Raw genomic sequence first — 71,544 nt, 5'->3', positions numbered from 1 at the left:
ATATTTATAATAAATTAAAGTGTCTGTTACAAGTAGATTAGGGACTGCACAATGTTAAGGAGAGACAGAGAGAGACAGAGATAGTGAGCGAGAAATCAGAGAGTGGGTGAGGCGGTGATTATTAGAAAATGGGGATGTAGTTGTCAATTTTAGCGCGGTGCCTCTGAGCGATGCACTCAGCGATCCACACAATGTTCCGGCACTCCTGTTCCTTCAGCTTGACGTAGGCGTAGAACACACTGAAGTGGAACTGGTTCAGGAAAGCCAGTTTGTTTAGCTTCACCTAATCAAGAACACCACAAGAAAGCATTGAAATGTACACACTATATAATCCTGGCATAATACATCAATAATTTATCATAACATTGCATTTCCACCTGTTCTCACAGCAGTTATGTGGGAAAAGCTTCTGGGTCATGCCTCATGTCCCTAATGGGTTTAGGGAGTTTTTTCAACAGTCTCATCTTCTGCCCATCTAAATCTACATGTCATCAATCACTTTCAAACTCACTTGGCGAAACACCTATTCTTTGACACCATAGACGGAGCCACATTCCAGTGGCACCTTTCCAGACCACAGAGAGCCTGGTAAGACTGCGCAGGGCCAGGTTAGTGGAGCAAGGGTACATCATTAGCAGTTCCAAGCTTAAAAGGCAGCCACAGAAAAGGCCTCTCCTGGCAACGACTTGATAATAATTAATGTGGCTTTGCTTTCCCTGGGGAGAGCTGTGATTAAGGCAGAACCATGTACAACGAACACACACAGTCAACATAAAAGACTGTTGTAAATAGAGTGACGCACGGTTCCACAGACCACTTCAAACATGTACATTACAGTAAATCCGAGGGATATAACTCAAGTGAGCCAGCCCACTCACCCAGATACGTACGGACACGCATCTGTGTGATTGGACGTCTCTCCAGAACAGTTTGTGATGTGGACTTTATGATGTGGTAGGACATCATTAGAACAGATAAGCATCTTTCTATCGGGCCTCCCACACTTCTACATTGTACAGTCAAAGTGTGTGATCTACATTCGTGTGTGCATGTAGGGGGGAATGAATCAGTTGTTGGTGCTGACTGTTTTTTTTAGAATGCCATAACTTACCTCATGTTCAAAGAACCGGTCCTCCAAAGTTTTATCCCCTGGGTTACTGCCAGCACCCTCGAACAGAAGCTTGTATTCCTGGAACAGAGTGACCAATGAATGACCCAACAAATCTCACACGCTCTAGACATTGAGTTTTTGTATTTATTTTGTTGTATTTTGTTGTCTGTTGTTCTCCGACAAAACAAATCACAAATCACAAGGTGTAAAATCAAGTTAACAGTGTTAACATTCCAGTGCGACTAAATGGAACTACTTACGGGGTAGTAGTCCGCCACGGCTTTGACTTGCTCATAGTCGTCGGCACGGGCCAGCTGAGCGAGGCCCTCAGGGTACAGCTTGCCGCAGTGGGGGAAGAGCTTGGCCCGGTCCTCTTTCGACAGCTCCGTGCCAAAGGAGTTGATGGTGATGATGAAGGCTCGGCGGTCAGCCTCAAACTGATGGGAGAAAGGCAGATTCATCTTAACAAGCTTCTGTGGAAACACACAAGCTATACCACACCTAAATTGCAATTGTAATTGCAAAAGCACAAAATGCTCCAAATAAAACTAAGTAATGTTATGCTGGAGATATCAGAAGAACTTTTCTAAAGAGTGTGTCTGAGTGTAGTGGAGATATGGCAGGGCTGGTGCTGTGCTAGCATGGGCTTCTTGTCTGAGTGATGGCTGTTTTAGTTATTTAAATTAGACTTTCACCTCCAGGATGGGGCACATGGTGTCAGCTGTGGTTCCTCCAAGGCTAGAACAGAACTTGTAGAATGCCTCTAAATATGCCTGGAAAAAGAGAGATACATTGGTTGAAATTAAAATAACTGACTTTAATTGTTTGAAATGGAATGGCTAGTCTAAAATAATAAGAAAAAATACAGTTGTACACCAGCTGAACAAGTTTTACCTTGTATAGTGTGTTTCGGATTATTTCAATGTTCATCTCATCCAAGTCCTGCTCCGATATACAGTCCTGGAAAAAGGCAGCTGGACAAAAAAAACATTCCTCAACATTAATATTTTATAGTCCCATTCTGCTATGACCATAACAACAACAACCAACCTTGGATGCTGAAAAGGCCCTTTACTTTAAATCTAGCGCCACCCTGTGTCAATACAGCATGCAAAATCCAACACTTAATCATGCTGTATTTCAAGTGCTCTGTGAGACCAGAAACAAGCATAGGTCTATCACAGGGGTGGGCAACTAATTTCCCCAAGGGGCCACATGACAAACTGGGACTGTTGAGGAGGGCCGGACCCAAAATACCGAACTCAAGTCTGAACTCAATTCTGTCCAATTCTATTCTGTTCTTGTATAACATTAAGTAAATCATATGGTTTTGTTTACTACTCGTAAGAACAGATACAAATGTGAGGGAGACCAAGGAAAAACAGCAATAGGCTATTTAATCTATGTCCAGTATTTAATCCCCATTCTCGAATTTTTGACATTGACATTTTTTTTTTTCAGTTTTCAAAGGCTGATAAAAAAAAATTACTACAATATCTATATAATTAGGCTAGGCCATGAAAATGTGAAGGAGTCAGTACAACCATAGGCCTGTGCCACCATTTCATCAACACTCAGCAATATTTCATCATTAAATCATTACCATCATTAAATTAACTCTATGCAGAATTAGACTATGAAAATGTGAAGCAGACAATAGTAGGCTGTCATTAGTTAATCAACATGCACAAAGAAAACTATTTTAAAAATGTAGGCTATGTTTTTGCTTTAACTTTATGCACAAAACTGTGATTGGTCAACTCGCCCTGTGTGTGGAGCCGGCTGCTTCAAGCAACCTGTGGGTAGTAGCATCATACTAGTTCGCTAACATAAGCTTTGCAAATAAACTCAGACATATCCTCCTGGGAACCAAGAAAAAAAAGTGTCCAACAATTTCTTTTTTTTTTTGTGATTTCCTTTCTATTTAGGATTAAAAAAAACATCTTACAATTTAAATTTTTTAACATTTATTTCAATTTTAAATTTTATAGCATGTCCCCTGTGGTGGACAAAAGGACCGTTTTACTATGAAAAAGGTAGCCATGAAAATAGACAAAAATGGACAAATTATGCCTTTGGTGGTATTAAATTAAGGGTAAACTTAACCAAATACAGTATAAGGGAAAATGTTATTTATCCTTCTAGAATACTTTATTTGCCTTTTTGGACAGTTGTATTTCTTTTTTCTGGATTGTTCATTTCGTTTTCATGTTTTTCTTTCATCTGCGATAATTCATTTTTTAGTCTTACTCTTCCTCGCTATCTTCTTGAGGCACAGGTTCATAGTCCTCATCTCTGTTTCACTCACTCATCACCTGAGAGCTCCCAATCTGACCCCCCATTCATCCTATACAAATGATCTCCTAAATTTCCCAAAAAATCTAAATATTTTGGTCCTGGTGTCCGTTATAATGGACATTCATAAAGTCACTATTATTTAAAAATGTAAATAACCTAACTTCTTTCAAAATGAATCATATGATTCCTGACATTTTCATTAACAAGACCATATATTGCCATCATAATGAATGCTTAATAAGAAGACACTTTTTGACTTATCTCTCCTCCTTCCATAAAATGTGCTTGTTTTGATGTCAACCATTTTTGAGAACCAGGAAGAGGAGGTTTCCAGCAACCCAGCCAATCACATGATATATCATTAGAAAGCCCAGGATGTCATCTTTAAAAGACCACAGGTATTGATAGAATAGCTCAAAGGGGTAAAGGGGTATGCTTCTAGAACTTATGTCCACTACAGAGGACATAGGTCTATGGATTGGTTCTCAGGAGGATATTTTGGTTACAGTGACGGGGTTATCCGAATGTAAACTGTCTATATGCCAGTAACGTTTTGAAATTAACGCTTCGTATCTCCAACAAACAGCAGGAGTTCGTTCTGACAACCTTTGCGGTGGTAAGCGACGCAGACATAAGAGACACAAAACTTTGAAAGGTTTACGCTGACTTAAAGGCAACTGTATTGTGTCGACACAGAAGAATAAATTCTATTCATCAGCACATCAGTGAGGGTGTTTACATCGTATGCATCCACGCACAAATGTATGGGCGTACAAATAGCAGTCGCTTTCAAAATAAAAGCAACGATATTGATTTGCGTGCATTATCTCTATGCTAGGCTCTTGACTATTGTTCTTTCACGGACCTTACGCGGGCCGGTCAGGGAAAGCCCACGGGCCGGATGTGGCCCGCAGGCCGTATGTTGCCCATGTATGGTCTATCAAATCACTATCAAAGGAATGTTATGTGCAAAAATGTTAAACCGCATGTGTTATCAACTGTTTGTGATATGCTCATTACCTAACTTTTGTTGCATAAGACAGCAGGGCGCTACACTAAAAAACAAATTCCAGGAGCTCTTGTGCGCCCAAGTTAAAGAAAAATTAGGAGCACAGACAAAAATCTCGGCGCACAGTCAGTTCTGTACTTAACTTACACATAACGTAACATAAAATTCTTGAATTTCCCCTGGGGATCAATAAAGTATCTATCTATCTCTATCTATCTATCTAACGTAACATTACACTACAGCTAACGGTTAAACATGCCAGTGCACCAATTGCGAAGATTAAGAATGACTGACAACATTTACAGGAAACAAGATTTTTAAAAATGTCAGTGCCTACTTTATTTTCAGTCTGTTTTATTTTTCCACATTTTGTTAATGTAAAATAATATAATGCATTGCCATATTTGCATTTAGTCTGTATATCAAGTATCCTGCCAAATGCAATTTATTTATTTGTGAATCCATTGCCCAATACTACTACTAAAACAGTCCATTTTCTCTTCCACAAAACCCAACATAGTTTAATCAAGTCAAGTCAACTTGACTAATAATCAAGGATATTTATATTTATTTGAAATATCTGCATTGATAGGAGCAGTAGGCAAATGTTACTTTTGTTTTGCACTTCAGCTTCTATTCGGTGTAAACAAGCATGCATTAAAGCCTGGAGTTGTCAGTAGTGTTCTACCTTTAAAGAGTATTACGGGAGGTTCATTTTATCCCTGTTCACTACAGCTATATTTTGCATATTGCAGCCAATCTGTCAACTGGACTAAAAGGCATGTTACCTTTCCTTCTCTCACTGCATTCTCAGAATCTCATTCCGTTCCTCCTATATCCGATGAATTCGGTGGTCTTGGTTGGCTAGTCTAATTCCGCTTTTTCTACGGGCCCTTTAATTTGATAGAAGTGACTAGCAAGTCACATACTTAAGGTAACTTAAGGTAAAGCAATGCGAAATTGCTACCGTTGATGGGAGGTGTAGTTTTTATGCTGCATTCGCGATGTGATTCTATGGTTCGCACCAGTATTGTTTCTCAATGTTGCTGTGTATTATGTACACAAACACTGACATGGTTAGAAGTCTTTCACACCAGTGTGCCTAAACATTTTTTTGCACTCGCATGCCATCATTTTTACTTGCATGTGGGAGTAAAATGGGTGAACTGTAGAGCCCTGCAATGAGACATTTTATTTTAGCTTTCAGCCGTTGTGTTTTTCAACATTTTCTGTATATGAATTTTTTCATACTATTATTATTATTATTATCCGCATCATCATTATTATAAATATTGTTATGCCCCTTTGACAAAAGTGACTAAACCGATTGAGACTATGACTGACTATGCATCTCCTTACTCAGCTGTGCGTTTGCATTTTAGACAGTCACAACTAAGCTACCAAGATAACACATGAACTTCATTACCCAGGGGAGTGTCCACCAGGATAGCATTGTAAAGCTCAGCTGGAGTCTGTGCAATGTTGACAGCCTCCATCTGTTCAAAGCTGCCCAGTGGGTGGCACTTGGGCACAAGCTCAGAGATGGCGCGCTGGTGCAGGGTGCCCGTGATCAGGAGAATGACGTTGTCAATCATGTAGCTGTACCTGGAGCAGGAGGAGCAGAAGTGATGGATCATGAGAGAGATGCTGGGAGGACATGACATAACTTCCCTTCCTATACAGGAATGCACAGATTAAACACTTCTAATCGGAGCTGTAGTCAAGAAGCACAGATTAAACACTTCTAATCAGAGCTGTAGTCAAGAAGACCATCTTTGTCGAGTCCAAGACAAGTCCAAGACCAGGACTAGTTGAGATCAAGTCAAGACCGAGTGAAAAGAGGTTCAAGTCCACGACAAGGCCCAGTCTAAAGACATTTGAGTCCAAAATTGAGTCCACTTGGCACACCAGGTCAAACCAAAAGTAACAAGCCTCGGTGTCATCTTAGATGCAGAGTTAAGTTTTAAGCCCCATATCAGTAAAGTTACTCAGACAGCCTACTTCCACTTGAGAAACATTGCCAAAGTGCGGCCCTTTTTAACTCAACAAGATGCAGAAAAACTAATTCACGCCTTTATCACTAGCAGGTTAGACTACTGCAATGCACTTTTCACTGGTCTTCCCAAAAAACATCTAAAGAAATTGGCACTCATACAGAACTCTGCGGCTAGACTTTTAACTAAGACTAAGAAGAGAGAACACATCACCCCTGTGTTGGCTGAACTGCACTGGCTCCCTATTTCCTATAGAATTGATTTTAAGGTTATGTTAATTACTTACAAAGCTCTGAATGGCATAGCACCTTCATATATCTCTGAGCTTTTAATATCTTATCAACCACAAAGGAAACTTAGATCATCCAATTCTAATCTTTTAATCGTACCCAAAGTGCTCCACAAACAAAGTGGAGAAGCTGCGTTTATCCATTATGCCCCCAAACTATGGAACACCCTGCCTCTGTACATCAAGCAGGCGAGTTCAGTAAATATTTTTAAAAAAGATCTGAAAACATACCTGTACAGGAAAGCCTTTAGTTAACTCATCTTATCCTGTAGACTACATTTTCAGATTATTCTACATCTGCTACTATTGGAGGGCGCAGCCAGCCAGAAGCAGATGGGCTCCCCCTATTAAGTCAGGTTCTGCTCAAGGTTTCTTCCTGGAATATGGGAGTTTTTCCTTGCCACAGTTGCCATATGGCGTGCTTGTGGGGGGTAAGAGGGTTAAGGCTGCCAGTCTTATGACGTCATTTTCTATATTTTTGATATGTTGCTGAGCATATCATAAACAGCAAAGAAAAGTGATTGATAATGACTGACTGACTACTATTGTGTTACATGCTTCAAATGTAAAGCACTTTGAGCTGCATTCTGTGTATGAAAGGTGCTATACAAATAAAGCTTTATTATTATTATTATTATTATTATAAAATGATAGAGACCAAAAGGTGAATAAAAAAAGACTCACTTCGAGACCACTTATTTACCCCTGTATAATTGTATGTAATGTTACAAAAGACCATATGTCTACTTCCATTTACTTTATTAGGTCGCAGCATTTTCACTTTCAGTTTTGGCAAGCATTCGACTGGTTCATAGACTGTATAGAACAGTCTATAGACCGGTTAATGTTCAATGTCAATGCACAGCCATAGCTGATGGGTTTTTAATGAATTCAAATTCCAAGGCTCTGAATGTTCAAAGCCAAATTTTAAAACTACACTGATTACAAATCAAATCATACCATGTGATATCTTACAAGATGACACACTTAAAACATCTGCATGAATCCCCAGTTCTTGACCAATCCGACTCCATTAAAACACAATGGCACTTCTCATGTGACACACATTACTGGTTCCTTACGTTATGAAGTCCATGAAGCTGGCCAGTGGCTCATAGGACTGATTCCTCATGTGACGGAACTCCACCACCATCTTCTCCTTGAGTTTGTCATCTATCACAGAGACGGTGAGAGGGGAGGCCTCATTGGCCAAGAAGCTTCCATAGTCTGTGCTTTGCAGATGGAGCTTTAGGTCTGGGGGAGACAAAAAAAGAGATGGAAATTATAGCTTTGTCTGCTTGAGCAGCAGCTGCAACCAACGTCAGTGACACAGAGGCACATTCAACACAGTTTCTTTCCACTTCCTCAAAGGGAATTCCCAAATGGGCCAAGTACTCTTTTAGAACCCGTGAATACACATATTACTACAGGCAAATAGGAGTGTGAACAGGAACATTCCTGCTTGCCAATACGATTATCCACAATGATTTTGCAATTCGAGTGTCAATATACTTTTCCCTGTATCACACCTTGTGTGATTATCTCTGAAAACCGACATGGCACAGTAGTGACTAATCCATTGCATTGCATTAGTCTGCCCCTCGAACAGAACAGTACAGAGTCGTAATGTCACAGATCATAACAGTTACACATACAGAGTAGATATTTCACTCTTCAGACTCGAATAGTTGACATTTCCTGTTCCACTGACGTACACTGAAGTGATACTAGTATGCAGCATTCGTAAACGCTATGTTGCACTTGACAGCTAGCATAGTCAGTGATCATTGTACCGTTAACGGTAATCTCAAAACCTTAGATATTTTACAGGATTAATACCGTCTGTCGGTCATGATACCTTCGAGCGAGCAATCAGGCATGTCGTAACAATAATTACAGTTTATTCAAGAGGATCATGTAGCGATACATCATCACGCTATGCATTAGCTAGTTAAGGTCAAACTACATCCAAGCTAGCAGCCTGGTGGGTAACGTAGCTCAGACCATGAGAAACTGAAGCATCTTTGCAACACATCCCCGCAAAAGCAATATCAGTCGTCTAAGTGTAGCGACGTTACCAACACATCTGTAAAACTACTTCACAACCCTAATTAATAATAGGACGGAACATAAACTGCGCAAACATCGCTAGTAAGCGGTTACCGTCACACTCACAGAGAGAGCTATCAATACGTTAGCAACTACTAGCTAGTTGGCTTACCTTCCAGCGTTTCGCACTGAACAAGATTCAGATAGTCCCCTTGAGTAAGGATTCCAGCCTTGAAACCCCTAACCAATCCTTCCAAATAGCCATTATCCACATTGAAATAAAGTTCGGGGAATGCAGGCATTTTGAGACTTCAAAAATAATCCTTTAAATGGGGGAAATGAAAATCAATATTTACAGCTAAACACTTCCCGACTGAGCCACTGTGAAAAATGCCCGGCTGTGAGTGGCTCAGTTAGCACGTGATCATGCGCACTCATGTGACTAGCCAGCTGATCGGTTTGACGTAATAGGCTCATTTGACTTCATGCAGCACTGCGCAGATCTGACTTGATGTGGCGCAAGCTGGGTGAACCCAGGTCCCATCCAGCCTGATCTGACGGCGATTTCTTTTTCGCCCTGCAGCTCAGGCTGGAAACCTGTGCATCTTTTTCTGCTGCCTCCGTTATAATTTTGCCGGGACCAATTACAAGCTGGCTTATCCACCTGGCGCGCTATCGGCAGGTAACGATGACGATAGCAGAGTTTTCACGTTGCTCTGCGAATGTCACCCGGTTCGTTGGTTAGATTGGTGAATAGACCCATAGATATCAAGGGCCTGTCACATTACACGCGGCATGCGTTATGAAATGCATTATAGTCAATAGCTTGCGCGCGCAAGAACTGGTCTGCCGCTGCGTTGAGCAAAGCGTAGCGTAAGCGGCATTTTGTCAATCAGGTTGAACTTTGACCGCGGCATGCTGTAAGTCGTTGGAATGTTGCTCTGAGCCCAGCGGCAAGCACAACAAAAATCTTTGGGACGTTACCTCAACCAAGAGCAACCTAGCGGCGAGCGCAGCGCATACCGTGTACAATGTGATAGCTAGATACCGCATTGGGCTCTAGAACGTATGTAAATAGCGACACCATCTTGGTGGGGGCAACAATCACTGGAGACCAATCAAGGGGTCAGGCGAACGTTTGGAGAGCCTAGACACTATGGTGGATCTGAGGCTAAATAGTAGACCAGTTCCACCTAGCCATTCCATTGAACCCCATTCAATTTGGCGCCACTTTGACATCAAAAAAACGTTACAGCTGAAGCGTTTTAAGCCTTTATATAAACTTTATTTTCGGACTAATACAACATTGTGTGATTGGCGTCATAACCTCGTAACTGACTTACCGGCTGAGTAATACACTTTTTTCCAAAATCAATGCTAACGTGACGTAATTTACGTAATGAGCATGCGACCAGAGCCGGTTAAAGCGTCGCACAGGAGCAAAATAATCGTATTCTCTGGATAAGAACGAAAGCATCGGACCACAACCTTTCAGCGAAGTTGATGGATTGACAGTAGCCTAGGCTATGAATGTGGTGAGTGTTGTGATATCACGAACAACTAGGACATTTAGGAAAAGTAGCCTAAATGTAGACGTGGTGGTAACAAAGTAAGGGGCTACATACCCAATCTCTCGGTGCAGCTATCACAAGAGTTGCACAAGTCGGACTACGTGTCTACGTCCCCTGAGCCTGCGCAGAAAGCCTCGTCGACCAACAGGAAATGGTTGAAATTTGCTTCACCCGTCTCAACTGACGTCTACGTGATGACTCTGTCTATATCTTTTACTGTCTATGAGGCAAATGGAGGAGCATGTGACTCTGACTGGAAATCAGACAGGTGTCTCTGATTGCCGGCAAGTGTTGCCCATAGACAGTAAAGGTGTTGCCCCCAGCAATATGGAGGCCGCGTTTACGATGCCACCTACTACAACTCGACGGACATTGCGGTATCTAGCTTTCTAATATCTATGAATAGACTTCTGAAGTTCGCCTACAAAAAGGGTACCATCTTTGCCCAAATAAAAACATCCGGTATCTTGAGATTTTTTTTTTTATAGGAAAATAACATGGGGATGAATTGAATTGAATTATCGGAATTGTTCAATTGAAAATTTTATTGAATTATCTGAACTGTTAAACTCTCGCGGGGACGAAGAAATCGGAAATGCAGATGTTTTGCTCCACACAGTTTTGTACTCTGCCTTCGAGTGGATACTGTGATCTTCGGTGAAGATGGCACACTTTGATCTTTGCTACCCCTGAGCTAACTTACAATGCAACTTGCCATAGGTAGTTAGCTTTAATTAACACCCGGATCTCTTTTGGCTAAAATGGCAGCTTTGGATCCTTTTTGTAGGCGAACTTCAGAGGTCTATGACTATTGCGCTGTGAGTCTGTGACTGTGAGTCATTTGAACTGTGCCCGTTGATCACGCCTCTTGTGCAGTAGAAAATACATAGCGGACTCCCCAGACCAACATTTCAACAATCTTAGAAAGATTGATCTTGGTCTGGTGAAAGCCAGACTAATGCATGTTGGGTTGAATGCAATGCATATGGTTAGAAATACTGTTTGACTTCATCAGAGCCAAGTGGGTAACGGCTCCTACACATAGTTGCGTGCGGTGCAGTCATAGACAGTAAAAGAAATGGACGAATAGACTCGTTTTCAATGGGCACTCAGTGTTTCCCACAGAATTGGACTCAATTTGTGGCGGTAGCTGACTTGGACAACGGGCGGGGGGGGATTAAGATCGTCTTGGTAGTATATAGGTCTAATTGAGTGCCTGTCACTTTAAGACGTTCGTGATTAAAACAGTTAACGTTAAAAGGCTGCTAATGTGTGGATGCAATTCATAACGTTTTCTACATAAATAAAGGTTCCTACTTCTCCTTGGGACAAGCACTTTTGAATTTTGGAAAACACTTTTCCATTTACATCGGGATTTTGCAAACATTCAGTGTCAGAGTCAATAAAATGAGCCCTTCAACGAAATTGACAAGCAGCTGTAAGTAGGCTAAGCATGCTAAATTCGACATCCAAACAGTATTCTAACGTTAGCTTTGAGATACTGCTTGATTGGATAACTTAACTTTTTTTAGTCTCTTCAATGTAGCCTACTATGTTGTGATAAGACCTTAGCAGAGTTAACTTCAATGCAGCAGTTTTGAACAAATTTGCGCAGCATGGTCACGATGCTAAGCGGATTTAATGGCAATTTAGCCAGACGTCTTCTATGCAATGCTTCTATGTGGCAACAACAATCCTTCAACAATCGTGAATATTTTGTTAAATGCACATGCAGGGGAGGGGCAGCAGGCTACGAGAGAGAGCGGGGCAGGGTAAGGAAAGGCTGCGTGCGTAAAAAGCGCAGCTCAATGGCAATGCAAGGATTTGATCTTATATTTAAATTAAATTAAATTAAATATAGAATATTAATCTGTGGCGGCCGATTTTGATTTCGTGGCGCCCCGCCACAGATTAGTCAATGTATGGGAAACACTGGGCACTGGCGCAAATTGAATGTTTTTTCAGTTGGCTTCCCATCGTAATGCGCAGACTTGCACTTAACTTTGTGATCGAACCATCGAGCCATCGAACTTAATCTTGTAACTCGTCTGATAGATGGTTCACACAGAAATTCTTCTCACTCTTCCTTCGCATTCAAAGTCATCAAAGTTAAACATTTATTTATGTATTATTATTAATATCATCCTCACAAGTGATATCAAGTCTTGTTCATGTTGAAACTACCAGACATGATCATCTTCAAACACAGTCATGGTAAAACAAAACAAAAAAGTTATAGCACTTTTCCAACCTACTGTCAATTCATTGAAAACCTCTGAAATTATTAACGTTAGTGCTGTTTTTCATTAGGTTTACTTGCCTCTATGTAATGCTTTACCTTAAAGGTATTGTAGGCTACATAGCTCAGTCAGTTTCCGTGCTGGCTGGACTGAGCTTCTTAACCCTCCCGCCTCCACTGATGTTTCTACTTCCGGAAATTCGCCTGCCCCCTTGGGTGCAGTGCTGGAGACGCATCTCGTCCGCTTTACATGGGCTTACATCATCCGTTGCCGAACTGAATTGTGGATCTGTTGCATCGCGTTGCTCCCATCGCTCGAGAGGGACATTTAGGGGAAGGGGGCAGGCGAATTCCCGGAATTCAGCCGTGGATGTGGGCATGGGAGAGCAGTGGTCAACCACTTCCCCCACCCACATTTTCCCTACTGGTCGGGGATCTAACCGGTAACCCTTCGGTTACGAGCCCAAAGCCTTAACCAGTAGGCCATGTATCGCAAAGCAGTACAAAATATGGCCACTGCTCAGTCCTTCACATTCTCTCAGCAAAAATAAATCACATTTGTCAATTTGTCTCTATCTCCTACTTCATCCCCTATTTTTGCAACTTTTGTGTACAGTATGTAACTGAGTGTGTGCGTGCGTTTGCTTTTGTGTATATGTGAGCTACACTGTGTGTGAGTTTTCACTTGTGAGCAGTGTTGGGAACGTTACTTTAAAAAAGTAATTAGTTATAGTTACTCACTACTTGTTCCAAAAAGTAACTGAGTTAGTAACTGAACTAGATGTACCGCATAGCGGTACAAAATATGACCGCCGCTCAATCCTGTACATCCGTTGCGCAAAAATAAATCACACTTCAATTTGTCTCCATATTTTACTCCATCCCCCATCCAAACTTTTGTGTATGCTTGTTTGGCATGCCTGAGTGTGTGTGCGGCTGCACAGAAATTAGCCTACTGGTGCTGAAAAGGTGAATAGATTGTAGAATAGCCAAAGAAGATGTAGCATTGTTATAAAACCTTTAAAATCTCTAAACAATCACAAGTAGGGCAGTTCATCACAGTTCATCCATTGCAACTGGATTGATGAAAGGTCACTTACACCTGTAGGCTACATTGTATTTGGGAAAAGCAAAAGGTATCAGCATAATGTTATTTATTTATTTATTTATAAACAAAAACATCTCTGTCAGTTCCATGCCGTTTTCAACAGCTATCAAAAAACAAAGGTCATTTTTGGATGGATGGATTTTTTGTGAATGTTTCTTCTTCTACATAAGATTTTAGTCATCTTTAGTTCATGTAATACTTTATTGTCAATGCACAAATTAAGTAACAGTAGTCTGAAACGTTATTGTTAATGCACAAATTAAGTTACAGTAGTCTGAAACGAAATGCTGTTTTACATCTAACCAGTGGTGCAAATAACTGACATGTCCAAATGGGCCTTGATGAAATGCGTCGCTAGACTGTTCATACACATTTTAACGGGCCAAAGTTGAAGAGCTGTTGTCCGTTATTGTTCGTGCAAATATAGGGTGATTTATGTTCCCTTGCATTGTGTAACTGAGGTCCATGGCTAGTCTGGCTTTCACCAGACCAAGCTCAATCTTTTAAGAAATCAAAAAATAAATAGCGGGCAGATCAGACTGGGTTCACCCAGCCTAGTCCATAGGCACCCGATATTGTTTAATTTTCCGATTGAGATATCCACGCTCTGGCTATTCTAAATGCAAAAATGCATCAGGGAGTTATGACAAAACTGTAACTAACAAACTAGATCCTAATAGAAAGCTGTTAGCTTCCCTAAGCTACAGGTAGGCTTATAAGGTAGGCCTATTTACAACATAAATTGTCAATAGGCTATGCTGGCGACACAAATAAAGTCTCCTTTGGAAACCAATGGCTTACGCCTTACAGTATCAAGCGGACTTAAACTGCCATATCGTGGCGAAAAGTTGTAGTAAAATTCACGCAGCTCCATGAGTCAAGGAAAGCGCGAATGAAGTAGCCACTTCTAAATGGGACCCACTACACAGTAGCTTAAGGTGTGTTGCTAAAGCAGCCATAATGAAATGAAGGTGTCATTGGATACTTCACACACACATGCTTTTTAATTTCACAGACTACAACTATCAAGTAGCCTGGGTGTTCCCATGCTGCCTTGCGCGCGATTTGATTCACGCTGCTAAGGCAGCCTGGAGACCATGGAGCAAATTTTCGCCTGAGATAGGGAACCAATCACAGAACAGGGGGGAAAGCAAGACGATGATGAGCTATGCACAGACGCATTTGATAGACATCCGTGGCACCCAATAAACGGATCTGGGCATTTTTTTCAAATACGAGAAAATGAACGTTTGGTTCCCACACCACGTCTCATTGAGAAGTGGTGGTGCTAGCCAGGCTAACTACCAAGCTGGAATCAAAGCACATCGATTCCCCTCTCACACCCTGCACGCACTTAAAACAAAATAAACAGGCGTCTCAGTCTCACGCATGTATAGGCAAAACTGTATCAGACCGGTGTAACGTAACGTTGGTAAATCTTCCATTGCACAGAATGATTTTTGTTTGCAACAAATGACAGTCGAAAGATACAATTACAGTGCTGCTAACAATTTGCTTGGTATAACCGCATTTATAGTTTTCTACAAATGAAATCAATCAAATTGGCCTCCATCACTCAACCAACGCTAACGGTAACATTACCTAGATCCTTATTGATATTATAAGATTAACGTACCTGCAGGAAAAACCAAGCATGTCCGATAAACATCCTCAGATTTATTTCGGCTTCAAGAAGAAATGGAAATTACAATTCATGTGAACATCGTCCTATCCTTATTAGACGTTCTCTGCGGTAAACTACACTCCTTGTATGAAGCGTCCATTGTTTTTCCAACCCACTTTTAACTTCCAACAAAATTACGTCTCACTGCAACGACGCGCCATCTAGTGGACAAACGACTACTTATCGCCAATACTGGAAATGCAGCCATGATGATGAATATTTATTTTGGCTTTCTTTTAATCCTACTGAATTTGTAATTATGTATCGGCCGTTCTAATACCGATAGTATGTGGGTGCCTGTGTGTGTGTGCATGTGTATATGTGTGCATATCTACAGGCCAATGAGTGTACAGTCACTAAATGTACACATAACCTAATTTTTTTTAGACCCCCCCATGGATGAAATTCTACGAAACTTGGCATACCCCTAGAGAATGCCAGGTCAATCATACACATACAATTTGGTGCAGTTCTGAACATCTTAACTGAAGATAGGGGCGATTAAAGCAGAATAATATTGCATTTTCATTTTTTACCGGGGGGGTGCAAATCACAAATGAGTGATTATGGGCCAGATTGATGTGGGCCCTTGAGACCAACATACCATAAAAGATTCTTCATCCTCATTGCCACGATTCAGGTAGTTATTTAGATTTGACAATCCCTATATGACCGCTTCGCTAGCGGCGATCATAATTACTGATAAGACTAACTCGTTACCAGGGAAAGTAACTATTTGTGTTACTGTAAAAAAAAAAAAAGTCAAACTATATGTCAAAGAATTTGATTTTTTTTAGCAGTTTTGAGCAGCCAGTTGAAATGAGTAGAACAGACAGGTGTTTGTAGGCTACATAACTTTCGATATTTATTAGATAGATAGATAGATAGATAGATAGATGGATACTTTATTGATCAAGAGGAAATTCAAGATATTGCACATCGACAGACCTACGGTTGACTTCAGCCTGTGTCATAGGTTTTTGTTGTGAGGCAGAAAGATCTAGCTTTTGCTGCTTGGAGGACTTTGCTCCAAGTCCTTCTTTGCTAGTGGATGGCGAACTATCATCTGTGGTGGAGGTATCGGTGTTTTTGGCCACTAGCTTTAGATGCGTGTGTGAGATGCTTCATTAAATGAGAGTTGCTTACAACGGATGTTGACGGAAGTCTTCGCTCCTGGACATAATGTACACATTACATGGACGTTCTTGCCCCTGACCACAATGAAGTGTGCTGACAAGTGTGTAAAAACACTGGCTCTGATTGGCTACCTTGAAACATGACTCTGCCTTAGCCAATCATAATCGCTTACGTTGTTATTAACCCACCTCCTCACTAACTGTGAGCCAGGGGTGCGTTCGGATTACACAGTTTATTCAATCAATGCATAGTAACGCACCGCATGTAACGTCCAGTAACGTTAACGGCGTTGTAACGATGGGAAAAGAAATTAGTTAGATTACCCCGTTACTGAAAAAATAACGTTGATGCTTAACGCCGTTCTTTTAAACGGCGTTATTCCAAACACTGCTTTTGAGTGTGTGTGTGTGTGTGGGGGGGGGGGGGTGTAGTGGGGTGTGTATATGTGTGCGTGTGTGTATGTGTGTGTGTGCGTGCGTGTGTCTGTTTGCCTGCGTGTTTGTGTGTGTGTGTGTGTGTGTGTGTGTGTGTGTGTGTGGGGGGGGGGGGGGGGTGCACGTGTATCTGCTTGCCTGCATGTGTGTGTATTTATGTGTTTGTGTGTGTGTGTGTATGTCTATGTTCGCTTGTGAGTGTGTGTGTCGGGGGGTAATGGGATATGTGTGTGTGTGTTTATGTGTGTGTGTGCCTGCATGTGTATTTATGTCTGGGTGTGTTTATGTGTGTGTGCATGTGTGTGCTTGTGTGCGTGCGTGTGTGTCTGCTTGCCTGCATGTGTGTGTTTTTATGTGTGCGTGCATGTGTGTGTGCGTGTCTATGCCTATGGGTGTGTTTGTACATGCGTACGTGTTTGTGTTTATGTAGGTGTGTGCGTGCGTGTGCTTGTGTGCATGCCTGTGTGTGTGTGCGTGCGTCTGCTTGCCTGCATGTGTGTGTGTTCACTTATGAGTGTGTCTGCTTGCCTGCATGTGTGTTTGTGTATGTGTGTTTTATTTGTCTGTGTGTGTGTGTGTATGTATGTTCGCTTGTGAGTATGTGTGTGTGTGTGTGTGTGGGGGGGGGGGGGTAATGGGGTATGTGTGTGTGTTTATGTGTGTGTGTCTGCATGTGTGTGTTTTTATGTCTGTGTGCATGTGTGTGTGAGCATGTGTGCATGCCTGTGTGTGTGTGTGTGTGTGTGTGTGCACGTGCATGTGAGTCTGTGCGTGTGTACCTGTATGTGTGCATGTGCGTGTGTGCATGCATACGTATGCCTGCATGTCTACTGTGTGTGTGTATGTGTGTGCGTGTGTCTTTATGTGTGTGTGTGTTTATGCGTGTGTGTGAGTGTGCTTCGCTGCATGGCAGTCATAACAAAAAAGGAGAGTATGCTACAGTGGATGGTGGTACATGAATAAATATACATTTTAAACCACTTTCTCTTTCCAATTCAGTACTGGTAATGTACACAGAGTTAAATTTGCGCATATTTCACTTTTTACATGACAACAGCTTGGCAGAAAATTAAAATTCAAATACAAACCACACTCTTGACATGATGAAAGTGTTAATTATATATTATATATTTTTATTTTACAGCAGACCGTTTCCACATCTTTTCTCCCTCCCTCAATTGGTACCTTGCATGTCATATTTTATAATATGGTGGAACATTCTACCACACAATCATACCCTTGTGACCCTGAATCTGAAATGTTAGGTCTGACTATATTCATAATGCGTGGTTTGCCCATAGGTTCAAAATCATTGCCTTTTATGGTATTGGCTTTGGCAAGACCATGATGCCAGAAATTGCTTTACAGATGAATTCTCAAGCTGCCATTTCAGTGGAAGCACTTATTGTGTTATGTCGTGTTGTGATGGATGTGGACTAAAATACTAGGTACTGAGAACAGGAAATTGCCTTAATTGAATACAGAAAGGATAAAAGCCTGTATGCTTAGAGATAAGGATACACATTTGTTGAAATGAGAATTGCTTGAAGAGTTGTTACTCATCAATAAAGCAATATTAGGTAGACTTCCAAGTGAAAGGCTTGGACAATAAACTGAGTAAATCACCTGATGTTTTTCAGTTTATTTTTAGTATAAAGCTCAATATTGAATGTTATTACTTTAGCATATAAAAACATCGAAAATATATGTTTTAACCTTTTGCTATGCTGTGATTTTGAATGCTGCTTTCAAATTCTTTTCCTTCCAAACACATAATCATACAGACAAATCTAAAGACGGGAGTAAGACAGCAGCAATTTTGCACACTTTCTACGTAAACCTTAATCAGCTGGTTAGAGGAAACACTATGCTGTGAATATTTGCATTAGTTCTTCATGGAATAGTTCACCTGTCTAATTTTACGTGACAGTCCATTGCACTCATGATCTTAAATTACAGTATAGGTCATGCATGTTTATCATGGTTCTATCTTTTCCCTATATCCTCCTTGCACTATTGACACTTCAGACACCTGGCAAAATCTTTTTTGGATGTGCGTACCCTTCCTTTGGAACTGTATCTGTCTTTTCCTTGACCATGGAAAATTGAAAATGCAAGTGGATATAAAACATTTAAAAAAATAAAAGTGTTGCCGTTTTGTAAGTGAATTTATGTGTTATTTAATGTTCATGAGAATTATAATCCAAAAGGATCAATAAAACAGATATCTTAAAAGAGATATTGTTCATATGAAAATGTGTAATGATGGGAAGTCATTGCTATATACATGGTTTTATTTGCCATTTTTAGTTTAGCACAGATGCTTTAGCAAAATCGAATTGTACGTGGTCCTTTTAACTTACATATGAGCAAGGCAGCCCTGAAACCCCACCTCCTAGCCCTACTGAGGCGTCATGTAGACTCCCAGTAACCTCCTTCCTTTCAGATCATATAAAGTAGTACCACTGGACTCCACCTCAGGATCAGTCACACACGATAGGAGGGCAGAAGGTAAGCAATGGATCACACACACACACACACATTCACATACGTACTTACTTTTTTTTTTACACATATTTACGTATTTACACACAAACATTCATTCACATAATATTATATACGTATTTACTTTTTTTTTTACACATATTTAGGTATTTACGCACAATCAGACAAATGGTTAGTTCAAACGAAATGTTTTTAAAACACTTAGCTTGTGTTATTTTTTAAACCTTTTATGTGGTTTGTTGACAATAACCATATGTGTATGAAAACAGTTTGTGATATTTTTTGATAATGTAATTTTTAATTGTATATGTAGTTTGAAGACTACACAAAGTCAAGTGATTTCACCTATGTAATCCTACCATTATTTCTGTCACTTTTATCCCTTTCACAGACTTCTCACCCTTTGAGGCCTGATTGAATTGAGATGCCAAACCTGGTTAAACACTGTTGGTGGATCCTTATTTTGATTCATCAGGCCATAGGGGCAGTCCGCACCAACCGTATGGAGGACTCTAACCCCAACCTGAGGATGATGGAGGCAGCTTTTCTGTCTAATTTAGGTTAGGAGTTTTACAGAGACCCTAAATTCAATACATCCTATGTTTTCTCTTTTTTTATTTCTCTATAATATCTATCATTTAGATTATCAAAATGTTAGGTGGTATTCATTAGTCTAAATGGAATACTGTATCAAGCAATGTAATTTCAGAAATATGCACATATCTTTTGGCACAAAGGTAAGGATGCCTTATCCAGAGTGGATCCTATAAATCTGGACATAGACTCAGTGGAAGATCAGCTGATGGATGAACCTGGATCATATGATGACGTAAGTACCATGGAGCAGCACTATAGCTCACCTCTGAACCCATAATGAATGAATTTACCATACCCATGGACCAGTGGCATGCACCAGGTCTTCACAATATCACTTAACAAGAACAATACTCAGTTCTTAAGGGTATAAGTAGCAATGTGTATAATGTGGCGGCTGCCAATAATAGCAGAGATGGCACAGTACTTTGCAAGCTGTTTAGCCCTCCCTTTGGCCATCCCAAGTTGTTGCAGCCCTCTTACTACCAACCTGTGTATGTCTCCTAGGCTACCAAATATGAAAACGAGTAGTCTGCACCTATAGCCTAGCTTTGAGATGGTGTTTAGGAGTGGTTGATATTTAATTACCTTGGTGTAGAAAGCCTCCTCCATGCTAGAATCAAAGGGGCAGCCTACCTCCAAAATGTACATCTCACTGGACTCCTCTGGTGATCTGGTGTATTGGCAACCAGGTGTAAGAAAGTACTAGGGTTACTATTGCAGTGCTGAAACATGGATGATTTTACCTGGGAATGTTTGTGCATTCTTACTCAGGGGGGAAAATGGTTTGATCTGTCTTTCACTATGAGGTCTACTATTGTCATGACGTGCTATGTACATTCCTTTGTAGGCATGGCAGCCATTTAGGATGTATGACAGTGTTTCAGTGATATGTTCTGAGGTGTGATGCAAGCAATGAGGTACCCGAGTTGTGGGAAACCAGATAGAGAGGTTGAGTCTAGGACTTGTAATCTGGCTTTAACTGTAAATGTGAGAATGTCCTCATTCAATGCAGTGTTCTTGAGAAACGAGTGAGACACAGAATGATCAGCAAAGGGAAGACATGCAAGTTTTCCCTGAAGTTTCAGTCCAGTACAGTGTTGTTGTTGATGTTGGTGTAAGTCCATAAGAGTTCACCGGCCACCTGCAGATCTAAGTAGATGGCTGTGACCACCATATGTGGCTGTTGCCTTGACGGCAGTAAGAGGGTCAGTTATAACGTCCTCTGAGATCATCACAGTCCCAGAGTCAGATCGCACCCACTCCAGTGACACTCTTGTTCGTAAGCAAACACACACACACACACACACAAATGAGCTTCAGTGATACACAGCCCTAATGTCAAACCGTCTGTCTATCTTGAGAGTTCTGTGTCGATGCACTCCCTCCCTGTAGTTTCGACAGGATGCTCGCCAGGCTGTGCAGCTCCAGAGCAGGTCCACCAAGGCACCACGTCGCTGCATCCCGCACCAGCAGTCCTGCCTGGGGCACCACATCCCCTGCTGTGACGCCTGCGACACGTGCTACTGCCGCTTCTTCATGGCGTACTGCTACTGCCGCAACATGGACCCCACATGCACACACAGGCGTCCGTAGCACAGCCAGAGCCATGGATAGGACTGCACACAGACTCAGAGACAGATGGAGGTTCCATTATCAGTATGTCTATGTGATTTTGTTGTTATGATTCATTAATACATGATTAATTGTGGTTGGTTTTGTGCGTTTTGTGTGTGTCATGTCAGAATAAAGCTTACCAAACTAGTTTTGGGTTTATTAATCTAGAATAATTTGGTATTTTTGGAAGCATTAATTATGCTTGATTCCAGGGTGTAAATATTTGTTTTACCTCTTCAGGAGGTTTTTCCACTAATACATATCACTTATTTTCATGTACCAAAACTGATACGAAGAGAGTCCTAGTTTGGACCACATTTGGAAATATTTGCACTCACAAAAGTTAAACTCTGTATTGTGTATGGTGATAATAAAGATCGCTAAAGACAGTGTCATAGATAGATAGATAGATAGATAGATAGATAGATAGATAGATAGATACTTTATTGATCCCTAGGGGAAATTCAAGTGTCATTGTATTTCAAAGGACCTAACGCATACTCCTGAACATTACAAGACCATTCGGAATTTTAATGAAATTCTTTCTCACAAAATGGTTTCATTACTGATATTCATTGTTGTTTTCTCTCTGTTTCTCCCTCTCTCTCTGTCTCTCTGTCTGTGTCTCTGACTGATATTCTCTCTCTCTCTCTTTTGTCACACACACACACACACAACATATGACCTTAATAACAAGGACACTGTTGCTGAAAAATGGTGTTAGGCTATATATTAAACACTGAGAAACACATAGTAACTTTCCATGAATTCCATGTGTCTCCAGTACTCAGAAAGTCTTGGCTTTAAGTTATTAAGTTTGACAATGTTTCAAGTGTTGGCAAATGATTACCTTCTTGATAAATCAACCTGCTACTGCTTCTTCAAAGCATACTGGCGCTGTTGAAATATGGACTTCTGCAGGCACGAGCACCTGCATGCACTGGGGGGATGGAACTGCACGGGTACACACTGAAAGTTTGTATGATAATTACTGTTATAATATTAGGCCTTTTCACACTGCCAAAATCGCCGCGATTTTATGTATCAGAATCAGACCTCTCAAGTCTCACGCATTGAGTGTGACACACACGCATTTCAATGACTTCACACGCTCACACGCCACACATGGCATTTCTCACTCCGAGAAATTATTAACTTGCCTGCACAGAAATTTCTAAGGGCTATATTTTACAAACGTGTCACACAACGTTGCTGTCTGTGCGCTCAAAATAGGATTTCTCAACCAATCAGGAAATAGTTTTGTTTTGATGTGGGTCCACAACGTGGGTCCGCGGAATCGTGGAGTGAAATTAGGCCTGGTGCTTCGTCTGATAATTTGCTGCGCAGTTGATCAAGATACCGCGGACCGACAACAAAAGAAAACAAACGTTTCTGCTATTGATGTCATTAAACATGGAGCCATACAATAAAGTGGTGGTATGAGCGTTCATTCAATGCAGGCGTCTGCGCGAGAGAAACTGAAACTAATCGATAACATTGGTATCAAAGCTCTGCTTCAACCTGTTGAATGCTATTTAATTGTTTTACGACACTTAATAGAACAACGTTGATTTGTGGAACTTCCATAGAAACAGAGCAGAGACTTATAATACACTGACTTATAATAGCACTGAGTATTGTATATGTAACCTGCATTGTGTTGAACCTGCGCGATTCAGCCCTGCACACGCCCGGACTCGAACCCGCGAACAGCAGCACCTCGGATCGGGAGGCGAGCGCGCTAACAATTGAGCCAATAGCCCAGGCTACTGGCTCGCATGCCAGCAGCACTCTTGAGGCGTCGGGGAGTGAGGTTTACCAACGTTCCACAAGCACAGCTAAGCTAGCTGGCATCCGTTACATATAGTCAAATTTGAATATAATGTGGCCAAAAGCTATTGTAGCCTTCTTTCTATCTGATAAAGATCAACAGCTCAGGGATTTCCTCCTATCTGCTCGCCAAAAAAGCTGGTATTGTGTTTCCTGAATCCTTACATTCAGGCATTCAAATTAAACTTCATTAAAAAACATGTATTTTTTTCTCCTTTATTTCCTACCAATGTATGATGCTTGCATGAGGGAAACATCCGAAAACAATAGCACCCATATAATTGTTGCTGTTTTGAGAAGTATTTCTTTTCTTATGCAAGCATCATGCAGCAAAAGCAATGAAACTAATTATATTTTACGTGCATGTCACAAAACATTTAAGTGAAAGTGCATGTATAACAATATAGGCATAATAATGATTGTGATAATGATAATGACAATTTGATTTGGAGGGAGTGGGGTTGGGTAAGTGTAGATGAGCCCTATGACCCCAAAGTCTGCCGTGACTGGGCCTCAGGTCAAAGAAGTTTGAGAAAGGCTGGTTTACATAACCTGCATCAGATTGAGGTTTGCAGTGATGCGCCTGAAGGCACGGGTTGAGGACCCAGTCAGTTACGTCACAATATGCACATTTGTTTCATACCTATGTAATCACCATGACCAAAATTGTACTTTTTTTTTTACTTTGAATCTTGAAAAAAAAAAATTGACCTACCTACTGACCCATTTTTTAATTTTTTTGGCTGTTACTGCAAACAAGAATATTTTTAAGGATGGCCTCATGACTGTGAAAATGGCTGACATTGAACCACAGTGCTTTAAATGGGAGCCCCCAGTAGTCATCAAGGCATCAAAATCTGCCACAAACACTTACAACACACAACATCACTCATAAACACACACACACACACACACGGACAAAACCACCACTGTTCAAGAGACCATTTTGGGGCTAAATGTGCTTTTTCTCATTTGTTTGTTTAGAGCAGAATGAGCCACTGCTGTTGAAAGGGCCCATTTGGGTGAAATTATTATTATAATTTATGTTATTATTATTTATTATTATTTACTATAGGGTTCTAGAATAAATAAAACAGTGTGTTTGAAATAATGGAATTTGTGCTCTCTGATGGGACATGGGGAGGGGGGGTGGCGCCACGAGTAGTTCAAGCAGACGTAGGACTTTCATGTACTTCGATCAGGGGGGAGGGGGCATGGCACTGTGCTCTGGCCATATCGCCGATAGCAGATAATGAGTCTGAGGCTAGCTGACATGGCTGAGGAAACTAACATTAGGCCTAGCTGAGTTACATTTTGGCCATAAGCTGTTTATCATAGGCTAGCCTACATCACAAAATGAAACCAAACTAGTGAAACAAAGGGGAACACTTTAACAGGGGAAATTAATTGGGCATGAATCATACTGAACACTATTTTGTCAATGAGCAGAAACACACACGACATTCATACTACTGATAAGATGTGCACTATGGAAACTGGTCTGTAACTTTGGACGAATAAATGCCATTGACTCGCCATATCCTGACTTAAAAAACCCCTTTCTTGCTTGCTTTATCGCAAACTCGGTGGGGCAGCTTGTAGTCTTTTGCAATTCATAGAACGGCGAGTCCACAGTATGTGCCATAGAGCCTAAGTTTCAACTTCGGCTTCGTTCACCCAATGCAGTCACTGGTCGCAATTACAAAGTCCGGGAAGGTTCGTTCAATCTTTTAAAGTTTTAAGTGCAGTAGCCTATCTGTCCCCTTTTGAATAATATCTCGAAGTAGCCTCAGATGAGGTCCAGTGTTAGATAGGCTACCATACGATCCAACCTAGGAAAGGGCTAGCAGCTAATAGAGGGAGAGCAGATAGCTAACAAACGTTCAAAGTCCTGTTGGCAAATTTGAGGAAAAGTCGGTAAAAGGGCTATTTCACACAATTTGAGGGTGCTGAATTCAAATATTTGGTTTACCAAGCTCAATTTTGAGTTTTAAGCTTGCTAATTAGCATAATTAACATAATTCACATACTTTTTGGTTTTGCCATCAGATATCATAAGAATTACAAAAAATAAGGCATTAATATACTCTTTATGTATCAGATATGTTGTAGGACAGGACAGGAATTACCCCAATGACCCTCAAGAAGCAAATGAAAATAAGCTACAACTAAAATATAAATTAAAATAATAGCTAAAATTCAGTATGACGTTTAGAAACAAAATAGATTCCTTGATAATAAATTGATAGAATAGTAGGTGACTGCTCATTTTTCTGTAGAAAGTACTTTGTCACTAACTATTATGAACAGTTGTCAGTCTTTACAGAGGATTTACACTGTATTTTTTTTTTTTTTTTACTGTAAAGGCGACTGTGCTTGCCTAGTTAAAACATCTCACTGGTGCTCTTTCCTATTATTCAAATTCCAGCCATGCAGAAAAATGGAAGAGTGTGCATGTTTGAGGAGTGCTGAAGAGTGCTATGGAGATTGCATTATTTGCAAAAAAATGTATGGTTATGGGATTTTGCAGACGCCTTTGTCCAAAGCGACACACAAATACAAAAACAACATAATATTTAAAATATAACAGGGAACAGATTAGAATGTTGGTCAAACTATAATAAGGAGAATAGCAATAATAAACAACAATGTCAATTCAATCAATAGCCTAATAAAATAAGCAATGAAAATGAGGGAAAAATAAATAATAAACAATAATGTCCATTCAATCAATAATATAAAAAACAATGACATGGTAAGACTATATTAAGGAGAATATCAATAATAAACAATAATGTCAAATTAATCAACAGCCTAATGGAAATAAAACAATATTATACAAACCATAACGCATAAGAAGCACTTAAAGAACTAAGTGCATGTTGAACAAGAATGTCTTAAACAACCCAAAACTACCACAGGAACGGAGACCACTGGGCAACTCATTCCACCAACCTGGAACCACTGAGGAAAAGAGTCTGGAATTAGACCTACAGTGGTGTTTATGACTGGTCGACATAACAGACGCTCATCAGAAGACCGCAGTGGGCGGTTGGGGATGTATGCCTTGATTATTGAATTAAAATAACTAGGAGCAGATCCAGTCAATGTCGTATAGGCCACAGTGAGAGATTTAAATTTAATTCTGGCTACTATAGGGAGCCAATGGAGAGTAACTAGGAGAGGAGTTACATGTGTCCTCTTTGGCTGATTGAAGACCAGGCGTGCTCCAGCACTCTGAATCAGCTGTAATGATCTTATTACACAAGCGGGTAAGCTAACTAATAGTGAATTACAATAGTCCAGCTTGGAGATGACCATGGTTTAAACAAGAAGTTGTGTGGAATCTTGTGTCAGATAAGGTCTGATCTTCCTAATGTTGTAAAGCATACACTGACATGATTTTCCAATAGAAGCTACATGCTCAGAGAAGTTAAGTCAGTCATCAATTCCAACGCCCAAGTTACGTGCCGATCTAGTTGGGGTTAGTGAAGTTGAGTCAAGCTGGATGTTAATCTGTTGGGGAATAGCTGTTTTAGCTGGAAACACCAAAACAATTTAGACAAGATATCCTTTATAGTGCAACAAAAAGAAACATTCTCCAGTGCATCATTACTGCATATGATGCTGAAAGGGAAGTGGACCTAGGACAAATTCTTAGCTATGAACTGATTAATGTATTGTAGCTATTGCAGATAGCGATGGTTATTTGTGAAGTGGAAATAAGTCTATCCTCACTCAAGTGCTGTCTAGCAATGTGGAATGTCCAGTAGTGATCACTGCAAAAACTGCTCATTCAACACTGGTAATAGATGCTCAAGATCTAGACTGTACTGCAGCACATTTAAGAAGTATGCAGGAAAGTTTGTAAGAAACTTTTGTATTGTTATTTGGTATATGTTGTGTGGTAGCAAATGATGTTAACTATCAAAGAAATAGACCTAATGTAGGAATGCACACAGATATTGCAACAGATAATGGTGTAGGCCTATCTGATTAAGACCTGAGTGGTTGAAACATACTTATTAAATTACACTGGGAGCAAAGAAGACTATCTTCACTTTTTTCCCTTTGCAACTGTCAAAGAAATCCCATAAACACGGGAAGGCCTAGGTAGTCTATCAGATGGCCTAAAGATTATGCATAGCTTTTGCATAGCATTAAGTGACTTGCATGCAGTAATTTGAACACTGACCTTGATCTAGCCTACTTTGGCTATTTATAGGTAATTTATTGCCAAAACACAACACAATATCAATGAGCTATAACAAACAATAAAGGACTTAATCACACACAAACTACTACTTTACTGACTGCAAAAATAATAATTATGTAGGAAGTTTAAAACCCAGAATTGACCAAAAGTGCACCAAATTCAACACAAATGACTCAATACACTTGGAGGAGGCCTGCGTCCTTTTTCCCCCAGATATTTTAAGATTTGGATATTGTTTCAGTATCGAGTTTTAAGATATTTATGGCAGGTATTGTATCGAAGTCATAATTTTGGTATTGTGACAACACTATGCCAGAGCCACTCTGTTTTCTAGATGTCAAGGATCGGAGGCTCTACCACCAACAAGTGATGCTGCTCAATGGCATATTAGAAGAGCTCATTATCAAGCTCTAGTATGGAGGCAAGCACACATACCAAATCCAGTGTTACTAGAGGGCAATTCCATGCAAAGGTCATCCTTACCATGGGAAAAAAAAGTTGTGCAAACACAAATAGAACTGTTGTTAAAATCTTCATTTAGGTCTATATTTTATTGTTTGTAACTGATCTGATTGAATTTGATGGAGAATGACACTCTTTTTACATCATAAATATGGTGTGCAACCATACAGAAACAAAATTTTTCACATGGTAATATTATACATATTTAAAAAGTGGATAAATGGACCCAATGTTCAAACAAATTGTGTCATTCGACAAATTCCAGATTGACAAGGGAATGGTAGAGCAATGTCTATGCTCAGCTTGCCTTTAAGAGCACAACTCCTTACATTTGTAAGGCTTTTGTTTTTAAGTCAGCAAGTTCCATGGCCATGTCACATCCACAACGTTTTATAGGAAATGTTTATGCTACACATACAGTGTTGATGCGACAATGTCCATAGTGTCTGTGCAAAGCTGATTTATATCAATGTAAAGTGTTATGACCAAATTGTGCCCCTTTCTTACTTTTAAAACCTTTAATGGTGCATTATGGATGTGACGTTATGGATGTTACATAATGTGAATTTACAAGACTGGGGACTTTATTATACCTCAAAGCCGATAAAACGTCTGTTCTGGTGGCATGTCAGTTTCAACGCATTTCAACTTAGTGTTTACAATTGACATTTCAAAGATTATTAGGATGATCAAAACCTCAGGGAGGCCTTGCCTAACCATTAGCAAAACAAACATAATATTAAAATACCTCCAGTGATTAGCCTAGCCATAGCCTATTTTCAAGTGGCCTAATAACGAAAATCTGAGCGATTATCTTCCTGTAACTGTCATACTGCATACGTGCCTGTGTTTGTGTGTTTATGTGTGTGTGTGTGTGTGTTTGCATGCGCACATGCGTATGTGTGCCTGTGTTTATGTGTCTGCATTCATGTGGGTGGGTGTTTGTGCATGTGTGTGTTTATGTGTCTGCATTCATGTGGGTGGGTGTTTGTGCATGTGTGTGTGTGCTTGCCTGTCTGTGTGTGTGTGTGTGCTTGCCTGTCTGTATGTGTTTATGTGTGTGCTTGCCTGTCTGTATGTGTGCGTGTGCGCATGTGTGTGTGTGTGCACGTGCATGTACTTTATGTGTGCAAATCACAAATGAGTGGGTATGGGTTAGGTTGATGCGGGCTCTTGAGACTAACATACCATAAATATTTTGTTATCTTGGGTGCAACGGTTGAGCTGGTGTTTCAGTAACCCGGGAATCACTGACCAAAATTGATGACGGTAAAAGAAAAAAATAAATGTCTTTTTTATATTTTAAATGGCTTGTTGTCCTGATTCGTCCTGTGGATCTTAGTGGGCACTGAGGAAGCAATAACTTCATCGCTAGTTTTTCATGATTACTATTTCAATTGTTTCATATCAAAATTCACTACTTAAGTATGTGTTTTATGTAGTTTGTCGAGGACTGGTTCAGACACGTCACATCCATAACATGAAACCGTCACATCCATAACGCCAGTTTTTCCTATATAATGCATTACGAAAATTACGCATAGTTTCAAAAACACACTTTTTGTGTTCATTCAAGTCTCCTTCATGCTAAATATATCATAGTTTCGGCAGTTTCCTTCAAAATTCACAGAGTTTGTAGAAAACCTGTAATCTCTCACAAAAGTGTGTCCATTTCATGTCACATCCATAACGCTGATAAAATGCCTTGTATTCTTAGGATGAAATTGATTATATGAAATTTGAGGATTTCTCAGTATTCAGAGGACAGAGGTTACATTCAAATTTATGCAAATGAATTCACTGATACTAATTTTGCCCCCACTCTAAGGCATTTTGTTTACCAATATGAGTCCAATTGTCACATCCATAACGCTGGAACTGCCCTAGAAGTAAAATGTTTTTTACTTGTCGGTTGTTGCTGACGGTAGATGCAGTTCTGCATTAGGCTTATTCCCGCTATCTAAGTTCATATGTACTGTAGGATATATTCTGAGTTGAAGGTTATCTGTGCAACTTGTTATTGTGATAAATTCATTAAACACCACATGAGTGACTCATGTTAGCAATAAAAATATGGTTGTGTTTTGATTAGAATTTCCGAGTTTATAACATGTTAACTGTAATCATGTTCCCATTAAATACATTAATAAACTATAGTATGGTTTCTTTAATGCTCAAACATGTATTTAGTGTATTTAGAGAACACTTTTATTTGGTTTTAGTGATTACTTTTGAAATGAACCCAATTTAGGGAAAAATAAGCAAAGAAAATCGCTATTTTATGTTAGAATGCTGATTATGTGGCTTAGAACTCAGAATTGAGCTTGGTAAACAAAATATTCAGAATCAGCACCCTCAAATTAGGTAAGAAGGATGGTTTACCAACTTTTCCTCAAATTTGCCGTCAGAAGTTCTCTTCTGTGAAGCTGCTCTCCCTATAAACACCTTGGAAACACTCTTATGTCAAAATCCACAAGCTAGCACTCCGACCATAGAGAGTATAAGCCATGACTCCGACGATATCACAGATCGATAATAATGCGTTTAACTGGTAACTAAACCACAGCGGGACTGTAAACAGAATCCAATGTCCCTTTCTACTCACCCTGAAGCCAGTTGTTCACCGTCTCAGGGCAGAATGTTGATGCGAGGGAGTTTAACTCGCAGTGCTGCTATCCAAGAGACTCGTGCAATATCAACATCCACAAGGTAAAAATCTGCAAACTCTCCACTAACGTTAGCCTAAAATAAGCAAGCAAACTCGTGTATCCTCCATGTATCTGGGGTCAACTTGGGGTGACGAAGTTTTTAACAGTTTCAAGGGAGGGAGAAAGAGAGCCCGTGTGAGTTGCTGTTACGAGTGCCAGTAGTCCAGACTGCGTTAGCCTACATTGCCGTGACAATGCGTGTTATATAGCTTATTTGTATATGCACCGTAGCCTTCGCATAGGCTTAATGTAGTGGTGGTGAGTGAGTATGCAGTTGTGTGGAGGATGTACAGTAGGCAATGTGTGTGTGTGAGGGATGGAGGAAGACAGAGACAGCGTGCGTGTTGCTGTCTCAAGCGCCCCTCGTCCAGTTTTCTACATGACCTGTAGGTCTACAGTAGCCTATGTTGTGCCGCACAAAATGTATCTATGTTGTAAATTGCACAAAATGTATATCCCCCGAAATAAACACATACATAAATAAACATATCGAACATTTTCCCTACGTTTCGCCACTGCTTTGCAACAGATAGATTCCAGTGTCCATGCTCCGGCAGCGCCCACACAGTCATTTTCACCCAAATGATCCTACTGAAGGTTGAGCTGGAGCCTGAAACTGATCGTCCCCCATCAAGACACTACAGGCCCGTCCCTCACAGGCTCAAATGTGTAACCCATGCCATTAAAATGACTAATTTTCGTGTATACATAATATGCTGCAGCTGTTGCCTATAGGGAGGGAAAGTAATCTCATCGCCATCTAGTGGTTCCTAGAGTTTAGCGGAGTGGATGGGATTTTTCTTTAGAAAAAATATATCTCGGTGCACATTGGGATCTTAATTTAATGCCTTCCATATGTGAGGCACTGGGGTCACCTCTATTGCTTCAAGTGGCCATACCTTATTTTTAGGATCAGTTGAATTGTTTTGAGTTTTTGTCGTAACATTGTGATAATGAACTACAGTTGCATGTGACGTCACAGGTTTGGGCACTTAATCTCTAACTGATCAATACGGCAATTTGCTTAACTGGCTTAACATATTTTTGTGATAATGGAACGTGATGTAAACCGCGTGGTGATAACTTTTATGTCTGGATAACTGGTGTTGTGCTTCTACTTACATGAAGATCTGGCAGTAAGTGTTAAGTGTCAATGCTAACTAGGCTAATAAACAAACCATGCTGAGTAACGTCGAAGGGTAAAGTCACGTGACTTCTTTTGTAGTTCGTTTATGAAACAAAAGGAGCAATTTCGATTTTTTAAAATAAGGCAAAATAGGGTCTGACATTTTCACAGTTAGAAGATTATTACTGTATAGACACTGAAAAATGTTTTTGGTGGATAACATCTCTGATTTGGCTTCACAATATTTTTAAAAAAATAGGTCTATAGAGTCCAGTGACGCCACTTCCATTTGCCTCCATGGGACCTATCTTTCAAAAATTTTGAACGCCAGTCTATGGCGAAAAAGAAATTATTTTCTGGTCCCGGTTGACTTGTGCCTTAAATTACCCATATGATGTTTGTCAATTTTAAAGACAAATTTTCATGTAAATACATTTTCAGTTTGTTTCGTAACTATTGAATTACAACATTGTGAAAGATCGTAATTCCAACGACTACAAACCCATCAGTCGCGCTAGTGACGTTAGCTCATTCACAGCCACACTAGATTGTAGCAGAGCCCGTCCCCTTATTAGACATTCTCTGATTGTAGCATACCAGCAACAGGTCTTAATTGGGCTTTCCTTGCCGATGAAAATACCATGAGTCAGAGGATTAAACACATCAGGTAAGTTGTATTCGTCCATAGACTGTACATTAGATACTGTTAAGTGACATAGCAGGCAGCAAGATGCAAGCGTTAACTAGCATAACAGCTAATCTTATCGTTAATTACGTTGGTGACGTACATCGTTCGAGTCGAGAGATGTAGTCCACTGAGCGGATTCGCACAAAACCAACATAACTTTTGAAGTCTATCGAACAACAGTACTTTCTTGACGTGAAAAATTCACACACAAAAATCTTTTAAATTCACACACATCATATGTGAAATTCGTGGCACAATTCAAACTGGACCAAATAATAATTGTTATCTAATTATTAACTCCCGTTCATATTTTTTTGAAAGATAGGTCCCTTGTAGCGGAAGTAAAACGGAAGTCACTGGCACACTCTATGGGACTTAACATTGGAGCTGCTCTTCGATAGGAACGCAACCACTTGGGGCGCTGGTTTTCACTTTCCCTCCCTATAGAACTTCTCAGGTCCTGCCATGCCAGTGACGTCATTGAAACTGGCAGCGTTCTAATACTAACAAACGCAATTTTGGTGTTGCTTAAAAAAGGCTACGTATTGATTTTTTTAATTACATTTTTTGGTGTCATTTATTTTTAATTGTCATAATCAACACATTATCAATGTTGATTCTTTCAGTTCAGTTCACCTTGAATGATTTATGACTGAATGGAACCTTGCGTTTTTAAAGGCTGTGTTGCAGGTTTAATTTTTCAACGAATTTGTGCAATTTGCTTGTTGGAAATAAACATTTAAACTGTTATCCATTGTATTTTATGTTGTTGGGTATCACGAAACGGAATATAATACGAAAAAGTAGTACTATTTTTACAGCGGTTTGCAACAATTCTCCTTTCCCCCACAATGCATTGCATTACGTCACCTTGGGGAGAGAATAGACCAAAGCCCGGCTTGAGAGCATTGAGAGTGACTAGAGACAGTTGTAGACAAGAGTATTCAGAGAGCGCAAATTATAGATAAATACGTATATATAGATAGACTAGATATATAGATAGACAGACAGATAGATAGATATACAGATAGATAGATAGACAGATATATATAGATCGATAGATAGATAGGTTAGTATAGAGAGAGAGACATCCAGATAGCATAACGTTAGCATAGATAGATAGAAATATATAGTAGGTAGGTTGACAATGGTAAACTACTGTGTTAGTGCTGGGTGTAAAAACTCAACCCAAACAGGAAACAGGGTCCATGGCTTCCCTTTGAAGGACAAGGCAACCCTCAGACAGTGGGTACAATTTGTCCGTGTTAGGTGGGCAAATTTTTCAATGACCTCCGTCACCACAAACTCCAAGATCTGCAGCGCGCATTTCAGGGAGGAGGACTACGACCCAGGGGATATCAGGATGGTTTCTCTTGGGCTGAAGAGGCTGAGCCAGGTACTGCTTATTCCGACCGCCGTGCCGTCTGTGCACACGCACCTCTCTGCCTGCCCTACGCCAAGACCGAGAAGCACTAACATTGGTGCCGCCCGCCGCAAGCGAGAGCTAGCTACGGTAAGTCTCATGCTAATGTTTACAAGCTGCGCGTTAGCTAGCCCTGTGTATACTACATACCGTGTTTACCTTCTACTATGGTCAGTCTGACATCAGAAAAGCACATTTCGTGATACATGAATATGAACCAAAACAAAAGTGCAATGTCCAGAAGGTTGTCATATTTAGCTAGATATGCTAGGGCATTGGCTAAAGTTAGTGTTTGGACGGTGATAACCAAGCGACTTTCACAACTTGTGTGTATTTAGCTGCTTGATTAAAGTGGATGGAAAGTGACTATTACGGTTTTCTTTCATATGTATTTAACCGTGATCGTGTTGCTGACCCTTTTGGATTTTTTTGCGCAAGATGTTGACAGATGCCTCGACGCAGGAGACCACGGACTGTGTCGGTGAAACAATAGATGACCCCTTGCCCTCCTCCTCCACTTGTGACACAGGGACACAATGTAATTTGAAGCCCCCTGGAAGGTCTCACGGTAAATCTTGGGTATTTCTGGGATGATTCAATGTTTGAGTAGTTGATATGCTGTCTAAAACATACGTTGCCAAATTGCATGCAGGACATTTCTATACACGTTGATGAAATTAAAACATAGCCTACACCAAAACATAACCTATTAGATTTGCCATGATTGTCATATGTTTGGGTATGTTTACTGCCTCTGCCACAGCTGTGCAGGTGAACCTAAAGCCCAAGATGGTCAGTGTGGGGACTCAAACAACTGTCAGGATGCAAACTTCCACCCCCCTCACTAGTCCTGAACAAACTGATGATGAAGAAGAGGATCCCTCAGTCATCATCAGTGATTCGTCATGGCTGCCAGAAGACCAGATGTCTGATGTTGTACATGCCAATATGCTTTTTATTCATTTTCATCCAAACGAGGCCATTGAAAGCCATGATAGGTCTCGTCACCACTATGAAATTGTTGCCTGACAGCTGAAACCAGACAGGAGGGTAGAGGCTTCCTTATACAGTATGCCTGCCAAGAACTCCATATGCCCAGCGTGTATAGCCTGCCTGTACGCAGTGTACCGGTATTGCCTAGGGATGAGTATGTTGGAAACATGTTTATTGTCTATACAACACATCTCTAGTCACCTATAACTGTTTAAGTTGGTTCATAGGATTTTGTGTATAAAAAAAGAATGGTAAGGTAAACAAACAATTAACATACTCGTGTGTGCTGGCTTGAAGGGGACCATGATCCTGCCTGAAATGGGTGTAAGCTATCTTCAGTACAAACGGATTCAGGCAGCATGCCTCAAATCCTGGATGCTGAGGGAGGCATGTCACATATGGTCGCGGGGTGAGCTCCTCGACCAGCGACCAAAACGCACTCACTTCCCTACAGCACAAGCTCTCCAACGCAGTTTCCATGGGACAGCACTGCCCACACAAGCACCTGTCAAACACGGCGACAGACACGCGGCGGCTACGTTTGCAACAACATTTTCACCGGAGGAAGAGGTAAACACTTAAAAACACTTGGCAATGATGCTGTTACTGGAGCTAGTAGGCTACCATCAAAACGTGGGATAACTAATCATTAATGTTAGCTAGCATGATGTCTAATTGTAGATGACAAAGACAAAGTTTACCAGTACTACGACACTATGACAAAGTTTACCAGTACTAACTATCTGAACTAACGTCATGATCACTGCCACTAGATATAAAGAAACGTTGATTTTTTTCCCCCCACTCGGTGCTATTCACTGACAGTAAAAAAAATGTCGTTATTGTGCACGGCTGCTCGTAGACTAGGCTAGCTCCAGTGCTCATTGCTGCGTTGCTAAATGATAGCAACTCACCAGGACACTAGGCCAACTCTCCACTCATTCTCCTCGGACCATGCATTTAATTGGCTTTGAAGGCCATCAGTTCTTGGCAGTTCCTCATTTGTCCTCTCACGTCTCACAGGTTCGAAATTATACGGCTGCGGGCCATCATACATGTTATTGGTCCTTGCCAACTCTTACTCGTCCCAGTCAGTCACCATAGTTCTAATACTAGGCTGAGGCTACCTTTCCTCCACGTCTTCCCAACGTGACGTCATCACCGAATTGCGTAAAAAAAAGACTTTGGTCTTTAAGACGGTCTTTAAGACCATTTTTGAGACATTTTAAAAATGATATACATATCTTGAGTGCTTTATGTACCAATTAATCAACAGTGATGGTTAACCTGCAACACAGGCTTTAAGCGCCAGAACTGCTTATTACGTCGTGTGACAAAGTTTACACCAATCATCATCTTCTAATGTATCCTTATGTTGAGATGTCCATTCTCTTTGCCCTAGGCTATCATTTGTGCGCGAAGCATGTTTCAATTAAGACAGTACACAAGCTATTTTTATTGTTGTAATATTGAATGATTTCATGAATAAATTGTACGCACAGTGCGTACAGGATTACGGCTGGCGGCGCCACTGACCAAGGCCACAGTAGCCTGTGAACATCTGATTTTCAAAGGGAAATCACGGCCAAAGCAGGGGGCAACTCTTCTCTTCAATTTCCCTTCCAAATTACTTTTTATTGTCTGAAGACATCTATCGCAAGAATCTAACATTATAAGCAAATGCAAGCTAACCAAAGTGCAGTCGGTTCTCCCGCCATGGTTTTGGAAATCACACACCTGCTGCATCTGAAGGCCCACGCATAATAATGGTGCATTCAGAGCACCAGTGGGTTATTTAAACTACATCATAAGAATTTATTTCGTCAGTCATCATGCTCATTTTAATGAGTAAGAATGATAGTTCTGCTGTTTTTATCGCAAACAACATTCCGCGATGTCTCCCGCGAGTCACGTCAGGCAGACTGTAGCCTGTCTGTCCAGGATGAGCTGCCCTCTGTTGTAGCTCCTCCCGGCTAGCCTCTGAAGATCACGTTTACGTAGAAAGCCAGACCAATGGTGCATTCAGAGCACCTCGGAATGACAAGGACCGCCCCCATGGCTACTTTGTTTTTCCGACAGCAAGTGTTCATGTGCTTTGCCATCGGAATGTGTGACAAACACGGATGCCACAACAAAAGTTAAAACATACACTCACTAATCCTAAACAAACAACTGTATTTGCTTAAAATATAGTGTAAGATGCGATTCGTGAAAGAAAGATATGCAGCTTTCAAGTTACAAAAACGGCAAATTCCCAAGTTCACATTAAAACTGTTGGACATGAAAGGCCACATGGACTACAAACGAACTACAATGTGACGACAAAAGTGATGACGAGCCCCTAACTGGGCAACTCTGTTAGCAAAATCTAGCCCCAGTTTCCGACCTCTGACTCACACATTAAGTGACGTGAATGACGCGGAATGATGATGTTTTCACTCAGAGAAAGATTTTTCCGAAGTCCATGAACGCTAGGTAAGGCCTACGACTATCACTCTACACACCCCCTGTTGCACGTCACATTTTAATTTGTTAGCTGATCCTGGCTCCCCAAAATGCCGCATCATGTGAACAGATCAGCAGGCCGGCAAATTTTTTTACCTCGTTTTCAGACACACGTTGCGACAAAAAGACGTCTCCTTTTCCCACAAATTTAGCGTGATCTCTGTGTGAAAAGGCATATTGGTTAACTGTGGTTCTCTTTCAGTCAAGTTCACGATACATTAGGCATGTTCGACTTGAGGCAGATCTGACTTGGTCTGGCTTTCTACGTAAACGTGATCTTCAGAGGCTAGCCAGGAGGAGCTACAACAGAGGGCAGCTCATCCCGGACAGACAGGCTACAGTTAGGGTTGCCAACCGTTCCGTAAAATACGAAATCGTCCCGTATTTGCAAGGAAAAAGATGTGTTCCGTATTGAACTGATACGGAACGCATTTTGTTCCGTATTATTGAGAATCAACTAGTGCAAATCCATGACAGATCAGTATTATAAGTTAGACTAAATGAAAAATTCACGATTTATATGAGATAAAGGGAAACTTTGCTGCTGTCCTTTATCCCTCTCAGTTTGTCTGTCATCACTATCCCAACAGAGAATGCACTTTTCGTTTGAGCCACTGTGAGTCACGTATATTACGCTGATAGCCTAGTAGCATGAGATGACATGTCTTGCTCAGAGTTTTACAGTGCATCTGTGCAAGATAAACACATAGGCTAGCCTACTTGCTGCAGAGACAGAAAAAAGCCAGAAATAAAATAAGGCTTCACCAAATTCAGAGCTTCTACAGCTGCTTGTGATGTGATGTTTCCTATGACAGCATATCTGCCAGTTCAGTTTTCAGAGTTGTTTGGTTTGAGTATAATAGGCTACAAACAGTTATTTTTTATCAAGTGTTTTAGCATCGAAATTATTCTTGTTTTGCACCAGATAGAAAATGAGTAGGCTAGTAGGTTACATTAATTCAATATGGAGCCCTGGAGGCGTCACTGCAAAAATGTTTTTTTTAAAAATATATTATGAGAATGTGCACTCATTTGACCAAATTGTGCACTTGTTTTACTCAATTATGATCTCATTTTACTAGATTGTGGATAGAATGTAGTATATTATGTACGCATTTTAGTAAATAATGGCTCACAATTTTGTAAAATGATGCACTATTTAGTACAATAATACATACATAATTTCAATACCCCCCCCCCCCCCCACTAACTGAAGTGGATGCCGGTGTACTGAAGTGTATTCCCCCCCCTCCTTATTTTCATATCAGAAAGTTGGTAACCCTAGCTACAGTCTGCCTGACGTGACTCGCGGGTGATATCGCGGAATTTTGTTTGCAATAAACACAGCAGAACTTTCATTCTTACTAGGGCTGTAACGATATACGATTCGAACTGGAAATCGCGACATTCATATCCACAATACTGTGTTGCGGTGTGAAAAGGCAGAATCGCGACACACCCTTTCTAGTGTTTCACGCACTGCTTAGCTTTGCAGCTTACACGGCCGCAAAAGCAACCGACATCTCCCGCTTTACTTATCGGTAGCCTACGTTGTCCAAAAACTAATAAATAACTAATCATTTCATACCTCTCCTTGCTTTCATTGTAGACTATGTGTGCAACTTTACCAAACAGTATAGAAGTAAACCCTCTCTCCTTGCCCCGCTCTCTCTCACTCTCCCTCCCTCTCCTGCTCAATGAACACGCGCGACTTAAATAAAACATTCACAATCGTGAAAGCAAGGACGCATAGAAGACGACTAGCTAAATTACTATTAAATCCGCTTAGCATCATTAGTTATTATTGCTGCACATATTGGTTTAAAACTCTTGCATTGAAGTTGACTGATCATCTCAATACCAGCGTTTCCCAAAAGGGTGTCCCAAGGAGAACAAGTATTATCTTGAAACTTAAACACATGAGGAAACTGAACAGTCCAATCAGTAGACTATGATGGGCTAAGCTAGCCAACTATGCTACTTTGTTTACAACATTTCCAGGCTTCAACCAGACAGCTGAATTAAAGAGGTAGAGTTGTAATAAAAAATAGTAGGCTTAGAGAAAAGAAAAATCGAGATTCGTATCGAACCGTGGGTCAAAAATCGTGATACAAACCGAATCGTGAGGTTGGTGTATCGTTACAGCCCTAATTCTTACTCATTAAAATGAGCATGATGACTGACGAAATAAATTCTTATGATGTAGTTTAAATAAACCACTGTTGTCATACAGTTAACAGGCCTGCATTGTAGCACATAAATTCAATATCAAGTGTTTTCCCTATATGTGTGTCTATCTATTTAACCAACAGCAGGAAACTAGAAAAGCATTTCCTAAAGGAAATATAGTGCATGAAAATGCTAAAATATGATGTAAAATATCATACAGAGTAAAAACAAACTAAATTGGTTGCTAGGTAGATGAGGTTTAATATAGTTGGAATGACTGAACAGTTAAATAGGTGGATAGTTTAAATGATTAAATTATTTAGGTAGATAGTTGACAATAACTGACAGTTGGAATGGCTCTAATGTTTGCTAGCAGTTATGCTAACTATGTTAACAAAGATAATAATGCTAACCAAGTTACTTAACTTAGTTAATTTAGCTAATGTTTTCTAGCAGTTTTTTTTTAAATGTTAATAATGCTAATGCTGTTAACAATGCTAACTATGTGACTTAGCTAATAATTTATAGCAGTTATGCTAAAATACTAAGAATGTTAACATGCTAACTATGTAACCTTAGCTATTCATTTTTAGCAGTTATGCTAACAATGTTAACTATGCATTTTTAATAGTTATGCTAACTACCATGTTAACTATGCTAACCATGTGACTTAGCTAACCTAGCTAATATTTTTTGTAGTTATGCTAACTATGCTAATTAATATGTTAACAATGCTAACATGCTAACTAGTATAGTATATATACTTTTTTACAATGCTAACATGCTAACTAATATAGTATATATACTTTTTTGATCCCGTGAGGGAAATTTGGTCTCTGCATTTAACCCAATTAGTGAAACACAAACGGCACACAGTGAACACACAGTAAGGTGAAGCACACACTAATCCCGTCGCAGTGAGCTGCCGGCTACAATGGCGGCGCTCGGGGAGCAGTGGTTAGGTGCCTTGCTCAAGGGCACTTCAGCCGCGGCCCACTGGTCGGGGCTCGAACCGGCAACCCTCCGGTTACAAGTCCAGAGTGCTAACCAGTGGGCCACGGCTGCCCCAACTATGTCAACCATGTGACTTAGCTAACCTAGCTAATCATTTTTAGCAGTTATGCTAACTAGCATGCTAACAATGCTAACCATGTTACTTAGCTAATTATTTTTAGCAGTTTTGTTAAAATGCTAACAATGTTAGCAATGCTAACTAGCTACAGTGGGTAGGAGTCATAGTTGATGGCAAGTAACAGTTACAATGGCTGAACAGTTAAAAAGTTCAGTAGTTTAAAGGGTTAAATTGTTTAACAGTCAAATATTGTAGTGAGGACTTTTATTTTGAAACAGTTTTTGGCAGAGGAAGCAGTTGAACAGGCAGTATGTTTTGCACACATGAAATTGTAACTCATCCCCAGTGTGATTGGCTCATTCAGTCATTCCCTCACTCTCTACCTCAAGCTGGTGGGTGGTGATCGTTCTGGCACATAATGGCTGCCACGCATCACCCAGGTGCAACACATTGGCGGTGGTGAGGTTCCCCCTTCACTGAAAAAGCGCTCCGGGTGCCTTGAAAAGTGCTATATAAATGAAATTTGTTGCTGTTGTAGTTATAAAAGGTATAAAGTGTGTTGTGAAAGCACACTTTATAAGTAACGTTTTGTTAAGGAAAACATGATATCAGTGTCAATTTGGTTTATAGTAATTTAATCAGTTTTATGCTATGTTAAAGCTAAATATTTTGGAGGATTTATTCTTAAGTACCAATTTAGATTTGCTGGCACTTCTCAGTGCACTTCCAGAAATACAATGAGAGTAATATTAGTTTTACTGAATGAAAGTGTGCAAATATGTGTTTCAAATGTGTCTCTTATATGTTTGAAAGGATTAGGCACTACTGACTGTCCTTGTTATTGTGTTTTGATGAAATGATTTCCCTTATTGGAACTGCACACTGAAATCCCCACTACAGTAGAACACAAGTTAAACAACCGCCCACTGCGGTCTTCTGGTGAGCGTCTGTTGTGTCGACCAGTCATGAAAACTGGGTCTAATTCCAGACTCTTTTCTTCAGTGGTTCCATGTTGGTGGAATGAATTGCCCAGTGCTCTCTGTTCCTGTGGTAGTTTTGGGTCGTTTAAGAGGGGTCTAAAGACATTCCTATTCAACATATACTTAGTTGTTTAAGCGCTTATGTGTTATGGTTTGTATAATGTTGTTTTATTTTAAATGGGCTGTTCATTAATTTGACATTATTGTTTATTATTGATATTCTCCTTAATGTAGTCTTAGCATGTAATTGTTTTTATATTATTGATTGAATGGACATTATTATTTTATTATTGCCTTTCCCCTTTTTTTCATTGCTTTTTTATTAGGCTATTGATTGAATTGATATTATTGTTTATTATAACTATTCTCCTTATTATATTTGACCAACATTCTAATCTGTTCCCTGTTCAATTTTAAATATTATTATGTTGTTTTGTATTTATGTGTCGCTTTGGACAAAGGCGTCTGCTAAATCCATAACCATAACCATAAGTATTGAGGTTAAATAACAAGACAGAGTACATGTGTTCTGATATCACAAGCTCTGTTTATTGGTCATAAAGATGAAACTCGACAAAGTCATGGCAGCTTTAGTTAGCGGCGAGGGTCTGGTCCACCCAGGCGCGGAGAGCGGTGACGCGGGCGTACACTCCGGGCATGGTGGGGGTGCAGGTGCCGCTGCCCCAGGACACAATACCAACCAGGGTCCAGGCGCCAGCCTTCTCACAGACCAGGGGGCCACCAGAGTCACCCTGCAGCACACACACACAGCAGAGGGACATTAGGGAAACGTTCACAGGGATAGTAGGGAAAGGAGTTAGAAAGGAGTTACAAATTAGCTAAGGGATCAAAGTAGTGAATAATAAAGAGAAGCTAGTTGATGTTAGTAAAATGTTTATATGTATTTGAGTCATATTTATTCAGAGGAGCATGAGGAGAGGAGGCTGCGTACCATGCAAGAGGAGGGATCAAAGTAGTGAATAATAAAGAGAAGCTAGTTGATGTTAGTAAAATGTTTATATGTATTTGAGTCATATTTATTCAGAGGAGCATGAGGAGAGGAGGCTGCGTACCATGCAAGAGGAGGGATCAAAGTAGTGAATAATAAAGAGAAGCTAGTTGATTTTTGATAAATTTGAATTTTAGAACCTTCAATTGTTGCGGAACTTAGAACGTTCAAAAACCTACTCCTTTAAGGGTTAAAGTAATGAACGTTCCAATGGGATTAAGCTGTAAACACAACAGTAACAGATAGCCTGAGGGCTCGTACCATGCAAGAGGAGGCACCGGAGGCACCAGCACAGATCATGAGGTCGGAGATTTTGCTGCCCCAGTACTGCTTGCACTGAGTGTTGGTCAGGAGGGGCAGGGAGGCCTGCTGCAGGAGAGCAGGGGTATCAGCGGCTGAAAGGCAGAGTAATATGACATGTGAGTGTATTTCTAGTGTATTCATTATTAGTTTAGCATAATTATGTTGTTTCTATCATTCGGTATTACACAAATTCATACACATTTTAAATGGGTTTCTACAAAAAGACTACTGGTAATCAAAGATTCTACAGCGCTCCGCTCTAGAATCTTTGCTGGTAATGGTGATCTGATTCAACTTACCATTGTGCTTGGTCAGACCCCATCCAGAGGTGACACACCTCATGCCACCGGCGAAGTTGTCGCTGGTCTCAGCCATGCACACGGGAGATACGCGGAGGCCCATCTGGGCGGGAGAAGCCAGCTTGATCAGGAGGATGTCGTTGTTGATGGTGTAGCTGTTGTAATTGGGGTGCTTGAAGACCTGATGTAGAAGAGGCAAAAAGGATCATGAACAGTTTGATGCAAACCATGCAACCACCAAACGACTCACTGAGGAGGACTCACAGCCTCGGGATGTATTGCTTGTTTGATATGTCTGCTTCAGATCACAATGACTGATTGACAATTGATACGCACCTTGCCGACACTCATGACCTGGGTGTCCTCAGCATTAGAGGAACGGTCGTGCTCACCCAAGACGACACGGTGGGAGGTCCTGAAATGAACATTTAAACCTTTATACAACGTTCACTGTCATTTAGGAGACTTGAGATTTTTGTGACGCTTCAATTTGGTGAATCAAAACCTATGTGTGTGCAAAAATGGCAGCAGTAAAATCATTTATGATGAAACATTTTTTGTCTTAGTGAGCAGTAATGTGTGTTTGCCTGAAGTGGTGAGTACATTAAAGCTCTCTCACCTCACGTTGCAGTGGGCAGCAGTCACAACCCAGTTCTCGTTGATCAGAGAACCACCGCAGAAATGGAAGCCAGTGTAGTCCTGAATTGCAGACATTTTGGAAAATTAAGTTTTTTTTCTTCTATTCGTCAAATAAATCATATTTTCATAGCTTAGCAAAGGTGCTGTAAATGGTCCACTGTCACAGAACAATATTACTGAAGTATGTTCTAATGTAGACCTAATGATATTTATGTTTTCTTTTTTTTTAACTTTATGTTTATTGGGTAAAATTACACATTCATATACATCAATATGACATTTTCATTTTCAAATCCAAAGTTGTTTACCACATCTGGTAACCCAATATTAAACAGATATTTATGTTATTGAGTATGTAGTAAAATGTAATGATAAAGTGTATGTAATCAAAGGCAACACACCCTGAAAGGCATATCATTGAATAAGGGGGCACTTGGAAATGTAGAGTTAAAGTCATGGGAGGATTATGAACTTTCGGGCCCAGATGTATTAAGGGCCCCCCACTAATTGTTATATATGTGGGAGGGGGGTTTGGGGGTCCTCCCCTAGAAAAAAATGAATTTGTTTGATGTGATTTCCTGTATTCTGGTGCATTTTGGGGATGGCCAATACTAAATTCAATAAGATTCATAGCCTACATCCTGATTTGTTGATACTGAGGCAATGATTCCATGCAAAGGCTTGGGCTTCAGGGCCCCCTGACCCCTTGGGCCTGGTAGGCCCGTGCAGTAATCCATCCCTGGTTAAAGTGTGCGTTACCTGCAGAGACACCTGCCAGGGCCAGGAGTGGGGAACAGCCTCCTCACCGTTGACAATCCTGGAGTAGCCAGTGACAACGGGCTTGATGGCAGGAATGCCACAGCCTGAAAAAAAGTTGAGGAAATCACATTATTAGTCAAGAATTTGGCACTTTAAGAAAGCTAAAGCCTCCTAGACTGAAACCTATTGTAGTAGCAGCAGTAACACGTTTCATCACATAGTAGTAGCTATAAGCATTTAAACACTGAAAAAATACAGCCAACAATGCACTTCTTCTGACTGAGATCCAGCTCTGGCTATCCGCTGATTTGTTTGGGCTCTGTGTAGGTGCTCTCTGGAGCACCAACACCTTTGGTGTTTCTCCTTACCGAAGGCTGAGCTCACGAAGGCGAGGCAGGAGATGATCCACAGGAAGGCCATGTCTACAACATGCTGAACAGACCACAGCCGAGACCTTTTATACGGTCGAGGGGAGCTCACATCAGCATATTGTATACCTTATCTCATCGTGGGACAGAACACACCTTGCATAGATGGGTTGAGGCTTGCAGGACCCCCTCACCCCTTCTTTGTAGCACGTGTTAGAGAATGGTCTGATTCTTTATGGCTTACCTTGGTAGCATTGTGCTTCAGACTGTACTGTAGGCCTACTACTCAGCAAACACACTAGACTAAAACAATTGTGTGCTTATGGTTTAAAATTCACTTGCACCCTTTTCTATAATCTTGTCGGCTCTGATAAATAATGGGTCCTATAAATGTTTTCTTTTAAGAGCCATTAAAATGATGTATTCACTTTCAATATTGTTCTATTCCATATGGCACCATACCATTTTACCACGGCACCAGCATTGCAAACACAATGCTACAACATGTGCACATTAACTGCATGTGACTGTACATTATTATATTGTAGCAATCATACAGTACATGCTTTGTTAATGTAATCCACAAAAATGTATGCACTAGTGACCTTCAAATATGCATTCTACACAGAACTTGGGGAAAGTGTAAGTGATAACATATGTTCAATTTCTCACGGCCTTGCCTTGAGACATCTGCACCTGTTCTCAATGTACACTTTTTTTCTAAGACATGAGGGATAGGTGAGTGTGCAACACAAGCATAAAGCATATGGGCAATGTTTTTGACAATGCATTTTTATTGTGAATATATAATATGTCACTGTCAAATATACAGTAAATGCTATAGATAGATAGATAGATAGATACTTTATTGATTCCTAGGGTAAATTCAAGTATATGTAAGACACAAATGTTTGCAAATGATTTCATGTGTAATGGTAACTTCAAATCACAAATCACCAACATAAACAGCACATGGACCTTTAATGTGTAGTCCTACAGATATGCTATTAACTAGTGGCAATATACTGTATCTACCTGCATTAGCCAAAATACTTGTCTATTAGCATATAGTTGACTCAGTTGCTCCTCCATCCTTTTTCAGAGTTGTTGTTAAAATGTGTATGAATGAAATCAAACATGAAATGTGATTTTTTTCCCCATCAAAAACACTGTTTTTAGTGTCTATTCTTGAATTGAAACCTGCAGCTTAACCATAGCCCACAACACTTACATACAAACTAATCAATTAATGAGTAAATTAACTGAAGATGGCTGATATTATGTTATACCCCAATTCTGGGATGTATTAATGTATCTTTGTTTAGATACAGTATTATACTGACAGATGAACGACTCAAAATGGAATAATTACAATTAGTAGTAGTAGTAGTAGTAGTAGTACCCTTTATTGTCACATAGTCACAAGTACCAGTGAAATTAACCATCAACCTGTCCATACATTACACAAACATACATACAATATGACAAGGGGGTAGACAGGACAGGTAGACAGGGGATTGGGGAAAAAAAGGACTGATAACATTTTATATTCCCAGGGAATAGACCTAAGTGTGACAATTTTTGGTAACACTTTATTTTAAGGTTCACATGTTAGCCACCAATACATACCTAATTAATACCTGTATTAGTGACTTGTAAGGCATGTGTTAGGCAACATTAACCATTTGTTAGGTGTGTATTCACAAATTTCTTGTTCATGACGAATTAGGCCTTTATTATTGATATAATCTTAATAATGACCTTGTAAGCCTTGATCTCTACATACTAATTAGTAGTAAGTACCAAAATAGAATATGCATAACCTACTTGTATACTGTCTGAATAAATCCCAAATAGTAGGAGAACAGTTGTAGAAGCAAGTGTATGGCTCAACCTCATTGCTGCATTTCACTGCCCAGGTTGCTGTGTGAAATAGCACTTAATAACTGGGAGATTGGCTCTGGTGGAAACTGGTTCCTTGGTAGCAAGCACATTATCATCAGTAATACCTCTGCAGTATGTACTTATTAGTCATGATATGTCAAAATATGGTCCCTGTTCTAAAGTAGAGGCTGGGAGGGTTAACAATAGAAAAGAAGATGAGAAAAGTGACAGCACTGACAATGTTTATTTAACAAGTTCTGTAAACATGTTACATTGTACTCTCAATGAGCTCACAAAGCACAAAAAGACTAGCAAAAGCTAGTTTTAACTAGAACTGACAGGATAAAAACACGTCTTTTAAACAAATAAAAAGGGCAAAAGAATTGTCATTCAACACATCTGTGGTGGTCTTCTTTGAAACGGGACCCACCTACCACATATCAAAAACTTGTACACAGCAGGCCTATTTGCCTGAAAACTACAGTAGCAGTAAAGAAATCACACAAAAGAACATTAGCTATTTACTTGCCAGAGTGGACTAGTATTTTATCAGTATTGGGAGAAGGTATTGCTAGTCTTTTTGTGCTTTGTGAGCTCATTGAGAGTACAATGTAACATGTTTACAGAACTTGTTAAATAAACATTGTCCCAGCCTCTACTTTAGAACAGGGACCATATTTTGAATGAACAATGTATGCACTAGCAATGTATTAAGGGTAAAGAATGTCTATATTGACCAGGAGTTATAATCTAGACTGTTCCCATCATATAATTCTTAATAATAATAATGCCTGACTTTAGAATATGGAATCAATTCATGACTAATAAGTACATTCTGCAGAGGTATTACTGATGATAATGTGTTGGCTACCAAGGAACCAGTTTCCACTTTAGAATGGGAGCCAATCTCCCAGTTATTAAGTGCTATTTCACACAGCAACCTGGGCAGTGAAATGCAGCAATGAGGTTGAGCCATACACTTGCTTATTCTACAACTGTTCTCCTACTATTTGGGATTTATTCAGACAGTATACAAGTAGGTTATGCATATTCTATTTTGGTACTTACTACTAATTAGTATGTAGAGATCAAGGCTTACAAGGTCATTATTAAGATTATATCAATAATAAAGGCCTAATTCATCATGAACAAGAAATTTGTGAATACACACCTAACAAATGGTTAATGTTGCCTAACACATGCCTTACAAGTCACTAATACAGATATTAATTAGGTATGTATTGGTGGCTAACATGTGGACCTTAAAATAAAGTGTTACCCAATTTTTTTGTTTTTGTGTCACACTCCTGATTGACAGCCTCTGCTGTTATATTGTTTCATGCTGGGGTTATATATGTGAGAACAGATGTCATTAGTGATGTTAGGATAGGCAAAGGGGTCTGTGTGGCAGTCAGGTCTCCACTTTGGAACTACCAGCAGGACCCCAAGCTAAAGCAAGTGGTCAATAAACCCTTTCCAGAAGTGAGAAATGTCCAATAGGAGTACAAGCGTCCATCTTTCTGCTCAACCTGTGCAGTGCAAAATATCTCCTGATTTCATTTAGCAGGTACACGTCACATTCTATTAGATTATATTTACAAAAAAGAGAGCAAGAGATCTGCAAATAACCTTTCAGTGTCTCTGCCCTTACCTATGCACATTTTCCATCCACTGACATTTCAAAAATATTTCCACACACATTATTTCACAAAATAAATTGAAATTGATTAAATTATTATTGTTCTCCTCTACTTTCTCCTTTGTTTTTTTTTTTATTCTTTATCAAACGCCCCAAGGAAAATAGCTGGCTACTTTTCATCTCACAGAAATAAATCAATATTGGGAGATTACTGAATTTCTAGCTTGTGTCTAGCCCTTAGGAAGAAACAAAGAACAAACAAAGAAAAGAGTGTTGCTACATGCAAAATATGTCATTTTTAAGCCATTTTACCAGGTAGAAAGGTACACTACTCTATTCATCCCCAAAGGGAAATGATGGTGTTATCGCCGCAATTACTAATATAAGATAAGATAAGATATGCTTTTATTGCCACAATGTTAGTGGTAGCCTAATTGTTGGTACAGAGAAAAGGGAGAAAAACTAAATAAAATAACACTAAATAAATCAATAAATAGTTCAGATCAGTTTTGTGTTCAGGAGTCTCAAGGTCAGAAGCGTCTGTAGTGTCTTCCAAAAGTTAGAAGCTAGAACAAGCTGGTGGTTTGGATGAGAGGGGTGTCTTATTTTGGTAACTCGGTATGGTAGCCTCATCCATATATCACACACATATACACACAAGTGAAAATAAATAGAGTTTACGATATTCAATTCAATTTCAATTTATTGTGCTTATAGAGCGCCAAAACATTACATGGCGCTTTACAGAATGTAGGCAATCAGAGAAAAAGGAAAGAAAGGAAGAAAAGAAAAGAAAGAGAGAGGCCCATGGGTAACAGGGGCGAGGAAAAACTCCCTAGAATTGGAGATACATATAGGAAGAAACCTCAAGCAGATCCACGACTCAAGGGCCTGACCCATCTGCCTAGGGTCAATACAGGACAGTAAGGTCTGTATACAGTACATGACAAATGCATAAGATAGTCAGGTGTAGAGAATAAGACATGGTGTTAAAAAGCACTTGAGCAGAAAGTTACAAGAGGTGGGGTGATTACGTATTTGGTCTGATAATTCATTAATCCTGATTTAGTGACAGAAAGTTCAAATAGTCTAGCATTGGATTTGTCCAGGGGAAGGGAGTTGTCATGGGGCATGTGGTGGGTCGGCAGACAGGCCAGGAATCCGGGCAGAGTTGCCATAGGCAGGTGATGGGTCGCTAGGCTGTACGGGCCAGGAATCCAGATAGAGGGACAGTAATAGGGCAGTCGAGGATGGGACTTCATGAGATGGGTGAGAGGAGGGCCAACACATGGATGGTTGATGACTGGTGATGATATACCTCACAAATGAGGTACAGTAAGGGGAAAAAAAGAGAGATGTAGAGTGGGTTAGTATTACTGAAAATCAAAATGGTTAATGTCAATAAGTAATTAGTGGTACTATATATTGTTACAGTATATCATACAGTAGTGAGAATATGCAAGAGAGGGAGAGTTGAGAGAGAGAGAAGGGGAGAGAGGAGAGGGGGGGGGTTGTACGGCGTGACACATGAAAAGTCCATGACAGCACTATGCTATAGCAGCATAACTAAGGCATGGTGAGGGGTAGTCGGCACCAGCGCAGGTATGGTCAGTGACCACCATCGCACGCGCGACTGGGGTGCCAGTCACACGAGGACTCAGCAGGGTGGTCAATTCCAAAAATCTCTGAGGTGGGTGAAGTTCCACACCGCACCATACCTAACTATGGGAGGCAGTAAAGAGGTATGTTTTAAGTCTAGACTTAAAAATAGGGAGGGTGTCTGCTAGTTGAATTGAGGAAGGAAGATTATTCCAGAGGAGGGGTGCGCGGAAGCTGAAATCTCTGCCTCCTACTGTAGTTTTTGAGATTCTTGGAATTACAAGAAGGCCAGTATTCTGTGATCGTAGCGATCTAGGTGGGTTATATGGGACTAGGAGATCTTTAATATATTCTGGTGCCTGGCCATTAATGGCTTTGTATGTTAGAAGTAATATTTTGAAGTCAATGCGACTTTTAACAGGCCAGCCAATATTTTTTAGTTCTAGTGAGTGTGCGAGCAGTTGCATTTTGTATAAGCTGTAGGCTCTTTAGACAGGTGTTATTGCAGCCAGCGTATAGAGCATTGCAATAATCAATCCTTGAGGTGACAAAAGCATGGATTAATTTCTCAGCGTCTGGTAAGGATAAAGACTTCCTTATCTTGGAAATGTTCCTTAAGTGATAAAATGAAGTTTTGGTAATCTGTTTTATGTGATTACTTAGTGATAGGTCTTGGTCAATTGTAACTCCTAGATTTTTAACACTTGTGGATGAGGATAGTCGAAGATCAGTAAATGTAGCCTGTGATGAGGATAGGATATCCCTCGTCTTTTTAGGACCTAAAACCATGACTTCTGTTTTATCGGAGTTCAAAAGCAGGAAATTATTTGTCATCCATGTCTTTATGTCTCTTATACATGTGTCAAGTTTGGCTAACGGAGTTAATTCGTCAGGTTTTATGGAAAAGTATAGTTGTGTATCGTCTGCATAAGAATGAAATTTAATGCCATGTTTTCTAATTTCTGAGCCTAGAGGAAGCATATAGAGAGAAAATAACAGGGGCCCTAGTACTGAGCCTTGAGGCACCCCATATTTTACCATAGTCTGGGTAGCCGGTTTATTGTGAACCTGTACAAATTGTCTGCGGTTAGAAAGGTATGATCTAAACCAAGCGAGTGCTGAGTCTTTAATGCCTATCGAATGTTCAAGCCTGTGGAGTAGTATATTGTGGTCTCTGGTGTCAAAGGCAGCACTGAGGTCCAGGAGGACCAATATTGATATATGTCCATTATCGGCAGCAATGAGGAGGTCATTAAAAACTTTAACTAAGGCTGATTCAGTACTGTGGTGAGCTCTGAAACCAGACTGATATAATTCTTGGATTTTATTCATATGCAAGAAGGTACCAATTTGTTTCGACACTATTTGTTCTAGTATTTTTGACAAAAAAGGGAGATTAGATATAGGCCTATAGTTGGCCAGGTTGTTAGGGTCAAGGGTAGGCTTTTTGAGGGATGGCTTAATAACAGATAACTTAAACGACTGTGGTACATGGCCTGATAGTAGTGAGTTATTTATAATCTGGAGCAGAGCATTATCCAAGAAAGGGAGAGCAGTCTTCAGAAGATGGGTAGGAATAGGATCTAGTAAACTACTGTAGTTGTAGATTTTGATGAAGAGATTGTGGAAGTGAGGTCTAATATGTCTGTAGTATTCAGCTAAATTAGGTACTGCATGTTGTAATGTCATTGTAAAAGTAATTAGATGGTGGTCAGTTAAGGTCGGGTGTTGTGGCAAGATTGTTAACTGCTCTATGCTTATGCCGTATGACAAGACTAGATCAATAGTATGGTTATCTCAGTGCGTGGGTGAATTAACATTTTGGCAGAACCCGACATGGTCAAATAGGGATTGAAATGCAATTGTGAGACAATCGTTCACATTATCCATATGAATATTAAAATCACCCAATATAAGTATTTTTCCTGTTTGGGTAGTTAAAGTAGAAAGGAAATCAGAAAATTCCTCTAAGAATTCAGTGTGGGGGCCAGGGGGTCTGTACAATGTGACCACAGTTACAGGCTGATTAGTTTTCCAGTCTGGCGGTAAAAAATTGAGGACTAGAACTTCAAAAGATTTAAACTTGTGTGTGAGCTTGGGAGATGTGAGAAGACTAGATTGATAGATTGTAGCTACTCCACCTCCCCTGCCAGTGTGGCGTGGTACATGATAATTCAAATGGGAGGGAGGTGTTCCTTAATGGAAGGTATTCATCTGGTTTAAGCCAGGTTTCAGTAAGGCACATAACATCTATATGATTGTCAGTAATAATTTAATTAACCAAGGCAGTTTTATTTGACAGTGATCGAATATTAAGTAAAGCAAGTGTAAGTTGCGTTTTTGGAGGAATTTGCTTAACCGAAGAAGTTTTTATCATAATAAGATTGCTACGAATAATTCCCCTAGTGGGTCGAGTAAGAGTTGACAGTCTTGGTACAGACACCCTCTGTATTTGGCCTTGTATGCCCTGTATACCTGGGTGACTGTTAGGACGGCAGAGATCTGTGTAAGACATTATCTCTGCTTCCTGGATCTCTGGTTCGTCAGGAACTAGCCTCGGTTAGGTGACGGTCTATGTTCCTTGAAAGGAGGGCAGTACCCTCCCATGTGGGATGGATACCGTCTCTTTTCAACAGTCCAGGTTTCCCCCAGAAGGAGCTAAAGTTATATATAAAGTGCAATTGAATGTAAACTGTGAATTATCTATCAGAATATGATTCTCCTCACCCAGGGGAGTCATTGTAAATTGTTAGCAGTGGGCAGGAATGACTTTCTCTGACTGTCTTTATTGCAATGAAGTTGAAGCAGTCTCCAGCTGAAAGCACTCTGACCACTAGTTCACGTAGTAGATGTAACAGCTAACAGCTTTTGCAACATCCTTCTTTCAACAACCAACTCCAGTGGCTCAAGTGTACTTCCAAGCACAGAGTCAGCTCTTTTAATCAGCTTGTTTACTTTTTTGGTGTCATCGGCTCTAGTATAGTATAGTATATAGTATGGTATATAGTATAGTATAGTATAGTATAGTATAGTATAGTATAGTATATATACTCTTTTGATCCCGTGAGGGAAATTTGGTCTCTGCATTTATCCCAATCCGTGAATTAGTGAAACACACACACACACAGCACACAGTGTACACACAGTGAGGTAAAGCACACTAATCCCGGCGCTGTGAGCTGCCTGCATCAACAGCGGCGCTTGGGGAGCAGTGAGGGGTTAGGTGCCTTGCTCAAGGGCACTTCAGCCGTGCCTACTGGTCGGGGTTCAAACCGGCAACCCTCCGGTTACAGGTCCGAAGTGCTAACCAGTAGGCCACGGCTGCCCCAAAAGATGCTCTGCAAAGAAAATTGCACTAGAAACAGGAGACTGGTAAAACATATTCAGCATTCTACTGCACACATTAAAAGACCTAAGCTTTCTCAAGCAGCATGTGCTCTGCCCCTTCCTGTAGACAGCCTTGGTGTTGCACTTTCAGTCCAGTTTGTTGTCCGTACACCCTGGTACCTGGAGCTTTGTACTACCTCCACCTCTTCCCCATGATGGAACAAATATTCAACTTGGTCTTATTTATTTATTTTAGATTATTTTATAATATGTATTATATTTATTTAACATATGTATTTTATTTAATGTTTAAATTGTATTTAAATTATTAATATTGATAATGGTTGGAGATGAACAGAAGATGCCTCGTGTACAGGTGAATTGAAAATTCATATACAGTAATGTGGTATTATTGAGTAATATTATTAATAGTATCATTACTTTAAGAGCCTGAAACATACAAATGACATACCATGGCTGTCAGAATGGAGATGGCACCCTACATAAATGAGAGCACACTAGCTAGCAACCTGCGCAGGTCAGATTGAAAATAGGCGAGACATTACATGTGACTACCCATCATATCAAGATGCGTAGGTTACATAGTGATGTAGTAGGAACCTTAAATATGTCAAATAATCAAACATTTAGAGTTATAGTCGCGGAGTAACAAGCTGAACCTTTTGATGGAATAATTTGGGATCTTTAGGAATTTTTTGGCACATTTAGACAAAAAGAGTGAAAAGATAATTTGATTTGAAGATATTTTATTCAAAACCAAGGTAAAACTATGAACAACAAGATTTCATTCAAAGTGCTTTATTCAAAACCAAGGTGAAACTAAAAACAATCATGGCAGCTTTAGTTAGCGGCGAGGGTCTGGTCCACCCAGGACCGGAGAGCGGTGACGCGGGCGTACACTCCGGGCATGGTGGGGGTGCAGGTGCCGCTGCCCCAGGACACGATACCAACCAGGGTCCAGGCGCCAGCCTTCTCACAGACCAGGGGGCCACCAGAGTCACCCTGCAGCAGACACACACAGCAGAGGGACATTAAGGACAGGAGAAAAACATCTGGCCAGTGTTCAGAGAGGATTTGATCATGGCTGAAACCCTGGGAAAGGTATGGATCCTTTTGTTTACGCTCATAAAGCAAATCAATACATAATGCCATTACCACCACAGTATTTAGAAGACTTCAACATACATAAACAGGAAGCTTTAAAGTAATGAACGTAACCCTTAAAGGAGTACCGTCACACCGGTGTGACGGGAATGTTGAGAAATGAACGTTCTAAAGAATATCTGGGTTCATTTAATTCAACATAGAATTTTAGAACCTTCAATTGTTGCGGAACTTAGAATGTTCAAAAACCTACTCCTTTAAGGGTTAAAGTAATGAACGTTCCAATGGGATTAAGCTGTAAACACAACAGTAGCAGGTAGCCTGAGGGCTCGTACCATGCAAGAGGAGGCACCAGAGGCCCCAGCGCAGATCATGAGGTCGGAGATTTTGCTGCCCCAGTACTGCTTGCACTGAGTGTTGGTCAGGAGGGGCAGGGAGGCCTGCTGCAGGAGAGCGGGGGTATCAGCGGCTGAAACAGAAAACAGAGTCTCTGTGAGCGAGGTCTGAGGAAAACCTTGAAGGAGGAGCTCCTTAAGAAAAACGCCAAAATCAGAATGTGAAAACAAGATTATCTCAAGAGTCAAGTGATGTCAATTTGAAGTATCACATTTTAGCTCAACAACATACAGTCTATCACAAAAAGATGACCTGACTGGGTTATGTTGGGTGTGATCTTTTATACAGAGCAGATATATTCTATTAGTTACAAATCTATGGATCTATGAACTTCCTTATTACTGGTTTGTTCATGTTCATCTCAATCTAACATCAGATTTATTATGAGCCTAAGCATTAATGATAGCAAGTGAATTCATTTAACATTAATTGTAGGTGTTGCGCTTTATTTGATCCATAACTATAACAGAGCACCAGGAAGATTTCATTACCATTGTATTTGGTCAGACCCCATCCTGAGGTGTTTAATTATTAGTTTAGCATACTAATTATTTTGTCTCTTTCACTTTGTATTACACAAATTCATACACATTTTAAATGTGTTTCTACTCAAAGAATCCTTGGTAATGGTGATCTGATTCAACTTACCATTGTGCTTGGTCAGACCCCATCCGGAGGTGACACACCTCATGCCACCGGCGAAGTTGTCGCTGGTCTCAGCCAGACACACAGGAGACACGCGGGCACTCAGCTGGGCGGGAGTGGCCAGCTTGATCAGGAGGATGTCGTTGTTGATGGTGTAGCTGTTGTATTTGGGGTGCTTGAAGACCTGCAGCAGCACAGGAAAACATATTATCAGTGGCTTGAAGCAAACGTATGATGAGTTATATGATATGATGATATAATATGAGTATATAATAGCATAGGTGGATAGATTTGATTTCAAAAACCCACCTTGCCGACACTCATGACCTGGATTCCCTCAGCGTTAGAGGAGCGGTCATGCTCACCCAGGATCACGCGGTGAGAGGTCCTGAAATCAACCAATACAGTATGTTTGGGGTTTGCTTTTTGAATATCGTAATGTTGGAATAAAATGGTTATGGAGAAGAAGTCTAGGACAGGTGGATGTCTTTTTTTAATTTGTTTTGTCGTGGGGTCAGCACATTTAAACACTCTCACCTCACGTTGCAGTGGGCAGCAGTCACAACCCAGTTCTCGTTGATCAGGGAACCACCGCAGAAGTGGAAGCCAGTGTAGTCCTGAATTGCAACAAAAAAATTAGGAAGTGAAACTTGTAGTTAGGGAGTTGGTTCGCTGTTTGTATCTTTTACCTCTGGCAACATGCAATATCTTGTTGACTTACATTGTGCTTAAGTGTTAAGTGCACTACAACTATGAGGCTTGCTTTGTGATGTGATGATGATATTTAATTTAAAATCACTTTTACCATCATAGGCTAGATGATATACAGATCATGACCATATAAACCTTAAAGAAACTAATTTCAAGAAGCAATCTAAATATGATCATAGCTGATACACATTGATTATTCTTCAATGGGGGGGTGGGGGTGCAGTTGGAAATCTACAGCTCATATGCACATTTTACAATAAAAGGACACTTGGAAATGTAGAGTTAAAGTATGAGTTACCTGCAGAGACACCTGCCAGGGCCAGGAGTGGGGAACAGCCTCCTCACCGTTGACAATCCTGGAGTAGCCAGTGACAACGGGCTTGATGGCAGGAACGCCACAGCCTGAAAGCACAGAGGAGATGTTACAGATGTTATCACTACTGAGTACCTCATTATTACATTGCATCCCAGAGAAGAGGAACATTCTAAATGAGATCTCTCCTTTGTCTACTCTATTTCTTAATTGAGACATGCCAGTGGGGCAGCAGTGGTCTACTGGTTAAGGCTTCGGACTTGTAACCGGAGGGTCGCCGGTTCGAACCCTGACCAGTAGGAACGGCCGAAGTGCCCTTGAGCAAGGTGCCTAACCCCTCACTACTCCCTGAGCACCGCTGTAGCAGGCAGCTCACTGCGATGGGATTAGTGTGTGCTTCACCTCACTGAGTGTGTTTCACTAATTCACGGATTGGGATAAATGCAGAGACCAAATTTCCCTCACAGGATCAAAAGAGTATATACAAACAATTGAGCTCAATTTCACATCAATATGAGATGTGAAATTAGAAGAGATGGGAAATTGTAATCTTCTTGTCTGAGCTCAAGTCCACTGTTAAACTCAAGATCTCAAAATGCTTTCTTCTCAATCTATTCTTTTGCTCCTTATTTCTCCTGAGGGTGGTTTAGGAGAAACAGGTCAGATCTCAATGAGAGCTTATTTATTTCTTGTGTGTTTAGGAAATTCTCTTATGATATACACTGCATGAGCTGCATTAAAACATCTTAAGATGTGGCACTGAAACTTAAAAAAAAAAAAGAAAAGCCAAATGGAAACAAAGTTGAAACCTAACACTCTGATATCACATTATGAATATGAGCAGCATTGTGAAAAATACAACTCATTGGCTTACCAAAGGCTGAGCTCACAAAAGCAAGACAGGAGAGGATCCAAAGGAAGGCCATGTTTCTAGCTTGAGACTGCCCTCTAAGGCACTGGCCCTTTTAAACACCATCCTGAGGTCTGGGCAGTCACTAGTTTTGGAAAAACTTCGCGCCCTCAACATCTGGTACACCTCTGATAAGACCTGTTAGATTCTCACCAGGATTCTAATTATATTGCAGCTGTTTGCATAGTAGATTTCAAGAGGAGGAATTGTGTTCAATGGAAAATAGAGACCCCCTGAGGTCATACAAATAACACAGTATCTTCAAATAGATGAAGCACACGATGCACACCTCTTCAACAGATTTGAGCAATCAAGGGGTCCCAAGTCAAATCAGTCAGGGTTCAGATTGATACAGAGGTAAATGTTTTAAGGACATAGACATGCATAGGTGTATATAGAGTACAGGACAGCTATAAGGGCACTTGGAGACCACTGGCCTCTATTAAGGCTTGTAATATCCTGCAACAGTAGTGAAAATGAAGCTAAATTGGTTCAGTCAGAGACCTTCCACGTTTTCACTCTTCTAGTTGTATATTTCTACACAGCCCATCAGAAACATGTGACATAGGCTACACACATACACACACACAGTTTGATGCAGCATCAGCATGAGGTCAACTCATCCTCCCAAGAAACTAAATAGTTACTATAAAAAAAATAAGTCTTTATTTTCCACTTTATTCTGTTATACACTTTTTGAGTGTGTAGATTCAATTACATCTTACATCTTTACAGGACATTTTCTCAGTCCCCCCCCCACCCCCTCCCCCCTGCATTTACACACACCAAACGTCCCAGTTTCATTCCTAGCTATATTCTTAAGATATTTGTGTATGTTCATATATCATTTATCGCCTGATATGTGTGTGTATATATATATACATTTTAAGTACAGTTTAACATTATATCCCCTAAAACAAGGCAATTCTTTCTGACTAGGCCTACTTACAATATTTTCTGATGTATGGAATGATGAAAAGAGATATCCATTACAAATTTTTTCAATGTTCCCATTTCTGATTTAGGAATATATGCACATTTGTATAAATGTCAGTAGATAAAGCTTCATTTACATGTTTAAACATGACATTTAAAACACATTTGTGATACAAAAATATTTGTTTCTAATGTGAGTAAACAAGTGGGGAAGTTTTATGGTAATATCTATTGGTTATGTTACCCTAATCACCTGTAGTGTCTCACCTTAGAAAACCGCTTTTCTACAAGAGAATGGAACAGCTGCTCGTTTAGAAAGGTTATCATGTATTATTTTACTTCTGTTGGTCTAACAAATGAAATGACACCATTGCATTTTTGCCACCCTGACTATTACTGACATCTGGACTGGGCTATGGACTAAAATGTGTTGAGATGTTGATTCAATGATGTAGACAGACATGGTGTATTGTCAAAATTATAGACGTGGGTAACATCTCACCCCAACTGAATTTTGACTACTGTTTCTAAAAGTAACAGACACATTCTTAGGCCCTTTTTCCAGAACACAGGCATTGCAAATAGGCTGAATTAAACAAATGTATAAAGACCACATTGTCATCTAATCAGCCTTGGTTTTGATAGTTCCTCAGTAATAATGCCCATTCCACTGTTCCAGATACAGGTATGGTTATAAAAGTCATGATAAATACAATTTGCATGACCACTGTAGATAGAATACAGTATTACTGCCACTCTGCAGAGGTTATTATATCAGAATAGGTTCCTCATGGGGGACAACTAGACTGCTACCTTTTTTTTTTTTTTTTGTCTGGGCTCATGGACTATTTTGTACTGTTTTGTTTTAGAAAAAAACATTAGAACTGTAATTGATATCATACTATCAATACATTTTCAGATTCCACAAGTACTGTAGCCATTATACAGTTTTTTTCCTGGGAGCGATCCAATAAAACAGTATTTTGTTTTGAGATTCGCAATGACTGCTCTATTTATGTGTTTTTCCAAACCTTTTACCAACATGTCCCTGTCGTGTTGTGTATTTTGCACAGATGGACAGGTGGCATTTCATTTCAGGGCTTTCTTCTCTTAGGAGTTTCATATGTTGGTTGCATAGGAAAACATTCACTGGTTTGGTGATGATAGATCTGCGATCGATCGGAGATATGTAATAACCTCTGGGATCATATTCAGAGGAATCCTCAAGCAGGAGGTTTCCAAATTTTTCAAGATTCTTTGAAGGTCAGGTTGAGATATGTCACTGCTCAAGTTCTATCCAATGAACCAGCACTGTACAACAAAAAATCCCTGAGAACTGTGCAACTGTTTTCCACTGATAACTAAATGTGGCAACTCTGAGAAATTAATATTTTACCAGGATTGGCGATGCCTAGCCGTCCTTAAATGCTCCGTTTGAGGTTTTATTGAAGTCTTACAGGTATATAAGGCTACCTTGTCCACAGCTCTGTCATATCCTCAGAAATGGCTTTCCTGTGGTTGGTATCTTGCTTTGCTTTCATCAGCGCAGCCTACGGTGAGTGTGTGGGTTTTTTTGTGTACACTGTTTCTTTTGCTCTGAATGGCCTTTCCTGAATCACCATCGGGCATCGATCATTACCAAGCGATATTGTACCAGTGTTGCAGGACCATGAAATGTCTTTGAGTTAGATGATGTCCGAAAGAATAAGCTTTCGCATTGAGTCACTTCAATTAACAAATGTGACCTGTGTTGAATGTCAAACCATTTCTAGCCTTGTAAAAGGCACGTAAACATTTCCGCATCTCTTCCCCTTCATTTTCAGGCTGTGGCATTCCTGCCATCTCTCCCATTGTCAGCGGCTATGCCAAGATCGTCAACGGTGAGGAGGCTGTGCCCCACTCCTGGCCCTGGCAGGTGTCTCTGCAGGTTGGTGTCATGCGGCTATAGTCTCCTCTTTCTAGCAATACTTCCTATCAAAAGCTTTGTATTTCTTAAATGAAACACACTTTTTTGAGTTTTATAGAGTAATACATTGCACGTTTTGAATGTTTCAGGATTGGACTGGCTTCCACTTCTGCGGAGGCTCCCTGATTAACGAGAACTGGGTTGTTACTGCTGCCCACTGCAGCGTTAGGTAACTGTCACATCTGTTTCCAATCAGCATATCTGTGTTTAAGTTATGTTAAACACCGTAGAAATGCCGGTTAAGAACATACAGTATTTATTATATTTGCTTGGTTTATTTCACTCAGTGTCTTTAAGAATACAACCAATGATATACAGGGATGGAGGAGGACGATTGATTTGTGTAATTTGCTTTGGAGAAGTTAAAAAGGCTGTGAGCAACACTATCTACATCCTGCCAGCTTTGTAGGAGGCCTCCTGCTGCATTCTATCTACAGTGGTCATGCAAACTATGTGGCAGACAGAGAGCTTTATTTTCTTTGCATGCTTTTTCAAAAGCCAAGAAGAGTCTTGGGGACATATTTGTCTTAGAGCATCTATATTTTTGTACTACCTTTCAAAAAGTAGGCCAGTAGAGCCAGTAGAGCCAGTAGAGCTGTAGAGGCATCTGACTTGAAAAGCCTGAACAAAATAGTTTACAGCACCCTCAAGATCCATGTTGTTGTACTATTTATGACATTTGTAAATGTTAACCTTGCCTCATCCTACCTGATCCAACTCCATACTGAAATGGCTCCTGTCTTGTTCCAGGACCAGCCACCGTGTGATCGTTGGAGAGCACAATAAGGGTGCCGCCGGTGAGGACATCCAGACCATGAAAGTGCAGCAGGTAGAACACCTGAGATTAAGCTCATGTTTATGTTTATGTTACAAAGGCGAGTTACAACATAGAATAGCAAGAAACATTACACTAGCATTAAAAACAGTTAAAGTAATATCAAATATGTTTATATCACGTTTAGAGATTATAGTGATTATAGATTAATGATACAATTAGATTGATGGGCAGAGGCCGAATGCATTTTCACTTTACACTGACTTACCAGCAGAGAGATATTATTCTTAATTCTCTTACCACCAAGCCAACTAAGTAAAACACATACCCTAATGCTTCTTCACTGAAAAGAAGGTTTGATTACATTTATGGAAAAAAAAGTATAATGCAAGCCTGACGTTCACTTCCCTCTTCAGGTGTTCACCCACCCTCAGTGGAACGCCAACACCATCAACAACGACATCGCCCTCATCAAACTGGCCTCCCCAGTCAGCATGAACGCCCATGTGTCTCCTGTGTGCCTGGCTGAGACCAGCGATAATTTTGCCCCTGGAATGACCTGCGTGACCTCCGGCTGGGGTCTTCTGAGATCATCCGGTGAGATGCTTTTAGAATGTGTTATTCTGCAGGGATAACGGGACCACCCAATGATCCAATGACTTTTAAAAGGTCTACTTTTAAAAAACTATAAAACTATATCAAGCACTCAAACACAGGTGCATCTTATAAAACTCTTACCTATTGACATTTGACTCAAACATAGAAAGCAGTCATGTTAAAAGTCCTCTGCTATTGATAACCTAAAATACAGTTTGACAAAAAATATCTACTTTCACCTGAGATCTTTTGCGTGACCATCATGCTACCCCCCCCCCCCCCCCCCCCTTCCAACCTCACCCTCTCTCTCCTCCAGCTATGTTCACCCCCAACGAGCTGCAGCAGGCTGCCCTGCCTCTGCTGTCCAAAGATCAGTGCAAACAGCACTGGGGAAGCAACATCTCCGACGTCATGATCTGCGCTGGTGCCAGCGGTGTCTCCTCCTGCATGGTGAGACATTCACTTACCATCCCATCCCTCAGCAAACATACAACGCTAGAATATCTATGGTGTCTGTTTGCATAGTCTTTTCCTGCTGTGAACAAGCTCATGCTCAAGAGTTCATGCTCTTGCCAGATGTTTTGTTCAAATACATTTCTATGTACTATTTGCAAACTTATATCCTTACTACTCATGAACAAAATGTGAAGCAGCAAGGGGGTGTTATTCTTTCTGATGCACATGTTTTAATTATGTTCACTTCTCACATCTTCTTCTTCTTGGTTCTCCTCTTTCCCCTTTCAGGGTGACTCTGGTGGCCCCCTGGTGTGCCAGAAGAACAACGTCTGGACCCTGGTGGGTATTGTGTCCTGGGGTAGCAGCACCTGCTCCACCTCCACCCCTGCCGTGTACGCCCGTGTCACCATGCTCCGTAGCTGGGTGGACCAGACCCTGGCTGCCAACTAAGTGGAAGTAACAGTTACAACTTAAAAGCCAACTAATGTCACACAGACGGCAATACCTCACTGCTGTATATACTACTGTGGGAATTAACACCTTTCCTGTGTGTGTCTGAAATGAACTCTCATTCATCACAATAAAAACAGTGACATTCCCAAAAGCATCCTATTTTGTTACGTGTTTCTTTCAAAGTGATGCTATGACTCAATACTAGCACTAGAGGGTGATGATGATCCATGTAAAAAAACACATTAAAGGCGAAGTCAGCAATTTGTTTGTGTTTATAATTTAATTTAAAAACACAAAACACAAACAAAACACACCAGAGCGGTTGCTCACCCCTTTCTTCAGTATTCCCAGAGAAACCCCACACATTGTTTTGTTTTTGTTTGAGGGACAGATTGCTCACAATTTCTTTGTTTCCAGTTTACGAAGCCTTGGATACCTACAGGGAACAGATTTTTTACAGTGTACTCACAAATCGTGAGGAGATATTGGCTGAATGTGACAATTTATATGGCGTACGGTCGCTGACTGCACCTTTAATTAGCTTTAAAGTAAATATTATTTTATGGGCTGATTGGTATTTGAACAAACCACATCATATGCATCACTGTGACCAAATGACACATACACCTTCTTTTGTTTTTAATTCAACGGTTATTGCTCAATTCATGATATGCCAAAACTTCACAAATCCTATTTAACAAACCTTTAGACATAACAAATATGTTAGCTTTGAGTTAATATTTCTCCAGTATTCTTGCCAGAGAATCATATTTAGAAAGATAATCTTAAAGGCTTTAACACAATAATAATAATAATAATAATAATAATAATAATAATAATAATTAAAGTAAATAGGATACAATTTATTTTGAAGCTCCGAGCTATCGGTCATGATCTCAGTATGACAACTGAGTATCAGGTGTTTCCATGACAACACCATGGATGACAAAATACATCTTTAGAGAAAAGCAAAGCAAAAGTCACAACAATTTCAAACTGAAGCACAAAGCTGAAAGCTGATATGCAACTCTGACTCACTCACTTTTTTCCCTGTGATTCTTTCTTTTTCCCTTTCTCATTTTTGTCTTTATCTTTCTTTCTTTTATTTCTCAACCTGAAGCACTCAAGACCTTGTATGAGTCCCAACAGAGCTCTAGACACAGTGCTAGTGACAAATAAGAATACTATTCAGTTTCAAGGTTTCATAAGCCATGAGTTCTGAAGACCTCAAACAGCTAGTCTCAGCGGGAACACGGACGGATGGATGGATGGATGGGGGATGCTGAAAAAAAAAACAAGTCAACAAAATCACAGCAATCACCCCCATCAACACACATTTCAGTGGAAAGAGAGAGTAATGCTTGTGTGTGCTCCCATACACAGCAGCAGTGCAGATTCTATTGCACCGCAGGAACAACCAAAAGAGCTGAAGAGAAACAAATTGGACGCATAATGTTCGATTTGCTCCTGTAATTTACATAGACATACAGTAGACAAAGCTGTGTAGAGACAAAGCTGTGATAAAATACATGTCAATGCAGTCACACATCTAAAACCAGACTGAAAATCTGATATTTTGATCTGCTGTGTGCTGAATTGTACCACACAGCAGTGTGCTCTAAATAGAATGTAGACGTTACCCAAAACCACAGAAGTCTCAACAGAAGACTCTATTCTTAAATGCAGCTTGACTGACTGACTGCTCTGTTATTGATTGAATCTTCATCTTGAACAGTTCAAGTACATACCTTAGAATGCAGCTATTATACCTGCATGATGCCTGAGCACATTCTGGGTGAGTCTGTTATGACAGTTGCAAAATAATTTTATCCCTTTGTATACTGCGTACACTCAGTGCTTATGTTAAATATGAGGGATATGTTTGCGTGCCTGACATCTTTTTCCATGAGGAGAGTTGTTTCAAACACACTCAAGGTAAGTCTTTACATCAAAGGATAATATGTCCCAGTGTGATAAACAAGCAAACAACTATTCAGGCATATGTCATCCTTTTTAACAGCAACATAACATAGGATATGTCTTGTTGAAACCTCAACTCCTTATTTAGGACTTGAATGTTCAAAGCACAGTGACATCTGCATGCGTGGAAATGTATTCAAAATGACAAGAGAAGAAACAGAACTGGAGTCCTCGGTGCGTGACCCATGACGGGGTCGACGAGAGCTCTCCGCTGTAATCAGCACGTCTCTCCTCACTCCTCTTTCATGAGGCCAGAGCTTGTGAGGGGGGAAAATCACTCATCACATCTCTGAAGCACATCAATCTCATTTACACACAGTGGGACACAAGGGGATTATGCAGACCCGTGAGGACACAAGCAGCAGTCACTCGCCGAAGAGACGATCCTTTCATATCGCCTCACTGGGTGCTCTCAGTGAGGTCTTTGTGGGCAAGGGCTTCCTGAACTGATGTTGTGGTGAATTAGACATACTAGGACATTAGCTGTGACATTGGGTAAACATATGAAATTCAAAGCTATCAAGTGCTTTCGTGCTGTCTTCATTTCTAAGTATTTTTTTTCCTTGGTCTAAAAGGAACTTTCATATTCTGGAACTATTTACATTGACATTTAAACGGTAGCTTATGTAACTGAATTGCTTTGCATGAAGATTAAACTGTATAGGTTTGTTCCATCATTCAAGCACTACCATTTCCCTCAGCGAATAAAACATCTATCCAAACCACTCCTCTGCAGATGTGCAGATTTGAATATCAGCAACTAAGCAGCTGATCACACATGACCCACCACTTGAGAATATGACATATTTAATACTTACCTTCTTGTGTGCTAAATTAAGCAGCCAGCCTTGATTATGTTTGAAGGAAACATCAGATCACTGGAGGCAGAAAGGTTCACTGCCGTCCTAGTGGAGATAACAGAACTTATATGGTAATAAGCTGTGCAGATGGTCACCCCTGCCCTCTTTACAAACACCCTGTGCCAGTGTGCCACTGTGCCCGTGGGAAGAGATCTGTTATCCTCCAGCTAATGTGCCGTTCACAGCAAAAACACCCAGTAAACACACTACCTCTAAGAAAAATTAACTAAATGCAGATCCAAACATAATGAGCTGTCAGTGTGGCAATGATATCTATAATTATAATCAGGTTATAATAAAATTGAAGTCATTTTAATGCCTCAGGAGATGTTCACTTTAGGATATTTCTGATCTTACAATCAGCAGATGTTTCCCTCGCCCACGTCTGAGAAACTTGTTGGAGTCCCAGGATGATATCAAATGAAGAAACCTCCTTTTTCCATCAGACCTGATTTATTGTCCACCCCCTTATCTGTCATGTTCCTTGCGGACAATGTGTGTGTTTTTTTTTCGGACATGTACTGTATTTGCACAGCAGCACTAAATTACATTAGTTATAGCATGCTTTAGAGCTTTCATGCTAAAAGCTCTGACGAGGTGTCCTATTTATGATCCACATACATGTATTTATGATCCAAAAGTCCACACCACAAGTACTGTGATATACTGGTATCTACTTAGAAGTTTTGTGTAGGCGTATCACCCCTCAAATTCTTTATGCTTTGTCTCACATCTTCAAATTTCAAATACAGCTTGGGATTTGGATTCTTTGTTCTCTTGACTGAGCACAACCAAAGTAGTGCAAACACTCATCAACTCTCTCTCCTTCCTACTGTTCTCTCCTCTGTACAGCATTACTAATTGCCTTTATTATGGGTGAGGAGGGACTTCACTCTCAAGTGTCTATGCAGGGTGAGCCCAGGCCAGTATGAATCAGATTGTGAAATGAGGAGATGCTCTACTCAAATTAAGATGATCTGAACGGAAGATGATCTGTCAAATTGAATAGCCAAACTAAACCATTACATTGAACAGGCATCAATTTCAGAGAGAATCCTCAGCTTTTTAACACCCTGGCTTAGAAGAGAAACCAGACACCAGAGTAACCTAGTTAGGAGTGTGGAGAATATTTTTGTTTTTTATTTCAATCAGTCATGATCCTCTGAGCATTAGTCCCCAAAAGCTGCATTTGCAGGCATGGCTTAGAAACCTAAAGCTCTTCATCTCACTGAGAACAAAAACAGGCTAGGCCTATTTTTTATCAGACACAATTGTAGAACATCAATAGCGAGCATGCCCGATGGACACAGTACTGCTCATAAGATTAAGAGCCTGGCTGAGTCAGAAAGCCTATGCAACCCTGAACATCCTTGGGAATTTGAGCAGTGAGGTTGTTGCATTGAGAAAGGACAGGAATTTAGATTATGTTTTATGGTTTGTCAATATCTTACCACATGTTCAAACGGGCAGCTCTGAACTAATTCAACTTTTAGCAATACTTGACATGACTGCTTTTGCCAGATAACAGATTTCAATCAACAGGATTTTACTGAAACTTTAATTTTCCTATGAGCACATCATTGTGAATATATATCACCAGGATTTTACCGAAGTGACTTTTCACTTCCTATGAGCACAGCACACATTTGTAAACTGTCACTAAAGATAGGCCTTCATGTTGAAACTGTACTGCTTCTTTTGAACATATGCAAGCCTCACTACACTGAGGTAAGGACCCTGAATCTAAAACGAATACATTCTTGTGTTGGAGGATGACATGGCGGTAATCATTACGCATGGCCTTCCAGAACTCTAAGTTCAACTTGACCTTGAGCACAGACCAGAACATTCAGACCCACAGCCATTAGTTAAATAAGCTTTAAAACCATAAACACTGGTCTCTTTTGATACAGACAACACCCACAGGGTTCAATGTGCCTGGTTTAACTTGAACCTCAGATAAATATCAGATTAAGAAAATAAAATGCTCATGTAGGCCTATTCAATACAAGAGCAGTACAATAAACAAGCAATCTTCAGTCCTTGGTTGCCATGGATATATACTGCTGTCTGTTTACCTAATCCCCTGAGAAATCATGCCGAATGCAGGATATTTTTCCTTCCTGTAACCATCGTTTTAGCCTTTTAGCCTATGGTGGTTTCTGCAGCTAATCTGATTTTCAGATGTGTGTTTTGGGTAGTGAATAGTGCCTACTGTATGTCTTGCTTCCAATCTCAGTTTTGAATATCAAACAGCAGAATGAATGTGTGTCTAGTCCAATCAAAGTAATTATATTAAACAAGTTTGATATAATTAAGGAGGTGCCATAAAGGTTTGGATTTTTTTACACAAATCAGTCACTGTATCAAATGTATTGCACAAATAATGCATGAGCATCACTCATTTATCAGGCTATTAACAAGAGCAGGTGAGTGCAAACCCTATAGCTATTTGATCAGCAACGAGGGTGATACATAACTTGTATGAAAAATTGTAAAGTTTCGGACCGCACTTTTAACACCGAAAGAGACGGACAGACACACAGACCCGATTACTACCCTCCACTGGGGGTAAGGGTAGATAGCCTATACTGTAGCCTAGTCTATGTAAACTACTGGAGATACTTAATGTGCAATGCAACACCTGCCCACTGGAGGGTACTAGCCCCATCTATGCCTGCCCTGTCTTGTTCGAATTCTTTAAGGCTATTTCCAATAGGCTGCTTTTTGCAAATTATCTTAACCAAAACGCGCCATATCAGGGTAGCCTTAGGAATATTGCTGGAGGCCCCATTAGGCTATCTTCTAAATAGATAATTACATAGCATATTAAATTATATATATTTTTCCCCATATAAGATTTTACCTGTCACGGGTGGATCAAAATTAGCCTAAGTGATGTGGTTAGTGTTACACTGAGTTAAACGTGAAACATTTAATTCTTTGGACGGACACGTTTAGGTCTTGCTACACTGAAGTAACAACATATAGGCTACATCTGTGAAACATATTAGACGTAACACCATTCCGATATTTCAAGTGAGTTTTCTTCCTTGCTCCTGTCCCTGTAAGCCATATACTATTCAATAGCCTACTGATAAGAGACGGTCTGATACCGCTCAGTTCACAGGCGACGCACGAGCTAGGTTGGTAGACTTTACAGTGCTTGACAGAAGCGGTATGGTCAGCGCGCTGTCAGCGCAGACTTTTCTTATGCTTACAGTAGCAGAAAACGTCTGTATTCTGGGAAGACATTCGAAATGACTCCATATGAATTATAAAACGTCCTAACAATAAAATGGGCGACTGAACCAATTCTGAAGACAGAAAAGTTGGATCTATTTTCTTGGTGTTCGATGGGAACTTTGAGTTGATTAATACAGCTGGAAAAATGTCACCTTCAAATGAGACAATTTGGACATGGGAAGAACCGAACAACCGAACGACAGGTGACTCTTTCGGCCCTGAAGTGGTAATTGTGCCTGTCATATTTGGATGTATATTCCTCTTAGGCATTTTTGGCAACACATTAGTGATTATAGTCATTGGAAGAGTCAAGTCCAGGCGTTCTCGAAGTACCACGAACGTTTTTATCCTAAATCTCAGCATAGCTGATTTGACTTTTTTATTAATTTGTGTCCCATTTCAAGCAACAATATACAGCCTGCCTGAGTGGATCTTCGGGGCTTTCTTGTGTAAATGTGTTCACTATTTCGTGACGGTGAGCATGCTTGTGAGCATCTTTACTCTGGTGGCTATGTCCATTGACAGATACATTGCTGTTGTCCACTCGAAGAAATCACCATGCATTCGCAATAGAAAGAATGCCCTCGTTGGAGTCTGTATCATTTGGTTGCTTTCTTTCATCTTTGCCATACCAGTTGCTCAACATCAGATACTTACCGGCCATCCTGAGGCTCCCAACAGTTCGTTTTGTTGGGAAATATGGAGCGAAATTGTGCCCAAACAGACCTACAAAGTGACTATTTTAGTAATTGGATATCTGTTACCACTGTGTTTGATCACGTGTTGTTATACCAAGGTAAGACCTAATAACCTACACAAACAGCTAAAGGATTACACGTGTAACACTTGCCTTAAGAATTAATAGGATACATGAAACGGGCGTCAGGAAAGATATAATTCCGGATTTTGATTTTGCATTTACCCTGTAGTCTACTTTTTTCCCCCTTTTTATTTTTTTTACAGTCGGTGACCTTTAGAACAAATCATAGGGGCTGGCGTGCTGCTTTGTGCCTGCGTGCAAAGTGCATAACACGATCTATTGAAGTGTTATCAGAGGAAAGTGAAAGAATTCTTTGGTTAAAGGATTTTTCAGATAGCCTATGTTTGGACTGAAATAACTTAACATCATGGTTACTACATTGAACCAATTATTGTGGTGGCACACATTTATCATCTTATCGAAAAAACACGGCGTGATAAACGCATGTTATTGCTGTATGCTCCCTGTGCAGTGAAATGTCTTATAACAGAGCAGTAAGGCGTTTGTTTTATTGCACATCATAATAAACTTTGTTCGAGCGGAAAGATTGTGCTTTCCTCTATCATAAAGGCATCTACAGATAACCTACCTTTTCAGAGTGCCAAGCAAGCTGCTTCACCTGTTGCCCCTATTTATTGCAGGCGTTTTAGTCATATGTAGGCTACATTGTTTTGTTTTCTTTTGAATTATGAACTTTAGTCACTCTGTTGTAGGTCCTGTATCATTTACACAAAAAGATGAAGAACATGACCAAGAAATCTGAGCGTTCAAAGAGAAAGGTAAGATACTTGACTTCTTATTCAGGAGCAGTGCCAGTTATATGCTATATATCATAAATCCTGATATTGGAAAACAAATTGACACAAAGTAATTTACAATCACTATAAGAAAACAGTAGCCTATGTGAACTTGTGCTTTCAATGTCAAAATGAGTAAACAATGGAAAAAATAAGCATGACAGTGTCCTGTCTCTGGACGTGCCACAAACACGACAAGACAGATGCAGCATTTCTAATCAGTGTGAAAGGTACTATGTGCAAATAACTTGGAAGAGAAAGTAATTATTATGATGAGGCAAAATTGGCTTCTAATGTGCCTGAGAGAGGATGCTTTTAGAGCATAATGATAACACTGACGCTGGTATCTATAGCAACAAATAACTGTCCCTGGTTGGGTTGGTGCCTCTCAGCATATAAAAGCAAGAGCTATACAAAAAATACAGCCAGCCCACCACCATAAATGGGTGTAAAGATATTACATCATAATATTGTTTTCTGTTTTGCATTTTCTGGTATTCGCATAGATCAGGGGTGTCAAACTCATACAGGCAGTGGGCCGAATTTGTTGGAATGAGACCTCACGGGGGCCGTCATTGTCGTGGTCATTTTCATTTCTCTGCATTGGTATCAGAGTGTTGTTTGATTATATACTCCTTTACTACACCCACTCATTAGCAAACAAGTACAAATCATTTACTTATCATGTCCTGCTCTTTCTCTCTTGAAACACCCAATTTCAATGTCAGTTTTTTGGCCTCTTCCTTCCTGGGGATGATTTGTAGTGCTAGGTTTAATCAATTTATCACAGAAATTGCTTATTACAAATTGTGGATGTGAATATCTTTTCTTTCTAATTTTCCCTTCCCACCCAAAACTTCTTGGGGGTTCGTATGAAACCTGCTGGTGGGCCTGATCTGGCCCCCGGGCCTTATGTTTGACACCCCTGGCATAGATCAAAGATCAACAGGCCTAAATCACATGTCAGTTTGTTTAGTAAAA

General features: G+C 40.2%; 6 protein-coding genes across 7 annotated transcripts in view; 3 read left to right on the top strand and 3 right to left on the bottom strand.

Moving 5' to 3' along the window:
* Positions 1–9,165, bottom strand: part of atp6v0d1 (ATPase H+ transporting V0 subunit d1) — a 9,186-nt gene extending 21 nt beyond the window's left edge. Inside the window, exons 1-8 of the mRNA XM_042062177.1 lie at positions 8,923–9,165; positions 7,784–7,955; positions 5,845–6,023; positions 2,006–2,085; positions 1,807–1,884; positions 1,372–1,548; positions 1,112–1,189; positions 1–283 (exon numbers count right to left, since the gene is read on the bottom strand). The exon at positions 1–283 is cut by the window's left edge and continues 21 nt beyond it. Coding sequence (XP_041918111.1) covers positions 122–283; positions 1,112–1,189; positions 1,372–1,548; positions 1,807–1,884; positions 2,006–2,085; positions 5,845–6,023; positions 7,784–7,955; positions 8,923–9,052 — 1,056 coding nt within the window. The 5' untranslated portion in view covers positions 9,053–9,165 and the 3' untranslated portion in view covers positions 1–121. The remainder of the gene's footprint in view (positions 284–1,111; positions 1,190–1,371; positions 1,549–1,806; positions 1,885–2,005; positions 2,086–5,844; positions 6,024–7,783; positions 7,956–8,922) is intronic.
* A 10,223-nt stretch (positions 9,166–19,388) lies between these two features.
* LOC121682145 (agouti related neuropeptide) lies at positions 19,389–21,768 on the top strand. Its single transcript, XM_042062178.1, has 4 exons — positions 19,389–19,434; positions 19,820–19,988; positions 20,166–20,257; positions 21,418–21,768. The coding sequence occupies exons 2-4, from the start codon at positions 19,853–19,855 to the stop codon at positions 21,616–21,618; spliced, it is 429 nt and encodes a 142-aa protein (XP_041918112.1). The 5' UTR covers positions 19,389–19,434; positions 19,820–19,852; the 3' UTR covers positions 21,619–21,768.
* Positions 21,769–42,388: 20,620 nt separating this feature from the next.
* LOC121681747 (chymotrypsin A-like) lies at positions 42,389–45,240 on the bottom strand. Its single transcript, XM_042061664.1, has 7 exons — positions 45,189–45,240; positions 44,821–44,924; positions 44,042–44,121; positions 43,759–43,837; positions 43,423–43,603; positions 43,082–43,215; positions 42,389–42,563 (listed from the first exon to the last, which is right to left on the bottom strand). Exons 1-7 carry the CDS (start codon positions 45,238–45,240, stop codon positions 42,402–42,404), a joined length of 792 nt encoding a protein of 263 aa, XP_041917598.1. The 3' UTR covers positions 42,389–42,401.
* Positions 45,241–54,420: 9,180 nt separating this feature from the next.
* LOC121681734 (chymotrypsin A-like) lies at positions 54,421–57,753 on the bottom strand. The gene is made up of 7 exons (XM_042061652.1): positions 57,702–57,753; positions 56,813–56,916; positions 56,341–56,420; positions 56,113–56,191; positions 55,807–55,987; positions 55,098–55,231; positions 54,421–54,660 (listed from the first exon to the last, which is right to left on the bottom strand). The coding sequence occupies exons 1-7, from the start codon at positions 57,751–57,753 to the stop codon at positions 54,499–54,501; spliced, it is 792 nt and encodes a 263-aa protein (XP_041917586.1). The 3' UTR covers positions 54,421–54,498.
* Positions 57,754–60,152: 2,399 nt separating this feature from the next.
* ctrb.3 (chymotrypsinogen B, tandem duplicate 3) lies at positions 60,153–62,996 on the top strand. The gene is made up of 7 exons (XM_042062448.1): positions 60,153–60,228; positions 60,497–60,600; positions 60,729–60,808; positions 61,390–61,468; positions 61,831–62,011; positions 62,328–62,461; positions 62,756–62,996. Exons 1-7 carry the CDS (start codon positions 60,177–60,179, stop codon positions 62,915–62,917), a joined length of 792 nt encoding a protein of 263 aa, XP_041918382.1. The 5' UTR covers positions 60,153–60,176; the 3' UTR covers positions 62,918–62,996.
* Positions 62,997–68,930: 5,934 nt separating this feature from the next.
* Positions 68,931–71,544, top strand: part of galr1b (galanin receptor 1b) — a 10,266-nt gene continuing 7,652 nt past the window's right edge. The window contains exons 1-2 of one of the 2 annotated variants that reach the window (XM_042062447.1): positions 68,931–69,209; positions 70,480–70,545. In XM_042062447.1, coding sequence (XP_041918381.1) covers positions 69,165–69,209; positions 70,480–70,545 — 111 coding nt within the window. In that variant the 5' untranslated portion in view covers positions 68,931–69,164. Of the gene's footprint in view, positions 69,803–70,479; positions 70,546–71,544 lie in introns of both variants that reach the window. The other variant, XM_042062446.1, reaches the window with a different exon arrangement.

Source organism: Alosa sapidissima, chromosome 14 (assembly GCF_018492685.1).
Source record: "Alosa sapidissima isolate fAloSap1 chromosome 14, fAloSap1.pri, whole genome shotgun sequence".
In the NCBI taxonomy this organism is placed as follows: domain Eukaryota; kingdom Metazoa; phylum Chordata; class Actinopteri; order Clupeiformes; family Clupeidae; genus Alosa; species Alosa sapidissima.
This window is presented reverse-complemented; position numbering and strand designations above follow the sequence as displayed.

Bases quoted from the DNA above. Each gene is read 5' to 3' on its own strand.
- LOC121682145 (XM_042062178.1), top strand. From the start codon at position 19,853: ATGCCAAACCTGGTTAAACACTGTTGGTGGATCCTTATTTTGATTCAT. The intron at 19,989-20,165 runs GTTAGGAGTTTT...TTTGGCACAAAG, and splicing joins AGCTTTTCTGTCTAATTTAG to GTAAGGATGCCTTATCCAGA. The intron at 20,258-21,417 runs GTAAGTACCATG...CCCTCCCTGTAG, and splicing joins AACCTGGATCATATGATGAC to TTTCGACAGGATGCTCGCCA.
- LOC121681734 (XM_042061652.1), bottom strand. From the start codon at position 57,753: ATGGCCTTCCTTTGGATCCTCTCCTGTCTTGCTTTTGTGAGCTCAGCC. The intron at 56,917-57,701 runs GTAAGCCAATGA...CTGTGCTTTCAG, and splicing joins TTTTGTGAGCTCAGCCTTTG to GCTGTGGCGTTCCTGCCATC. The intron at 56,192-56,340 runs GTGAGAGTGTTT...GGTTGATTTCAG, and splicing joins GCTGCCCACTGCAACGTGAG to GACCTCTCACCGCGTGATCC.
- ctrb.3 (XM_042062448.1), top strand. From the start codon at position 60,177: ATGGCTTTCCTGTGGTTGGTATCTTGCTTTGCTTTCATCAGCGCAGCC. The intron at 60,229-60,496 runs GTGAGTGTGTGG...CTTCATTTTCAG, and splicing joins TTTCATCAGCGCAGCCTACG to GCTGTGGCATTCCTGCCATC. The intron at 62,462-62,755 runs GTGAGACATTCA...TTCCCCTTTCAG, and splicing joins GCGGTGTCTCCTCCTGCATG to GGTGACTCTGGTGGCCCCCT.
- LOC121681747 (XM_042061664.1), bottom strand. From the start codon at position 45,240: ATGGCCTTCCTGTGGATCATCTCCTGCCTCGCCTTCGTGAGCTCAGCC. The intron at 44,925-45,188 runs GTAAGGAGAAAC...ACTTTTTTTCAG, and splicing joins CTTCGTGAGCTCAGCCTTCG to GCTGTGGCATTCCTGCCATC. The intron at 42,564-43,081 runs GTACGAGCCCTC...TGTGTGCTGCAG, and splicing joins CCGGTGCCTCCTCTTGCATG to GGTGACTCTGGTGGCCCCCT.